Here is a 72,089-nt window from a genome sequence, read left to right on the forward strand (position 1 = left end):
TTGTCTATAGAAGAGCCCTTTATTTCCTTTCCAAATGCTTTGAAAACCTTGAAAGATTTTAGCCTGGCCTCCGGCCTAAAAGAGAACCCGAGGTGGGTTTGAAGAATGTTATCTGCATACAGAGGCTGGATCTGCCTATACAGCCCAGCCTCTGTTGCTATCCCAAACTCCCCTAAGGTCCCCCTGCACTCTGCAATCCCTCATAAATCACAGCCACGCTGCTGACAAACAGCTTGTCAGAGCTGGCTGTGTTTATCTCTATAGTGTCAGTCTGCTGCTCTCCCCGCCTCCTGCAGAACTCAGGTCCCCGCCTGCATCCCTTCCCTCCCTCCTGATTGGAGGGAAGGGATGGGGGCAGGGACCAGAGGTATGCAGGAGGCGGGGGAGCAGCTGAGACTGACACTACAGATGTAAACACAGCCTCACAGCATGGCTGTGATTTATGGGTGATTGCAGAGTGCAGGGGGACCTTAGGGGGGTTTGGGATAGCAACAGAGGCTGAGCTGGATAGGCAGATCCAGCCTCTGTATGCAGATAACATTCTTTAAACACACCTCGGGACTATGCTCATCCTGTTTTCCCCACAAGAGGAGGAGGGGTTGAGATTACATTTTCTATTCATACGGAAATACAAAACTTTAAAATACCTTGGTATTCATCTCACAAGAATCGCTCAAGGAATTGTATAATTATAATTACTCCCCCTTAAACTTACAGCACAAACATTTATTGGATAGGGAAAAGTAATACCACGAAGATGGTGGTAGTTCACTAATTTCTATATTTAAGTCTATTCTCTACGCATCCCTAAAGCACAGATAAGACCATTTCAAATAGAGATCATGAGATTCATTTGGGGGCAAAAAGAGACCAGAAGCTGACAGATTATCTCAGCTGATAAGTGCCTCCTTCAGGGACTATAATGTCATATGGAGAGATATGGAAAATGCAGCTGTATCTCCTTACAGCATACAAGACATGATTTAGTGGCCAGAATTTTTTTTAATATATTACAGATAAAGCCACATATATATCACCCAAAAAAACCTTTAAACTTTGGAACTGCCTACAATTTAAGTACATATTATTATCCAAGCCATCCTAAAATGCTAAATTATTTCAGAATTCACATTTTAATGCTGAAATGGTGAGGAGCAATTTCTCATGGTGGAAAAAAGTAGTACTAGTCAGATACTGAGATCTGCTCAATACCAATCAGTATGTAATGATTCAGAAGCTGAAAAATAACCACAACATCCCATCCCATGAATGCTTTAGGTACAATCAGGTTGGACATTATCTTTCTAGCAGGTTTGGGTCGTTCTCTTCTGTTAAATATACCCGAGTGAAGTCAGCCTTTAGAAAGTATAGTTTACTATATAAAGGAGTATCTCTGCAAACTAGTTACAAATGATACCTTCAAGATTAAACATACATAACATATAGATTTGGAGAGGGAACTAGTTTGTACAGTGGGAAACAATATGGGAGCACACAGTCAGATATTCAACCAGAAACAGAAACATCCATAAAGTTATTACACAGAATTAACCTAACCACCTCAAGACTAACTAAGTTCTCCTAGTCTCACACCTCCAATTGCTTCAGAGGATGCAGAGGGACTTACCTGATGGGACGGTGCTGTGATTTCCAACTTTTGGCTAAAAATATATAACTTGGGCTCTGAAATATTTAGCAAACAAATTGACTCATGTCCCAAAGATGCTTTATTAAATATATACTGTATATCCCCTCAATATCTTAGAAAGAAAACAAACTACTGAATATGTTTCTGTCTGCACTAGGTCTCAAATCACACAAGCTTTGTTCCAAAGGAACATTAAATGGGAATTATTGATTAATAGCATCAGCAAAGTAGCCTTGAATGAATATCTGACTCTCATAGTATGACATTTGGGATCTATGGTTAAACTCAGGAATGGAATCCATGCGATTACATTTTTTTTTCAAAAGTGTGAGAGCTGAAAAAAACCAAGGGGTCTATATAGGACTAGATAGCTGAACCATAGGTTCTCTACTCAAGAACGTATTATACACATATAAGATGAGAAGATTATCACATTGATAGATGGTAGGCAGGGTTTCAGGGTAGGAGACGACAGTTCTAATTTCCCTTAGGTTGGTTAAGGTCCACAATTACAGTTTATGTACGTTTCATTGCTTTACAGATTGTTTGAACACACACACACATGCACACACTCACACAAATCAGCCCTGCAGCGCACATATAGCTTTGCTGTATGTGGCTGCTAAAGGGTTCAAACCAGATTTGTCTTTAATGATTTTTGTATTTGTGTTTAGAAATCTCTGTAGCATTCTGCTACCTCCTCACATTATCACATTAACATTTACGTCCCATCCAGGCAGCCTGCAGAATCTGATAAGAAAAGCTGAGTACAAGCTAAATAGCTTTTTTACCCTGTAGCAGGCAATGATTTGTTTTTATTAACAGGAAATGGTTGTTTTTATTTCAATTAAAAGATATTTGATGATTTCATGCTGTGGGGTAAAATTTAATTTCTTTTTTTTTTCATTTTAATACAAGCATAAAATACAGTTGCTATGGTAATACAGGTTCTTAGGTCTCACTATTCTTCAGCATATTACAATGAATGTACAAAATGATCAATGGCAGATTATAAAAACGCATTTAAGAGCTTATTTATTGCATTCAATGCATGTTCAATTTGTAGGAAATAAAGGGCTTCTAGGCAGACACCAATAGTGAGATTTACAGGGGTGACCTATAAAGCAAAGTACATAATTCTGTCTGAATTTGACATAACCTTCCAGCTTTGTTCTCCTTTAAAGGGTAATTGTACTTTTATTTTTTTTATGGAAAGGATTAAAGGTTGGTAAGTAGGAGTTTGGAACTAATATCCTGGCACCATATCAGTGTGGCACCAGGGAGGCATGACGGTGATGCATCCGGCTTTGCCATAAATTCCACCTAAACAAAAATCAGTATTTTTGCTGAAATTGGCAATTCCACGCAGAATGCATTGTAATCTATGGGGAACTAATAACCCCCTTTAGGCCTGGAACCCACTAGGAGCTCTTTTCTGAGTGTTTTGTTATTTGAAAAGCTCTTGCTCATGTAATGCTATGGGTGTGATCCCACTTGAGCAACATGATTTTATAAAAAAAACCCCATAGTATTGCATTAGCAAGAGCTTTTTCAAATCACTAGCACTTATAAAAGGCTGCTAGTGGGTTTGGGCCCTTAGACAAGCCATATAGACTTTAAAGTGGTCTGAAAGCCAGCATTTCTACGTTGCTCTAAAAGATTCCTCACAGCTTGAAGGCTACTATCCCAGAACATCACTGAAATGGTTAAACAAATCACTTTCTCCTGCTATTCAGCTTTAAATCCGCATCCAAACTGGAGATAACAGAATCTTTTTTACTTGTTAAACACAAATGTATCAACACTGGAATGTAAACAAACACTCTGATAAACTGTCTCTGCTTCAGGCACATACAGTGTTCAGGATAGCTCATTAGAAGATTTTAATATATAATAAAAAGCAGTTATAATAGAAAAAGAATAAAATGCAATGCCAGCTTTCAGGGCAAGAAAAACTACACTTTGGAAACTTGTAATTTGTAAACAATATTACGTGTGCACAAAAGCAAATATGATAACTGCATGGCATGAGTAATAGAAAGTAGGAAAACACATTTTTATAGAATGTTATGACAGAGTTTCAGACCCCTTTAAAGTGAGTCCAATGGCTGGTTTACAGGGGCATTAAATGCACAGTCATGACATTCATCGCTCAAGCGATGGCATTAGTCACTCAATCGATTCAATAAATGGACAGCGATTTTTAAATGACAGCACTGGCTTTCCCCGTTGTTCAAATAATTGTTGCTTTTGATCTTGTCATGTTGTCTTTTCCGTGCCCCCCTGGGGGTTCAAAATAGGATGCAAAATAAATGACTGAACGATGGGAACTGATGTCATTTGCAGAGAAGCGTTTAGGATTTGCTAAATGTGATGCCGCTGAAAGCCCATCTGAACCGGCCCTTAAGATCCTGCATTAGGGCCTGTTTCCACTACACGCAGATTTGATGCAGATTGGATGCAGAATGGATGCAGAAAAACTGACTCCAATAAAATGCCTATGGGCCTGTTTCCACTAAACGCGATTATTGTGATGCAGATTTTCCCATAGGCTTTCATTGGAGTCAGTTTTTCAGCATCCATTCTGCATCCAATCTGCATCAAATCTGCGTGTAGTGGAAACAGGCCCTTATAGACTCCAATGAATGCCTATGGGAAAATCGGCATCAGAAAAATAGCGTTTAGTGGAAACAGGCCCATAGACATTCATTGGAGTCAGTTTTTCTGCATCCATCCTGCTTCCAATCTGCGTGCAGTGGAAACAGGCCCTTAGTCATGGGACTATAATGCAGATCACACATCTCTCATTAGAGAGGGAAAGCGGGAGTACAGGATCTTCTCAAAAAAATAGCATATTGTGATAAAGTTCATTATTTTCTGTAATGTACTGATAAACATTAGACTTTCATATATTTTAGATTCATTACACACAACTGAAGTAGTTGTTCAGTTATGCACTCAATACTTGGTCGGGAATCCTTTTGCAGAAATGACTGCTTCAATGCGGTGTGGCATGGAGGCAATCAGCCTGTGGCACTGCTCAGGTGTTATGGAGGCCCAGGATGCTTCGATAGCGGCCTTCAGCTCATCCAGAGTGTTGGGTCTTGCGTCTCTCAACTCTCTCTTCACAATATCCCACAGATTCTCTATGGGGTTCAGGTCAGGAGTGTTGGCAGGTAAATTGAGTTTTGGCACTGTGAGCAGGTGCCAGGTCATGCTGAAAAATGAAATCTTCATCTCCATAAAGCTTTTCAGCAGATGGAAGCATAAACCCACTTTTGAAGCAGAAGCAGCGGCAAAGGCGCCTGACCTGGGCTACAGAGAAGTAGCACTGGACTGTTGCTCAGTGGCCCAAAGTACTTTTTTTGGATGAAAGTAACTTTTACATGTCATTCAGAAATCAAGGTGCCAGGGTCTGGAGGAAGACTGGGGAGAGGGAAATGCCAAAATGCCTGAAGTCCAGTGTCAAGTACCCACAGTCAGTGATGGTCTGGGGTGCCATGTCAGCTGCTGGTGTTGGTCCACTGTGTTTTATCAAGGGCAGGGTCAATGCAGCTAGCTATCAGGAGATTTTGGAGCACTTCATACTTTCATCTGCTGAAAAGCTTTATGGAGATGAAGATTTCCTTTTTCAGCACGACCTGGCACCTACTCACAGTGTAAATGGTTTACTTACCATGGTATTACTGTACTCAATTGGCCTGCCAACTCTCCTGACCTGAACCCCATAGAGAATCTGTGGGATATTGTGAAGAGATAGTTGAGAGACGCAAGACCCAACACTCTGGATGAGCTTAAGGTCACTATCGAAGCATCCTGGGCCTCCATAACACCTGAGCAGTGCCACAGGCTGATTGCCTCCATGCCACGCCGCATTGAAGCAGTCATTTCTGCAAAAGGATTCCCGACCAAGTATTGAGTGCATAACTGAACATAATTATTTGAAGGTTGACATTTTTGTTTTAAAAACACTTTTCTTTTATTGGTCGGATGAAATATGCTAATTTTTTGAGATAGGAATTTTGGGTTTTCATGAGCTGTATGTCAAAATCTTCAATATTAAAACAATAAAAGGCTTGAACTACTTAAGTTGTGTGTAATGAATCTAAAATATATGAAAGTCTAATGTTTATCAGAACATTACAGAAAATATTGAACTTTATCACAATATGCTAATTTTTTGAGAAGATCCTGTATTATTAAATCATTTGATGGACCTCTAGGGGATGGGTACTGCGATCAAAGTGATTGCAGCAATTGTTCTAGGGCAGCAGCTGTTATTTATTTGCAGCCAAAATGGAGACCTTGGGCTTGCAAAGTCAGTACATGAAATGAATCGAATGTCCCCATTATATCCACTACCAAATAACACCTGGCTTAGGGCTCTTCCACATCAGCCAACGCATGCAGGAGCCGTTCTCCTGCACGCGTTGTCTGCCTGCGGCGTGTCATTGGGTATCTGCGTTGCGACGCAATCAGCGGCGGTAGCTGGTAATTAAACCCGACAGAAAACGCCGGCTCGCGGGTGCGTTGGGCGAAAAACTGCACCCGGGTGTGTGTCGGAACCGCAACGCATCGAAACGCAACGTCAGGTGTGAAAGGTAAAATGAAAGTCTATGGACTTTCATCTTACCTTGGTTAACGCAAGCGTTAGCCGTTTGTGTTAACGCACAAAATCGCCGCAAGTGTGAAAGAGCCCTTAGGAAACTGCTGATGATCTTTCTAAACACAATGGTCTCCCATAAGGGTACCATTATACACCACATCTCTCCAGTGATATATATTAATATTTTCATCAAAACGTTGTGAAGGTTTAACCTGTTATTACTGGGTAGGCGGCCACTGAAAGGGTGAAAATAGATAGTTTTATTAACCATTTCACCCCCGGCGGTACGAATTTCTCCGTCCCTTTTTCCATCCTTTCACCCCCAGGGATGGAGAAATCCGTACCTTCCGCGCTCCCGACGCTGTCCGCACTCCCGCCGCTCGTGCACGCACACCCGCCGCTCGTGCACGCCACCGCCCGCTTGCCCGGAGATCAATGAACGGGAAAATCCATTCCCGTTCGTTGATCTAAGCCCCCGCAATGATCCGCTGCTTCTATTAGAAACAGCGCTATCATTGTGATTCTCCCAGCCTCCTACTGCTTCCTGTAAGCGTCCTTCCGGACGCTTACAGGTTGCATGTAAGCAGACTCACTGTGGCCATCTTGTGGCCAAATAGTAAACTACAATAAAAAAATAAATATAACAGCGCTCGCACTACAATGATCCACAGTTCAACAATGACAATGTGTATTGTAAAGGAGGAGTCACTTCCGGGTTGGCGGCCTGATAGGCTTTAAAACAAGGGCTCACACGTCACTCCGTGTAGCCCCTGATGAGTTGCTAGGCAACGAAACGCGTAGGGCGGAGCCACGGAGTGACGCAATCACGCAGAGCAGAACGAGCGCTGGCCACCGGCTTGGCGGTCTGGCGTCTCAGCGGCATTCGAGCAGCAGACATTCATACACTGAAGGGTAAAGCGGGCTATAGGCGGCCGCCTGTAACTGATTCCTACTCATGCCGAGAGGTGTATTTTTTTCGATGCTGGCTCTTATGAACTTTTGATCAAGTTTTTTAACTTTTTTAAAAAAATAAACTGGATTACACGATAGGAAGCTGGTCTTCCCTTTTTTCCTTTTTTTCACATACTCCACAACCCAAGGACCTTACTCAACACGGACTGGGAAAGTCTGCACCTACTGAGGAGTGGAACCAGTGAGATCGTGAGGCAACGGGGGGCCATATACCCCGAAAGCGCTGCTTGGTCTTCTAATAGACCACAACATCTGGTGAGTGAGTCCATGAAGGGGGGAGAGGTGGATGTATGAGAGTTATACTGAGAGCGCAATCATACTGAATTTCAAATAGTAAACTACACCCTAAAGCATTTTACACAAACAATTACATTGGATTACACAATAAATTAACTCATTACCTCTCACACTCCCCAATTTTATTTTTTTTGTAATTTAAAAAAACAAAACAAAAATACAATTAAAAAAAAAAAACATAAATAGTTACCTCAGGGTTTACTTTTTAAATATTTATGTCAAGAGGGTATAACACTGTTACTTTATAAACTATGGGCTTGTAATTAGGGATGGACGCAAAACTGAAAAAAATGCACCTTTATTTCCAAATAAAATATTGGCGCCAAACATTGTGATAGGGACATCATTTAAACGGTTTTATAACCGGGACAAATGGGCAAATCCATTTCATGGGTTTTAATTACAGTAGCATGCATTATGTAAAAACTATAATGGCCTAAAACTGAAAAATAATATTTTTTTCCCACATTGTTTCCTATTTTCCCATTAAAACACATTTAGAATAAAATAATTCTTGGCATAATGTCCCACCTAAAGAAAGCCTAATTGGTGGCGAAAAAAACAAGATATAGTTCATTTAATTGCAATAAGTAATAATAAAGTTATAGACAAATGAATGGATGGAGCGCTGAAAGGTGAAAATTGCTCTGGTGTTCAAGGGGTAAAACCCCTCAGTGGTGAAGTGGTTAAATAATTTTCACTAAAAAGAACCCCTGTAGTGATTAATATACACTTTAATTTTATTTGGGAGCCAGCGACTGGAGATGTTGCTGACTTGCTGGCGTTATAAGGGTTTAGGTTAGGATCACTGGACCTCCTTGTCTTCTTAAATCCCACCTATTTAAAGTGGATGAAAGATAAACATTTACTCACTGCATAATTGTGTTCCTTTCATTTAGTTTATAGGGCATTCCTCAAGCCAAATACTTATTTTGTTTTGTTTCTCTACACCAGGATAATGGTACTTTACAGGATGGGGGGGGGGGGGGATTGCACACAATCTGGTGCCCAACTTTGCAAGCTCCAGTCTACCACTTCCCTCATACTCACCCCCCTTCCTGTATTAAAAGGCATGCAGTGGCATAATTCAGAAAGAAAGTGGAGGAGGCCTGGCTTGCTTCCCTTCTGCTACATTTCAATATAATATTATTTACAGTATATAGCGCCAACATGTTCTACAATGAGTATATCTTGTCCCTCAGAGGAGCTCGCAATCTAATCCCTACCATAGTCTTATGTCTATGTATGTATCGTGTAGCATATGTATCGTAGTCTAAGGTCAATTTAGGGGGAAGCCAATTAACTTATCTGTATGTTTTTTAGATGTGGGAGGAAACCAGAGTGCCTGGAGGAATCTCCCAGGCACGGGGAGAACATACAAACTCCGTTCAGATACTGCCCTTGCTGAGATTCGAACCAGGGACCCAACCCTGCAAGGCTAGAGTTCTAACCACTATGCTACACCTGCCAGATTACAGTCAGAGTGGCCAATAAAGAATGCCTCAGGTGAGACTCTAGAATTTGTACATGAGCCTCTGGCCATCTCCTATACATTCAGAACATTGGATCTTCAGCGACATCTGACTCCTGAATGACCCCTGAGCGCATTGTTCTCCCACTCTTTTCTTACATAGTAACAGGCACATCCTCCAGGCGCGTGTCTGTAAAACCATAGCCTGGAATTGTCACCCGAGGGATCCCTGCTAGGGGACAGCCACATACAGGCTTAAAGGGAATCTGAAGTGAAAATAAACATATGATATAATGAACTGTATATATAGTACAGCTAAGAAATAGAAAATTAGTAGCACAGAAACCAGTCTCATATTGTCTCCAGTACAGAAAGAGTTAAGAAACTTCCCTATGCAAAAGAGCTTCTCTGAGTAATTGCAAATATGATAGAATGGTGCAATGCTATGAAAAAAGGCTGTATAACTGAAAATATAAATATGAGACTTTTCTTTGCTACTAATGTTGTATAAATTATCCATACTACACATACAATTCATTATAACATTTTTTTGTTTGCTTCAGTGTCACTTTAAGAACAGAATCTTTAAAAAAATAAAAATGCATGAAACAGTTAAAAAAGGAGGATCTGTGACAGATGCACAGAAGATAGACTCATCCTTTCCCAGTGCCCTTTGATCTTAGAGATGACATCACATTGTAATTGTTGGCCTCTATTACTTACCGCTCTGTGACTCTTGGTTATTTTTTACAGATGACATTCCTTTTAATTCCTTTTTAATAATTCCTTTTTTTGTATAGCGCTTTTCTCCTGTTGGAATGTGGGAGGAAACCGGAGTGCCCAGAGGAAACCCACGTAGACACGGAGAGAACATACAAACTCTTTTGCAGATAGTGCCCTGGCTGGGATTCGAAACAGGGACCCAGCGCTGCAAGGCGAGAGAGCTAACCACTACGCCACCGTGCTGCCCACTATGCAATTTCCTTTTTCTCCTGAGTTTTCTCCTAGGTGATATTTTCAAATTTGTTATTAAAATGGCTTTTAAACCACCAATAAGCAAGAACATACTCAAAATAATTGTGATAGTACTTTGTAACCTACTTTTTGTCAGTTTTTCAGTTGTGAAGTACTGAAAAGTTATTTTAAATAGAAGATGGAACATTCTTTCCTAGGAGTAAACTCAGGAGAAAAAGTGAATTGCATATGGGCCCAGGTCTCCTACATCAGAGGCAGAGCCCTTAACCGGGTAGAATAAGTATATAAAGAATAATGTGCAAAGGCAGGTTTTGAGCATTTTTATGCCAAACTGTAATATCACTTTATATTCTAAAATGTATCACAGGTGGTGACATCTTCAGTCCTGTCCGGTGCAGCTCTGTGATATGTTTTTCTCAGAATTCGGAAGCCAGTGAAAATAATTCCTGATTTCCTAGAATGCTCAGCTAGTAGCATTATGCATAGCTAGACAAGACACATAGCATTTGGCAGATTTAAAGCGATTCAAATAGTTTCAGGGCTGAAGCCACTTAGGGCTTGCTCTAGAGGCGTCCAGAATCATCTGGGAGCCTTGCCCAAAGACTCCTTAATGTTTTACATACTGTCTTGAGCTTGGATTTAAACCCTCGTCAAAGGACCAACCCCTACATTAAAGGCAGCAGCCTTAACCAGTACATTATCCAGCTAAATAGCCTAAACTAAGTAACACTGGGAGGGGCTACATTCCAATCTACAGAAATATACAGCATAGATATAGGAAGTGTTTCTGATGCTGAAACCAGGAAAATTACTGTAAAAATGGGTATCCTGAATAGTTTACTGTACTCTACTATATGTCACCACAGTGCCTCTTTAAGAGTTGATTAAGTTTTCACTTTTTAATAGACTTTGTAGGAAAGGCACAAGAACCCCACAAGCATATTATTTCTGGAGTACCTAAGAATTTTTTCAGTACTGGGAAATCATTTTGTTAATGCAAATCAACTTTTTTGGCAAGCAAACATATTAAGTAATATACTGTATTTAAACAGCCACTCAGAGAGTGTTTCCAAAAAAATATTAAGCATGCACTCTAGCAACAGGTAATTACAGCTAAGCTCATTTACTGAAGTCTTCCCTGGAGTACTTCTGTCTGACTGATAAACAACATTCTTAGCTATAACAGCCAGGTCAGCGTTACATATCCACTTTGTTTAGCATATTTTAAAATATAGAATCTCTTGGTTTTATAAGGCAATGCTTTGTAAAATTAAAGGAAACCTGCACAAAAAGGAATATGCTATGCTAACACTTTATCTTTCACTGATTTATTTTTTAAATCTCCTTGCTTTATAAAATTCTATCCATATACTGTATAGTACTCAATTCAGTAAAATAATTTAGGTTGTGAAAATACAGCATTCGGTACCGTAAACTTTTTTTTTTATTTACTTAGGGCCTGTTTTCCACTAGCAGGATGTGATTGCATCGCATCACATCCAGCCATGGGTGTCTTCCGGTTGTCTTCAGGAAGTCCAGGTGTGGCTGTCTCTGACTGCTAAAGGGAATTGGATGCGTGCTGCATAAATCTGCAGCATGCCATCCATAATTTCCCCAGGTTGGATCACATGACATTGCAAAATGAAAATTTGCATTCAATGGAAACTACTCCATTGACATGCATTGGTCTTAGTTTTGATGTGATGCGATGCAAATTTGTGGCTAGTGGAACAGGCCCTAAGACTTCTCACATGTGGTAGTTTGGTAAAATACAAAAAAAAAAAAAAAAACATGCTTCAAATCACTAAAGGTGCATACACACACACTACAATAGGAAACAACGAGATCACCGGACCCACCCGCTGGGCGGTCTTTTAGACAGTAGCGCGTGTGTACGAGCTGTCGGCGGACTGATAAGGCTGTACGCACCGTAAGCCCTGTTCCCAGCTGTGCAGCAGGTCAGGCAGCAAGCAATCAGTCTTCTCTTACAAGTCTGTGCATGAGCCATTCTAATTCTGTCTAGTGCATCCCCAGCATCACTTTAGATGTGCATCTGTGCTACTTAGAGAGAGCTCTTCTGTTTATCAGCATACAGATATGCATATCTGAAGGGATACAAAAAAGCCTGTTTAAATGACTCCTTCTCCTGCTCTGCCATTTTGAAGTCCCACCCTCCAGAGTATCAGATCAAAAGGGGTAAAAAACAGGGCTTTGTGGCTTTCCCCATTGGCTGTTTGTCTCTCCCTATTGGCTGTCTGCTACATCTGTCAACTTTTACAGCAGGGATGTTTTAAGTTACTGACTGGTTAGAGCTTGAGATAAATACTGGACACTTTTACTTGATGTACCGAATGCTTTAATCTTTGTGAATTGCAATTTCCTGACATTTCTTGAATTTTAGTTTAGTGATTTGGAATTTGGCAAAATGATCGGTAAAATCAGCTGTTTTCTGCATTATCAAATGTGGTAATGCTTAGTGAATTAAAGCCATGTATCCTATGGTGCCCATACATGGTACAATTATTTCATTTTTTTATTAGATCATTTTTGTACGATTATTCCGTTACATCGAATATAAAGATTTTTCCAACATGTCTGATCGGATTTTTATTGAAAAAACAGGATAAGCGACTCTTTTTCCTTAATCAAAAAAAAAGGTTCTATCAAACTTTCATTCATTTCATTAATTGTACCGTGTATGAACACCATGAGCCAGAGATTGGCTAAAGCAAAAATCCCCCATATACAAAATCACATGTACACATTCAGTAGTCTTCTGATGCGGCAGAATTTTACAAATTTAACCAGATTATGCTTAAAGCATATCTACAGTACCTTTTTCATTTTTTCTTGTAACCTAGCCTCTCACAAGAGCCTCCCAGATGTCCCTAATGACCTTTTCTAGAAACGATAAAGATTTATTGTGTGGAAAAGGGGATGTCGGCTACTGATTGGGATGAATTTCAATCCTCTAAGTATGAGGAAGATTCAGGTTAAGATTCAGCTACACAGAGGGGAGAAGTGACATGGGGCCACAGGAAATGAGAGCATTGTGTCTATATAAACAAGTGGGAACTTGTGCCCTGAATTCAGTGTTTATTTGTTGCCTAAACACAAATAACTGTATAATAGCAGCAAAACTATATGTGCGCTGCAGAGATGATTTTTTTTTTTCCTGCCAGTGGGGAAGTGGGCTTTCTCCAACCTGGCAGGGTATGCAGAGTGGCACAGAGAGCTGTCATATTTACCTGAATCAGCATCTTTTCTCCTCCATTCACTGCGCTGCAATGTTGACATCCTCTTCTGAGTTCTGATCACATGATATGACATGCGAGTGTATCCCAGGGCATGATGTCAGCATTGTATCGCCACCCGGTGGTGGAAGAGGGTTAAAGGAACAGTCTCTTCCATCAAGCCACCAGGCGGTGCTGCAACACTGAAAGCATTCCCTGGATTACGATCATAGGCCATATCATGTGATCAGAACTCAGAAGACAGGAGTGCAGCGCCACTGGTGGATGAAGAGGAGAAGTTGATTGAGCTGCGTAGAAAAGGTAAATATAAAAAAGCTCCCTGCAACACTCTGCATAGCTGCATTAGACAGCAAAACAATATATGCTGGCAGAAGATGCCCGGGCACATATTATCTAACTCGAGATAATGTGTGCAGGGCTGTTGACAGGTTAATATACATAGAAATTGACCAGCACACCAATGTAAGTTTTGCAATGACTTTGTATTGAAAAGTATGGCAGTAAGTTATACAACAAAGTAATAGGCTTACAGAATGTAGTGAGCTAACACAATGCTATAGACTAACATACACACATAACAACACAACAGACACTCAGGTCTGTACAACAGGAATCTTAAAGGGACACTTAAGTCAAACAAAAAAAATGAGTTTTACTCACCTAGGGCCTCCAATAGCCCCCTGCAGCTGTCCGGTGCCCTCGCCGTCTCCCTCCGATCCTCCTGGCCCCGCCGGCAGCCACTTCCTGTTTCGGTGACAGGAGCTAACAGGCTGGGGACGCGAGTGATTCTTCGCGTTCCCAGACACATTAGCACCCTCTATGCTGCTATATGGTATATGATATATGCTATAGTAGCATATATGGCGCTATTGTGGCCAGGAACACGAAGAATCACTCGTGTCCCCAGCCTGTCAGCTCCTGTCACCGAAACAGGAAGTGGCTGCCGGCGGGGCCAGGAGTATCGGAGGGAGATGGCGAGGGCACCGGACAGCTGCAGGGGGCTATTGGAAGCCCTAGGTGAGTAAAACTGTTTTTTTTTGTTTGACTTAAGTGTCCCTTTAAGTCGTCATCCCTGCAATAAACATTAGGCTGAATAGGAGTAAATGGCAGCAATTACCAAAGGAACCTCAGCACTAAGGAGCAAATGAGAAAAGCAAGTCGAGCAGCATAACAAGCTACGAGCAGCAATCAGGGTGACCACATAGCAAAGTCCATTTACCCTGAAATTAATCCTTTCTCAAAGGATAATGAATAATAATATAATAATAACATGATAGTTTCCTTATAAGTATGAAAAATATTTAACATGACCTGACATTTAAAATATGACTAAAGAGGGCATAAGGTAAAAAAACCCCGATATAGTCAACATTGCAATTTACAAAGCTTCCAGTATGCAGGCAGGCAGTATTTTCAGCAATTTCAAAGTGCATTACGGCCTGCAAAATCTGCCAGGAGATGTCATTGCAGGTGAACATCAAAAAGCAGAACAATGCTTCCAGCTAAGGGGAAAGCTGGTGCATTTATGAATACAAATGCCTGCTGTGTTTCTCTGTTTTCCCCTTCATAAATAATGTCCAACACTTTCCTCAGAAACACTTTTGTCCAAAGATATTTCCATCAAAGACAAACACCACATAGACTATATCTATGGTAGAGCAGCTTCTTGCTGTTTCTACTGCGAACTTAGCCTTGAGACATAGGCCCGGGAGGAGGGGAGTTAGTTATGGTTTAGTCACAGGAATAACCCATGTGGCAGTGCATTGCTATGCAGTGCTGCACAAGCCTTATTCAGTTCAAAGTGCATAGAAAGTCTGTTTCCCAACCTACTGTGTGTGTTTATTATTTGAGCATATTTGCTAGATATACTAGAACACACTAAAATACAAAAATACTGGGCATGTGATATGTGGCCATATTCTAAACCTGTGTATAGCAATCTACAGGACACCCCTTCTTCTCCTTCAGACTTCTCTTGAGCAGTATATTGCCTTCCTTCAGTTACTGTCAGTACAACTGTTTTGTTGTTGCTAGGGAAAGTAAAATTAATGATAATCTTAAAAACAGAAAACACAGGGGCTGTGCCTGCGTTTATGGATACAAAACTCCAAAGTACAGTATAAATTGCACAGTCTCAGGCCTCCTGAACACTGGAAATCCGATTTGCAATTCTGACTTTCCCTGGATGCTATTAAAACAAGAAGGAAAATGCAGAAAAAAACGCTGCATGCAATACTGATTAAAAATTGTATATCGGAATTGCATGAAAATTCTGTCAAAATCGCAAATCGGAATTGCATGTAGTGTGCAAGAGCCCTCAAACTGTTCAGTAAATGGAATTGCAGGTGGAAGAAGTCCAGTGATGGGTTGTAAAGGGTTAATGATCCTCACCACGCTCTCCACTGAAGGCAACACCTAAAAAGCAAAGCTTCACATAGCGTAAAACTGTATAAATTGTTGAAAGCCACTTCCCCCTTGTGCTATCAGACACTCAGCCACCCCCAAAATCAAAGGGGCTCACTGGATTGTTGCCACTTCTCAAACTAGGTGGATCTAGCGTATACGTTACTCCAATGTGGCTACAATTGCTTCAATAGGGTAGACTCCAAATAGTTTTTAATACAGCTCAAAGTAAAGCACAATCTTTAAATGTCAAATGCTTTTCTGCTACTGAGCAGGAAAGCATTTGGCATCATTTCCTGTCTGGCTATGGAACCATGAGTGCAGCTGATGCTAGAAGCTACTTGCAGCATTACTTCTAATCATTATACCGTAGGCACATATGGATGGATCAGTTAACTTGGACACAAGGCTAGTGATGACCATCATCTGCTAATTTCGATTACAGAAAACTTTGCGTAAATGTTTGCAATTATGGTCATACGTAATTGCAATTGGGAAATTCAAATTGATTTTGTGTAATCAATTCATGATTTTGTGCGAAATTAGGTTGTTAATAGAAAAACCCCTATACATTGTATCATCACCAAAACTGCTACATACAATAAAGGGAATAGTGGGAAAAATGCCTTTTAGTTTTTGAGAAAATGGATCTTAAAGACGTTATCAGCCAAAATAATAAAACATGAGCTTTACTCACCTTGCAGCCGAATGTCCCACGCCGACCGCTCCGCTCTGCGCCACCATCCCAGTCTCGGTCAGTCTCCACAGTCTCCACAGTGCGGAGGCTGACCCCAAGAACTACTGCGCCTGCCCAGTAAGCCGTGTACAACGTGGGCTTGATTGATGGCGGCGGTTAGCGGAGGCGCAGTGAGGATGACCTCGGGGTCAGCCTCCGCACCATGCTCGGAGACCAGGACGGCAGCGCAATGCGGAGCGGTCAGCGTGGGACAGTCGGCTGCAAGGGGCTGGAGAAAGCCCCAGGTGAGTAAAGCTAATTTTTATTATTTTGGCTGATATAAATACCAAGAAAATTGACAGTTTAAAAAGTACAAGGTATTTTTGAAAAAAATTGTTTTGACTTTTTCCCAGTATTCCCCTTAACATACGATTCTTCGGGACAATAGCACACAAAGTTATGCACAAATTACGCAAAATTGCAAAAGTACTCTTCCTGAAAATTACAATGCGTGCTCATCATTACACAAGGTGGGACTAATAATATGGGTAATGTAATATGGTGCTGTGGAAATTGTGGTTATGGGGTGCTAAAAGTAATTTGGGTGTCGGAGTTCAGCTCTGGTTAGATATAGCCAAACTCTGTATATTACACTTAGCAGTGATAGTGGCTTGATTTAATTTTGGGAGTTTTAATACAGAAAAGAAATGGTGATTCAGACCCTAAGGTCTCATACAATACAATTTAACAACTAATCAACCGAAGAAAAGAAGCCTATCAGGGCCAAGGTAAGTATATAAGATGTAATTAATACTTCACACACATATAGTGCAAAAACTGAAATATGATCTTTATTCAACAAATTCAATACAACACAGATAAAAACAAGTTAAAAGTTTTTATCTGTGTTGTATTGGATTTGTTGAATAAAGATAATTTTTCTGTTTTTGCACTATATGTGTGTGAAGTATTCATTTCATCTTATATACTTACCTTGGCCTTGATTGGCTTCTTTTCTTTGGTTGATTAGTTAATTTTGGGAGTGGTGGGAATTTGCTATGGTTTGGCTACCATAACCGTATCCGTACTCAGTTAGTGGCAGTAGCTTGCACCAGAGTTATCGGCGGTAGCTTGGGATAGGCAAGTGTTAAGCCTAGGTGGGGGGCTAGTGTTAGGTATAGGTAGGGGAGGGGTAATGTGAGAGTTAAGCTAGGGTACGCTATAGTCGAATATTGTTAACCTTACTGATATTCTACTAACGGGATCAGGAGATAGTAGAATATTGGTACCCTTACCAATGGTCTACTATCTGGTTGATCTCAAACCCATTTTAATGTACTGTCCTTTTAAATGAACTCACAAATGGATTGATGTTGGTTAGGGTATACTAGCAGTCACCTAGTGGAGAAGGTGATGATACTTGTTTCCTGTGTGGACAGCCTGGTCCTTCTCTTAGAGTCAAGTCTTTCTTTATATTTGACTTTGCGCATTAAAGTGAACCTCCAAACTAAAAATCTACTCAGCAGCACTGTGAAGTCTTGGTGTTTCTTTAACAGTTTGACAGCAGCAGAACTTTGTTTTTGTTACCCAAGCCTCATTTGCAGCTGCACAGAAACTAAGCTCCGCCCCATCAAAGAAATCTGCATGGGCATTTTCCCCCGATTCTGTGCAAAACATGATGGGATTCTGATGTTGTTCTCCTTCTGTTGTTTTGGTGACAATTTTTTTTAAGTTTTGAATTTGAGATTTTAAGCCTAGTGCTTGCAGATGGGAGGGGTGATCAGGACATAGCTGGGAAGGGTGATCAGGACAGTTGGAACTGTGTCTCATACTCCCTGTCACCTCCTTTCAACCAAAAAGATGGCTGCCCCCATAAAATCACACACATTTGCCTGTTCTTTTAAAACAGGGTGGGTAAGAGATTATATTACCTATCTATTTTAATTAACAAAACCAATGTAACTTAATGACAGTACGTTTGTTTAGGCTGAAGTTCCCCCTTTACCACTTGAGGACCGCTGTGTTAAACCCCCCTTAGTGACCAGGCCATTTTTTTACTAATTGGGCCACTGCAGCTTTAGGGCCTAGCTGCAGGGCTGCACAACTCAGCACACAAGTGATCCCGCCCCCCTTTTCTCCCCACCAACAGACCTTACTGTTGGTGGAGTCTGATTGCTCCCAAGTTGTTGGTTTTTTTTATAAATATTTATTTTATTAATTTTTGAATAAATGGAAGCATTTTTTAATCTATTTTATATCCCAACCTCCCTCCCCCCGCCAGCCAGTCAGAGTGATCGGCTGTCATAGGCTTCACTTCCCTGCCTACAGAGGGAACAACCGTATCACCTGGCTGTCCACAGTACAGCGCTGCCTTAGATTGCAGTTCTGTACAGTATTATTAGACGGCGGTTTCACCGTCTATCAGTCTCTGAGTGGCAATCGCCAATCGGTGTGGAGAGGTCCTGGGGCTGCCGCTAGTTCACACCTATCGGCGTGGAGTGGTTGGCAAGCAGTTAAGGAAAATGGGAGTTTTTTTGAAGCACATATACCAACATGATATTGTGAGCTGTACTGTACATACAAGAAGTCCTGTGCTGTGGTTTACTGATTGACAGTTAATGATATTTTAGATCCAGTGCAGATGTTTATATCTTATACCATCCACATACAATGGTGTTTTTACATTTTTACTCAACAACAATCTCCAGTTTTGGTCTATACATCACAAGTGATATTGTACATATAATTTCAGATGTATTACCTTGGTTGAATTTTCAGAGTCAGCCACATGCATAGCTTAGCCTTCCTACCAGCAAAGTGAATGTTGGGTGTATCTTTTTTCTGATTAGAACAGCTGATATGCCTCCAAAATGTGCAACTACTGTAAATACTAATGCAGAAACTGGGTAGTCCATAGTTTACAGGGTACTGAAAATTACAGATTTCTTTCTTGGAAATTATTGTCTTCAGGCATACAGAAAAGGCTGTAAAAAACTGTGTGTGTGACAGTGAAAAACTGACCTTTTTTTGTACATTTTACCGCATCTCAAAACTTAAAGTAAATGTATGTTATTTTATAAATAGGATCCATTCAAACTTGTCAGTCTGGATCTGTTGTGCGAAGTGGAGCATACTTCTGTGCTGTCTGCGATGTGTTTTCATCTACCCCAGACTACAAACAGACCACCTTATCTGAGATTACACTGTATGCTCCCATTTGCCATTCGAGATAGTGTTGGGCGAACAGTGTTCGCCACTGTTCGGGTTCTGCAGAACATCACCCTGTTCGGGTGATGTTCGAGTTCGGCCGAACACCTGACGGTGCTCGGCCAAACCGTTCGGCCACATGGCCGAACTAAGAGCACATGGCCGAACGTTCCCCGAACGTTCGGCTAGCGCTGTGATTGGCCGAACGGGTCACGTGGTTCGGGCCCGAACGCGCTCTGATTGGCCGAACGGTCACGTGGTTCGGGTAAATAAATACCCGAACCACGTCATATCTCCGCCATTTGTCTGTGGGTTTAGCTTTGGGTAGGCAGGCAGGGTAGTTCGCTCTCCAGCCACGCTAGCCAGGGTCCCCCCCAGTCATTGTGTGTCGCTGCTGGGAACAGTAGTACACCGCTCGCTCAGCCACACTATATATAGCATTGTTTACTGCCACTGTGTACCTCGCTCAGCCACGCTATATATATAGCATTGTGTTTTCTGACACTCTGTGTACACGGCTTAGCCTGACTAATATAGCATTGTGTGTACTGCCACTGTGCACCTCGCTCAGCCACGCTATATATAGCATTGTGTGTACTGCCACTGTGCACCTCGCTCAGCCACGCTATATATAGCATTGTGTGTACTGCCACTGTGCACCTCGCTCAGCCACGCTATATATATAGCATTGTGTTTTCTGACACTCTGTGTACACGGCTTAGCCTGACTAATATAGCATTGTGTGTACTGCCACTGTGCACCTCGCTCAGCCACGCTATATATAGCATTGTGTGTACTGCCACTGTGCACCTCGCTCAGCCACGCTATATATAGCATTGTGTGTACTGCCACTGTGCACCTCGCTCAGCCACGCTATATATAGCATTGTGTGTACTGCCACTGTGCACCTCGCTCAGCCACGCTATATATATAGCATTGTGTTTTCTGACACTCTGTGTACACGGCTTAGCCTGACTAATATAGCATTGTGTGTACTGCCACTGTGCACCTCGCTCAGCCACGCTATATATAGCATTGTGTGTACTGCCACTGTGCACCTCGCTCAGCCACGCTATATATAGCATTGTGTGTACTGCCACTGTGCACCTCGCTCAGCCACGCTATATATAGCATTGTGTGTACTGCCACTGTGCACCTCGCTCAGCCACGCTATATATATAGCATTGTGTTTTCTGACACTCTGTGTACACGGCTTAGCCTGACTAATATAGCATTGTGTGTACTGCCACTGTGCACCTCGCTCAGCCACGCTATATATAGCATTGTGTGTACTGCCACTGTGCACCTCGCTCAGCCACGCTATATATAGCATTGTGTGCTGGGTTAGCGTTGCCGCGTGGTCCCTGTTTATTGAACCACTTATCTTTATTACATTTATGACTGCATGGCGGTACAAAGCATGCTATCCGCACGCTTCTTGCCCTCATGCAAGGCCTGGGTTGTTGTGTCTCACAAAGCGTGGCCTTCTCCTCCTGCGCCTCCTCCTGTTCCATCACGTCTGCTGCTGCTGGGTTAGCGTTGCCGCGTGGTCCCTGTTTATTGAACCACTTATCTTTATTACATTTATGACTGCATGGCGGTACAAAGCATGCTATCCGCACGCTTCTTGCCCTCATGCAAGGCCTGGGTTGTTGTGTCTCACAAAGCGTGGCCTTCTCCTCCTGCGCCTCCTCCTGTTCCATCACGTCTGCTGCTGCTGGGTTAGCGTTGCCGCGTGGTCCCTGTTTATTGAACCACTTATCTTTAATACATTTATGACTGCATGGCGGTACAATGCATGCTATCCGCACGCTTCTTGCCCTCATGCAAGGCCTGGGTTGTTGTGTCTCACAAAGCGTGGCCTTCTCCTCCTGCGCCTCCTCCTGTTCCATCACGTCTGCTGCTGCTGGGTTAGCGTTGCCGCGTGGTCCCTGTTTATTGAACCACTTATCTTTATTACATTTATGACTGCATGGCGGTACAAAGCATGCTATCCGCACGCTTCTTGCCCTCATGCAAGGCCTGGGTTGTTGTGTCTCACAAAGCGTGGCCTTCTCCTCCTGCGCCTCCTCCTGTTCCATCACGTCTGCTGCTGCTGGGTTAGCGTTGCCGCGTGGTCCCTGTTTATTGAACCACTTATCTTTATTACATTTATGACTGCATGGCGGTAAAAAGCATGCTATCCGCACGCTTTTTGTCCTCATGCAAGGCCTGGGTTGTTGTGTCTCACAAAGCGTGGCCTTCTCCTCCTGCGCCTCCTCCTGTTCCATCACGTCTGCTGCTGCTGCTGCTGCTGGGTTAGCGTTGCCGGTCCTTGTTTATGGAACCTCTTATCTTTATTACATTTATGACTGCATGGCGGTACAAAGCATGCTATCCGCACGCTTCTTGCCCTCATGCAAGGCCGGGGTTGTTGTGTCTCACAAAGCGTGGCCTTCTCCTCCTGCGCCTCCTCCTGTTCCATCACGTGTGCTGCTGCTGGGTTAGCGTTACCGGTCCCTTTTCCTGGAACCTCTTATATGTATTACATTTATGACTGCATGCCGACAAAAAACATGTTACCTGTGCAAAGAAAACAGACATTTCCCGCATTTAAAAGACAGTTTTCCCTTTGAAACTTTAAAATCGATTTTCTCAAAAACTATAAGCTCTTTTTGCTAATTTTTTTTTCCTCTTGTACCCACTCCCAAGGTGCACATACCCTGTAAATTTGGGGTATGTAGCATGTAAGGAGGCTTTACAAACCACAAAAGTTCGGGTCCCCATTGACTTCCATTATGTTCGGAGTTCGGGTCGAACACCCGAACATCGCGGCCATGTTCGGCCTGTTCGGCCCGAACCCGAACATCTAGATGTTCGCCCAACACTAATTCGAGACCAGCACAAGTGGGAAAATAGCTTAATAATAATAATAATAATAACAACAACAATAATAATAACAATGCATTATTTAACCATTTAGCAGCCAATTAATTTAGAGACTTGGAGTTGGAGACTTGGAGACTTGATTTTAGCACATTTTTATTTCTTATCTATAGTTACATAGTTATTTTGGTTGAAAAAAAGACATACGTCCATCGAGTTCAACCAGTACAAAGTACAACTCCAGCCTGCTCCCTCACATATCCCTGTTGATCCAGAGGAAGGCGAAAAAACCCTTACAAGGCATGGTCCAATTAGCCCCAAAAGGGAAAAATTCCTTCCCGACTCCAGATGGCAATCAGATAAAATCTCTGGATCAACATCATTAGGCATTACCTAGTAATTGTAGCCATGGATGTCTTTCAACGCAAGGAAAGCATCTCAGCCCCCTTTAAATGCAGGTATAGAGTTTGCCATAACGACTTCCTGTGGCAATGCATTCCACATCTTAATCACTCTTACTGTAAAGAACCCTTTCCTAAATAAATGGCTAAAACGTTTTTCCTCCATGCGCAGATCATGTCCTCTAGTCCTTTGAGAAGGCCTAGGGACAAAAAGCTCATCTGCCAAGCTATTATATTGCCCTCTAATGTATTTATACATGTTAATTAGATCTCCTCTAAGGTGTCTTTTCTCTAGACTAAATAAACCCAGTTTATCTAACCTTTCTTGGTAAGTGAGACCTTCCATCCCACGTATCAATTTTGTTGCTCGTCTCTGCACCTGCTCTAAAACTGCAATATCTTTTTTGTAATGTGGTGCCCAGAACTGAATTCCATATTCCAGATGTGGCCTTACTGGAGAGTTAAAAAGGGGCAATATTATGCTAGCATCTCGAGTTTTTATTTCCCTTTTAATGCATTACAAAATTTTGTTAGCTTTAGCTGCAGCGGCTTGGCATTGAGTACGATTATTTAAAGAGACTCTGAAGCGAGAATAAATCTCGCTTCAAAGCTCATAAATAGCAGGGGCACATGTGCCCCTGCTAAACCGCCGCGATAGCGCGGCTTAACGGGGGTCCCTTCACCCCCAAAACGACCACTGCGAAACTTGGTCGCAGATTTGGTCGTGATTTATTGCTTCCTGGAGGCAGGGCTAACGGCTGCAGCCCTGCCTCCAGTCGCGTCTGTCAGCGGCGCATCGCCGCCTCTCCCCCGCCCCTCTCAGTGAAGGAAGACTGAGAGGGGCGGGGGAGAGGCGGAGATACGCGCTGACAGACGCGCGTGGGACAGGGCTGCGGCGGCTAGCCCTGCCCCAACCAGGAAGCGCTCCCCGGGTGTATCGAGGGGGATTTGGGGGTGAAGGGACCCCCGTTAAGCCGCGCTATAGCGTCGTTTTAGCAGGGGCACACGTGCCCCTGCTATTTATGAGGTCTGAAGCGAGATTTATTTTCGCTTCAGACTCTCTTTAACTTGTTGTCGATGAGTACTCCTAAGTCCTTCTCCAAGTTTGATGTCCCCAACTGTATCCCATTTATTTAGTATGGTGCTAGACCATTGGTACGACCAAAATGCATGGCTTTACATTTTTCAACATTGAATTTCATCTGCCATTTATGTGCCCATATAGCCATCCTATCCAGATCCTGTTGCAATATGACACTATCTTCCTGAGAGTTGATGATTCTGCACATTTTTGTATCATCTGCAAAAATAGCAACGTTGCTGTAATGATCGCTGCTGCAGCAGGTGTTGCTGGAAGTAGTAGTGCTGCAGCTCAGGCAGTTCTGATCTCTTTCCATGCAAGCTGCATAGCTTTGTCTGCCTCCCCCTGCTGTCAGCTTGTGACTGATTATCATTCACCTGTGTGGGAATCTGCATGTCTGCTCCCATTGGATGACCTCAGTATAAAGATCTGCTTCCTGCAGGACTCCTTGGGTTTTCATAGCTTCAGTTTAAGCCTGTCTTGCTGTCGCTTCAGCCCCCGATCGTGTTTCTTGTTCTAAAAGATACTTTGCTGGTTTTGCATCATACATTGGTTCATTGCCCATACATATGCATACCAGCACGTTTATTATTTTCCTTGTATTCGTGTTACGTTGATACATCAGTGTCGCTGATGTATATGTACACGAACTGTTTATATCCTGTGTGCAGTTAGTCAGCTTTCCAGCACGTTTTGGTAGTTTGCGCGTATCGTGATTACCCGTGCTGAGCTAGTATCCTGCTCCTGGTCCTGTTTGTGGATTGCGTTCATCTCTGCGAGGAGATAACGAATCCTTCTGAATCCTGTCCTGTTACCGTTTGTGGATTGCGTTCATCTCTGCGAAGAGATAGTGAATCCTTCTGAGTCCTGTTCCCTGTATTGCTCCAGTGCTAGTCAGTGTTCCTGCTTATGTCATATATCGGTTCATTGCCGATATATACATATGTTAGTCAGACGTTACAAATAGTTTCATTGATAGCTGTAATTGTAATACGCTAGGAAAACATACTTATTGTATATTTGTCTGTGTTACGTTCATCTATCTTGATCCTGCTATTTCCTGACTATCCTGTCCTGTCTTTGTGAGGCACGCCATCGCTGCAATCGCATTGGCTGCCTCATTCCAGTCTGTCTTGTTTTGGACGCTTGCTGTCGCTGAGTAGCCGCTAGCTAGCAAGCGTTCATTCTGTCTACCTGTCCTGATCTCCTCAGTTCTGGTTTATGCGCTCAGCGCTACTTTGCGCTGAGACGTTATAACGAAAGCATGGTTTGTGGCTGTCAGATCTGCACCGGCTCTGTGCGCCACAATCTCCTATTGGAGTCAGTCCCCCCCTCCACTATACTAGGGATAGCCTGTTTCCGTGTGCTGGTGTGTGTACCTCCTCCACGCCAGCTCATGCGTTGCATGCTGACTGTGGAGAATACACCACCAAGCCTTACATTATGAAAACCCCATTACCAATCCCCATTGTGGGGGGGATTCCCAGAAAGTATGACACTGTTAATTATGGTTCCTGTTCCTTTAAGAAATTTGAAGAACTTAACTCTGAAACAGAAAATGAGTTTTTCTCTGAATGTGCCAGGTTCCTGGCCAATCCCGATCTCCAAGCGACTCCTGTTTCAACCTGGGCACTCCAACTAAGTTATATTTTGTTTAAAGGGGAATTATTCCAGTGGGCATTTGATGTTCTCAATCATTCCGATTTGAAAGAGAGACCGCTGGAATTTCTAGCGTTTGTGATCCATAACTGGTTGCGCATAGATCCATTGCCTTTTCCTCTTAATGAACTCCTGGCAGCAGGCCAATCAGCTTCTCCTTCAATTGCTTGCAAAAATGTTCAGCAAGCAGAAAGTGTTACTGATAACTTTCCTGCAGCCTTGAATAAATCACCAAAAACAGCAGGGTCTAAGGCAAAACGCAAACGTTCTAAGAAACGTGTCCGATCTGCAGAGTCGTTATCCTTAGCGACTGAGACATATAATGAGATTCTGCCATTAACAGATAATGAAATGCAATTGTCTTTCAGGGGAGTTAAATGGACTTATGAAACTACTAATGAACTTTCCTCCCTGGCTAGGGAAAATAAAGATTTTTGTTTAAAAGAATTATCTGAGTATGATTATGAGGAGATATTACAGAGTATTGAACAAATCAACTTATTTGTGAAGCAAGGAAAGTTTGCATACACTACAGTTCAGCACTTGCTACAGGTATTGGAGATTCTTAGGAATAAGGAATCTGCCAATCACCTGCTAATTAACCCAATATATGTCCCTGCTACAATCATATCTGCAAACCATGATCTGCCTGTTAAGTATGCTTGGAATTCTCCATTTGAGAAAGGAGAGATGGAAGCTCTGGTCAATGAATGGTGATTCAGATGCGCAAACATTGTGTCTTGATCTTCCTGTTTCTACACCTCGCTCTAGTTTCGTGAATAGCTCAGAGCATCTGCTATGTGAACCTGAAATCGCAGAATTATTACCTTGTTCAGAAAATATTCCAGTAAATTTGCCCTGTATCGTGAATAGCTCAGAGCATCTGCTATGTGAACCTGAAATCGCAGAATTATTACCTTGTTCAGAAAATGTTCCAGTAAAATTGCCCTGTACCATGAATTGTGCAGTAGATCTCTCCAATGAAACTCAGGTCACAGAATCATTATGCTGTCCAGCAGGTGCTTCCATGGTTTTGCCCTGCAATATGGACTGTTCAGTGATCCTGTCCAGTGAAGCTGTGGTCGCAGAGTCTTATGCTTCACCCAGTACTTTGGATACTTCAAACCCTCTAGCAGAGGAGTCTGAGGCACTGCTTACCTCAGTTGGTGTTGCAGTAATATTCACTTGTCTAGCAGCTGTTTTGGAATTACAGTCTGCTCTAATAAAACTTGATGAATTTCTGCCCAGCGAAGCAGAAGCCATTGAAATATTGTCCTCGTCAGCAAGTGTGTTAGATACCTTGCCCTGTACACAGTCTGATTTAACCAATGTTGTTGAGTCCCTCTCCAGTGTTGTAACAGCCGAGGAACTCCAGCCCTGTCCTCTGAATGTTTCAGAAGTCTTGCCCTGTAACATGGATAATTCTGATTCTCTGGTCAAAATAATAGAAATCTCAGAATTTCAGTCCGGTCTGATGAGTGTTCCTGAAACCCAGCCCTGTATCCTGAAAGATTCTGGTTCTTTAGAAACACCACAGCTTTAAGAAACACCACAGCTGTGAAACAGCCCTTATCCAAGTCTGCAACGATCTGCTCATGGCAAGGGACAGAGGGGAATGCTCCATCCTAATCCTGTTGGATCTCTCAGCTGCTTTTGATACAGTTGACCATAAAATCCTGCTTAACAGACTGCAGGAGTACTGTGGCATCAGTGGATCAGTCCTCCAGTGGTTCAGATCATTCCTGACTGACAGAACACAGAGAGTATCCCTAGGACCTATAATGTCCAAACCTGCACCTCTACAATTCGGAGTGCCACAAGGATCAATCCTATCCCCTCTGCTGTTTGCAATCTACATGTTGCCAATCGGTACACTTATCCAACGACATGGCCTGACGTACCACTGCTACGCCGATGACACACAGCTATACCTGTCCTTCAAACCTGGTGGAACAGACCCTACCCCAAAAATAAACTCTTGCTTAGCTGAGCTTCAGGCATGGATGAATGATAACTGGTTGAAACTGAATGCTGACAAAACTGAGGTCCTGTTTGTCCAAAGCCAGTGCTCGCCATCAAAACAGCTCTATCCTAAAGCAACACCAATCAGGATTGGGAATTCAGACATAAACAGCTCCAACCTTGTGCGCAGCCTTGGCGTACTAATCGATGGGGAATTGAGTTTCAGAAACCAAATTTCATCTGTAGTTAAATCTTCCTTCTTTCATCTGAAGAACATTGCAAAGATTAAACATCTGATTCCCCCAGAGGATCTTCAAACCCTAGTCCACGCCTTCATCACATCACGGCTGGACTACTGCAATGCCCTTTATGCTGGCCTCCCCAAAAAGGACCTGCGTCGCCTGCAATTAGTGCAGAATGCTGCTGCCAGATTGCTAACAAACCAGCCTCGCCCTGTCACATTACACCGATCCTTCGCTCACTGCACTGGCTACCAGTAGAATGGAGAATACTCTTCAAGATTGGACTGCTGACATTCAAATCCCTGCACAATCTGGGCCTTGGATACATGAAGGACTTGCTGAAGCTGCACCACACCTCTCACAACCTCAGATCAGCAAGTTCTATAAACTTGGTCACTCCCAGAGTGCACCTCAAAAAATCTGGAGACAGAGCCTTCTGTCATGCTGCCCCTACTCTTTGGAACTCCCTACCACACCCAGTAAAGACAGCACCATCCCTGGAGCTATTCAAATCCAGACTGAAAAGCCACCTGTTTAGCCTGGCATTTCCAGATTTATAAAATTCTTCCTCTGTACCACGATGGTCGGAGCCATGCTTATGCGCTTTGAGTCCCACGGGAGAAAAGCGCTTTACAAATGTTATTTGTTGTTGTTGTTGTTGTTCTCTGGCCGCTGTGGCAGAGGTTCCAGAGTCCCCTTCCTGTCCAGGGAATTCCTCAGTTTTGCCTAGTCCAGTGGGGGCTGCTGCAATACTGACTTGTTCTGCAGCGCCTCATGAGCTCCAATCCAGTGTATTAGATGAGTCTCTGTCCAGTCCAGAGGTAGTTGTGGAGTCCCTATCTGGTTCAGTGCATACATCAGAAGATTTGTCCTGTCTTGTTAGTGCCCCTGAATCTGATTTGTTACTGACTTTGCTGGAATCAGCAACATCTAAGTCTGATCCTGCATTCTCGTGTAAAAGTCCAGTAGTTGCGAAGTCTAGTCATGATGATTTTTTTTTGGCCAGTCCTGGTTTTGGTCCTGTCTTGGCTGACCCTGAGGCTCACAGTTCCTTGACATGCCCAGAGGTTTCTCTTGTGCCAGTGTGCCCAGATGTTCTTTGTGTGCCAGAATGCCCAAGTGTGTCTAAGGTGTTAGCGTGCTCTGATGCTTCCTTAGTGGGAACATGTTCTGATGTTGCCAGTCTGCCTGCATGCCCAGAGATGGTTCTGGTCCCTGAAAGCCCTGATCTTGATGTTTGTCCTTGTGGCCCTGACTCGGGAATTGCCCTAGGTTCCATGGGGGTTCTTGATAGTTCTCCATGTGAGCCTAAGGGGCGTTCTGACCTATGGGGATCTCTTTGGAGCTTCAAGGTGTTCTGGGAGGTCTCTGAGAAAACTTGTCCTGGTGCCTTGGACTGGTTCAACAGTGGGTTTTGTGTTGGTAAAGACAGTCCCGGTGGGCATTGCAAAGGCTTTGGCGTTTTTGAACGGTTCCTGGAAGGCGGTGGGTACCGCTCAGGGAGTTTCGGAGGGCTTTCTTCTGGAAATCATGGTTCTGATGGGTGTCACACTGGGGCTTGTAGTACTGATGGGCATGGTTCTGTAGGTTCTGGTTCTGATGGGTCCAGTCTTGTGGGGACTGATTCTGGAATCCGGTCTTGCCGGGCTGTCCCGGTCATCATGAATTATCAGTCAGACTGTTTTGTTGGGAATTTCAGTTTTGAAAAGCGTCTGGAATCCGCTTTTAAGGGCGGGGGTACTGTAATGATCGCTGCTGCAGCAGGTGTTGCTGGAAGTAGTAGTGCTGCAGCTCAGGCAGTTCTGATCTCTTTCCATGCAAGCTGCATAGCTTTGTCTGCCTTCCCCTGCTGTCAGCTTGTGACTGATTATCATTCACCTGTGTGGGAATCTTCATGTCTGCTCCCATTGGATGACCTCAGTATAAAGATCTGCTTCCTGCAGGACTCCTCGGGTTTTCATAGCTTCAGTTTAAGCCTGTCTTGCTGTCGCTTCAGCCCCCGATCGTGTTTCTTGTTCTAAAAGATACTTTGCTGGTTTTGCATCATACATTGGTTCATTGCCCATATATATGCATACCAGCACGTTTATTATTTTCCTTGTATTCGTGTTACGTTGATACATCAGTGTCGCTGATGTATACGTACACGAACTGTTTATATCCTGTGTGCAGTTAGTCAGCTTTCCAGCACGTTTTGGTAGTTTGTGCGTATCGTGATTACCCGTGCTAAGCTAGTATCCTGCTCCTGGTCCTGTTTGTGGATTGCGTTCATCTCTGCGAGGAGATAACGAATCCTTCTGAATCCTTTCCTGTTACCGTTTGTGGATTGCGTTCATCTCTGTGAAGAGATAGCGAATCCTTCTGAGTCCTGTTCCCTGTATTGCTCCAGTGCTAGTCAGTGTTCCTGCTTATGTCATATATCGGTTCATTGCCGATATAAACATATGTTAGTCAGACGTTACAAATAGTTTCATTGATAGCTGTAATTGTAATACGCTAGGAAAACATACTTATTGTATATTTGTCTGTGTTACGTTTATCTATCTTGATCCTGCTATTTCCTGACTATCCTGTCCTGTCTTTGTGAGGCACGCCATCGCTGCAATCGCATTGGCTGCCTCATTCCAGTCTGTCTTGTTTTGGACGCTTGCTGTCGCTGAGTAGCCGCTAGCTAGCAAGCGGTTATTCTGTCTACCTGTCCTGATCTCCTCAGTTCTGGTTTATGCGCTCAGCGCTACTTTGCGCTGAGACGTTATAACGAAAGCATTGTTTGTGGCTGTCAGATCTGCACCGGCTCTGTGCGCCACAATCTCCTATTGGAGTCAGTCCTCCCCTCCACTATACTAGGGATAGCCTGTTTCCGTGTGCTGGTGTGTGTACCTCCTCCACGCCAGCTCATGCGTTGCATGCTGACTGTGGAGAATACACCACCAAGCCTTACAGTTGCTCACTACTGCATCTACTAGGTCATTAATAAATAAATTGAAGAGCACTGGACCCAGTACTGACCCCTGTGGGACCCCACTGCTAACAGTCTCCCATTTTGAGTACGATCCATTGACCACAACTCTTTGTTTTCTGTCCATTAGCCAGTTCCCTATCCATGCACACAGACTCTTCCCCAGTCCTTGCATCCTCAACATTTGCACCAGACTTTTGTGGGGAACAGTGTTGAAGGCCTTTTCAAAGTCCAAGTATATCACATCTACAGCATTCCCAATATCCAAATTAGCTTTCACTACCTCAGAAAAGCTTAGCATGTTAGTCAAACAGGACCTGTCTTGATGCTGAGAAATAAGATTATTTTCTACTATGAAGTCATGTATAGTATCTGTTAGTAACCCCTCAAATAGTTTGCATACAACTGATGTTAAGCTTACAGGTCTATAATTTCCCGGATCTGATTTTTTGCCCTTCTTAAATAATGGGAAAACGTGGGCTGTACGCCAATCCACTGGGACTCTGCCAGTTGAAAGAGAGTCACAAAAGATAAGATAAAGGGGTTTATCTATAACTGAACTTAATTCCCTTAGGACCAGAGGATGCATGCCATCCGGGCCAGGTGCCTTGTCTATTTTTAATTTATTTAGTCTTGCCTTCTCTTTTTCCTGCGTTAAGTATTTAATATTACAGTTAGAAGATCGAGACTCTTCTGCCTCTGTAATTTGCAACAGTGCTGTTTCCTTTGTGAAGACAGAAGCAAAGAAAGCATTTAATAACTCTGCCTTACCTTAGTCATCCACTATTGAGTTCCCACCCTCATCCTTTAGGGGTCCTTTAGGAGTCCTATACAGTCAACCTTTCTTTTTTTAGAGTTCATGTACTGGTAAAAGTTTTTTTGGGTTAGATTTGATATCCCTAGAATTTTCAGCTTCGATCTTTGCCAGCCTAATTTCTTTTTTACAATTTTTATTGCACTCCTTATAATTGCTTAGTGCAGCCTCGGTCCCCTCCTGTTTTAAGACCTTATAGGCATTCTTTTTCCTCTTCATTTTATCCCTAACCTTTCTATTCATCCATAGAGGCCTTTTTTTTATTCCTAGACATTTTGTTTCCATATGGGATATACATACTACAATATTGTTTGAGAATAAGTTTTAAAGCTTGCCATTTCCCTTCAGTGTCCTCCCCTTGTAGTACATTATCCCAGTTCACCAAACGTAGTGCCTGCCTGAGTTGATTGAACTTTGCTTTTCTAAAATTCATAGTTTTAGTGGTCCAGCTGCCCAGTGGCCTTTCAGTCACCAGATCAAACGTCATCATGTTGTGATCACTATATAGTACTGCTATAATGTGTATTTATGGCCACTTGTCACTAGGGAGAAGTTTGAGACAATAATAAAGGACTTCTGATTTCAGTTTCTGTATTTTCTGTTAGCAGGGAGAGATTAAAACATTCAAAGAATTAACAGTACAATAAGTTCTGCTGACTGAGGTAAAAAGCAGTCCACTTATTTCAAACAAGATAACTCTACTGAAGCTGCTCATGGGTTTATAATTGCTGGTATAACATACATTTTATAACAGCTATTTATTCACTTAAGGATCGCAGTGTTAAACCCCTCTAGGGACCAGGCCATTTTTTGTAAAAATTAGGCCACTGGAGCTTTAAGGCCTCGCTGCAGGGCTGCACAGCCCAGTACACAAGTGATTCCCCCTCCCCTTTTCTGCCCACCAACAGAGCTCTCTGTTGGTGGGCTATGATCGCTCCCAGGATGTTTATTTTTTTTACAAATATTTATTTCTATTTTTTAATAATAAATAAAGATATTTTTTCCTTATCCCTCCCCTCCCACTCCCCGCTAGCCAATCAGTGCGATCGGCTGTCATAGGCTTCAGCCTATGACAGGGGGTCACTTCCCTGCCGCCCAGGGGCACAGCCGTTTCACACGGCTGTCCCCAGCACAGCGCTACTGTAGATCACAGCGCTGTACACAGTAAACAGATGGCAGTTTCGATGTCTAACAGTCTGCCGCTGGGAGACTGACCATGGAGCGGAGCTCCATCATTCAAGCGCAGATGCGAGCGCACAATCTCCTGCAAATCCCCGCCCCAGGACTTGACGCCAATTGACGTTAGGCGGTCCTGGGGCTGCCGCCACGCTCAAGCCCATTGGCGTGAGGTGGACGTTAAGAAGTTAACAGATATGCAACAATAAAAATAAAAATATTTGTATATTTTAGATGCAACAGGATCCCATAGGTTTTCTGCTTGAATGTTCCAAAGACAGATTCCTTCTAGCAGGCAATGAATTCCTTGTACAATTCCTATCTTGTAAGGTTATTTTCTGTCCATATTTAATCTGCTCTATTGCTTGGAATAATACATTTCCTTCCACCACTTCAATAACTTAGTAATGTGCTTGGAGAAAATGGAATTCTTTGCATTTGGAGAACTTTGATCCATCCATGTAGGCCATTACTCATTTTCTGTACAGGACAAAGCCATATGCCTCTCCTATAGATTGCAGCATCCATTACATATATTAATACATTCCTGTCTTTCAGAAAAGGTCAGCCCATCTTAAATTACATGTATCTGTTATAAAGTGGAAACAAGTATATAAGAGTGCATAGGTTTTTCTCCCATGCAATAATGCATTGCTTTTTTAAACCACATAAATGGTTTATACGCTGACATTTGCAATTTAGCCCAAGGGATAAAGGGTTTATTGTTAGCTAAAGAACAGCTTGCTGACCACCTATGAATATTAGAAAGAAAAGGACATTATCAAAGTATGATGAGAACACGTGTACCAGATATTTCATTTTACATAAAGTATAACTGTGGCCTACAACAAAATTAGAGTGTGTCCGTGTGTGTGTGTGTGCGTGTGTGTGTGCGTGTGTGTATTGTAGAGCTGTGTGTGTGTGTGTGTGTGTGTGTGTGTGTGTGTGTATTGTAGAGCTGTGTGTGTGTGTGTATTGTAGAGCTGTGTGTGTGTGTTGTAGAGCTGTGTGTGGGTGTGTGTCTGTCTATGTGTGTGTATTGTAGAGCTGTGTGTGTGTGTGTGTGTATTGTAGAGCTGTGTGTGTGTGTGTGTGTGTGTGTGTGTGTGTGTGTGTGTGTGTGTGTGTGTGTGTGTGTGTGTGTGTGTGTGTGTGTGGCTGTGTGTGTGTGTGGCTGTGTGTGTGGCTGTGTGTGTGTGTGTGTGTGTGTGTGTGTGTGTGTGTGTGTGTGTGTGTTGTTATAAATCACCTTTTTGCTTCGACACCAGCAACTTCTTATAGTTGCACCTCACAGACTGTGAGATAACTTGACTCTCAAAATAGCAAGCATTATTGGAGATAGACCGTTCTCAGGCTTCTTCAATGTACAAGTTATTTATTCAGGAAACAGAAATACAGATACAGTTCATCATATCCTAGCAAAGCAACTTCTTCTGTTTAAGTTCTTGGCGTTACAGCTCTTGACCAACCTTCCTCCTGAATGTTAGTCAGTTACCTTCTTTCTAGGCTACGTTACATCTTCTAGACTACCTATGTACAGCATACATCATATCAGATTACATATAGAATGGAAATACTTAGAGGTTCCAGTCAGCATATAGATAGCAGGAAAGTAGGAAGCAGAGTGAGCTCCGTTCGCCCACCCGGCCCTTTAATATTGACCAGGAAAGAGTTAAATGTGACCTCATCTTAGCCATCCCCCCAGACCGGACTATTGGTTTAGACGCCTCGTGGTGTCATGATACCTACCTACTCGATTAATATTTAATGTCACTTCTCACTTACATACAGGAATTTGGTATTTTGTAAATATGGCCTATGTTTACTGTTCTTGTGGTGTACATGTTGAGGTCAGTGAGACCTGTGGCCTTGTCCATAGAACAGCTTCTTGGTATATCCTAGTTCTGCTGACAGAACTGTACATTTTCTCTCTAAGAGAAAATCCCCTTAAAGGGCAGGTCTGCACCCCAAGCCTTTTTGACTAACTCAGTACAAATAACTGAGGCCTACTTAAATTATAACAATCTCCCCTAAAAAGGCTTGATCCGCAGATCCCTGTTTCTGAACCCAACAGTACCTGGTTTCTTTTCTTTATGTTTCACTTTTCGATGTTTGTGCTCACACAACTTCTCTGCTCTAATCGGTTATCCCTGGGAGAGAGGGCAAGACCTCTTGGTCTTCCTGTAACCAGGCTCTCTGGGGATGCCCTACTTCTAAGTCCTTCTATACCACATGCTCAGCACAGTGCTGGTCGTAATGGAAAAATCTAAGCTTACGGATCATTACTCGTAATTTTACGCTATTACGCATTACGGTTACGGCGTAGGAAATTATCTACGGTTCATCACTGTAATTACGCGTTAACTTATGCAGTTACGCGTAAGGATATCGTAATGTAGGCGCTTACACTATGATGTTATGCGTAGTGCCGTAATACCCATTAATGCGACAGCTATTGCGTACACATCATTCGTATGCGTCAAAACGTACGCTTATATACTGAAGGGCGGGAGAAGATAATATTGGTTGCTTAGGATGTTGACTGATTGGCTACTCTTAGAAAAGGGGAGTTTTTATGTTAGTAATTACACGTAAAATTACGCGTAAGTCTTCGTAAAATTACGCATACCTAGCAATTACGGTAGACAGTGTAATTACGATACCACTTAACTCCTTACGCGTAAATAATTACGCGTAAGACCGTAAGTTACGCGTAGCGCTTATGCGTAAATTTACATTGAATTACGATGCGTAATTACGCTCATGCGTAATTTCGGCCCAACACTGGCTCAGCATTTGCGTCACTTGCGTATCACTCACAAACTTGCATGACCACAGAAAAGTGAAACTCGTTTATTTGTTACACAACGGAGCAGTTCCAGGTGCCTTCTAAAAGAGCGCCTTTATACAATCAGCTCCATCACAGGTACTGCTACACCTATACCCGTAACCCTGTATATCCCTTAATTTGGAAATATTGGTTCATGAGATTGTTTATGAGGCACCAATCTCTTGACCAGGCTAATTTGTTTTGCGTAATTTGACACACAACCTCACCTGGATAATGATGCCTAAAATGGTCATCCCCATCCAGACGACCAGTGGGTGTAGGAAGAAATTTTGAACTGCAGAGGCCCAGTCCGAGTGTCCCTGGAACATCGCCGGAAACCTTTTCCACCAGGTCAGACTGGAACTCACCTGCTTATTTTTGTGTTCTACCTCGTTAAGATCATGTAACGATTGTGGAATTCTCTCTGTGATCAGCCCACAAGACGTGCGCTGACACTACGGAAATCCTCCACAAGCGTGTAATTTGCGGGAACCCAGCAAAAGGTGCAATGCACCTGTAGAGGGAAATTCCTGTCAACAGAAGGAGCTGTGGAGTGCAGAGGAACAGCTCCTCTACCCTGCCACACATGCCAGACAGAAATTGCACGAAGGGAAGAAACGCAGGGCAAGATAGCCCCGAAAGAGAGAGATCAAAGCGACAGAGGGTATGTGTGTCCACCAAACTAGTCGCCACCCTGCGACGATGAACACACAACCATGAAGACAAAGTGAGAAGGCAATCGCCAGGGATGGCGATTGCTAACAGCAACACAAGACCGAATAAGCACAGATGAGGAATGTATGTCCACCAATCTAGCCGCCAAGCTGCGACGGTGGACACACAACAGAAGAAATCAAGTGAGAACGCAATCGCAAGAGAAGCGACTGCGGAAGAGAAAGAGCACAGGGACAGATTGTATGTGTGTGCACTGTGCACCAAACTAGTTTTTTTTTTAGTCTCTTTCCGATCTCCGAAATCTCGTTTTTTAGTCTCTTTCCAATTTCAGGAATCTCGCTGTTATCCAAACTCAGATTGGCATCTGGAACCTTTCGCTTATCCGACTGACATCTCCATCTTTGCTGCCAGCACTGCAGCTCTCTCGATTCCATATTGCCAAACTCCTGAAATCGAAATACAAACAAATCAATTCTTATTAATGATTTGGGATTCGCCCTGCGGCTTGTACTCTGTACACTTTAAATTGATCAATATATATACCGTAATTGATCTCGTTGCTTTATGGTTCTCATGAACTCTGTTTACTCTTTTTGGTAGATTGGAGTTAAACTTCTCTCCCCTACCTAAGTACTATCCTAAGTACTTACCTGTTTAAAAATATGCTCCCGCGGACTTCACCTTTGGAAGCTCTCACCTCATTGCAAGCTCTTCCCCATCCCCCCTCCTGTACATACGCGGCAGTCGTATGCACATATTACGGATGCCACACACCTGTTGCTGCTTTGCAGGTGAGCCTGCAATGCTCTTGCTCATTTTCGCATTTACTTATCTAGAACTTCATTGTGATACCAGCTCTGCTAGAAGTCCTGTGTGCTGTACCCTCTGATCAATGTTTGCCGTGCCACTACCCCCAGACTACAAAAAAAATGGCTGCCTCCCTGTAGGAAGGAGCACTTTGCACTTAAACTACACAGGATGCAGGGCTAAGCATTCCAGCGTCAAATGCCTGTATGCAGATCCCTGAATGCCCACTTGGTAGGTAGTCATATGGCAAACACTGTACTGATGCACTGTCACTCTGTAAATGGCAATTCTTTCATCTTTATAATTGCCCCATGAACTGCTATCAGTTCTTGTTCTTTGTGCTACACTTGGTAGGAGCTGGAAAAACAAAATTTGACCAATCAGTGGACGAAAAAAAGCACAAACAGCCCCAGCCCAGCATTGACCTCTTAATCAAGCTCTGGCCCTGTCCACGACAAAAAACGGAAAAACGTTACCGCTCTGCAGCCGCGGCGATGGATACCTGGATTAGTCAACTCCCTTTTTTCCAACTCCGGCACCCCTTGATGCACTGTCCCCCCTTTTACTCTATTGGGAACTCATGCTGCACCACCCGTTAAGGTGCCTCACCTAAAGGAATAATCCCATAAGCAACCCCATTCAGATACATTCCTGATCTGCGCTGCGCTTGCAAATCACTCCCTGGGAAATATCTGACTTCTACGTGTCCATGCCTCCAGCTGGGAAACACTTCCTATCTGTGACCATGCAACTTGTTTGGCTCACGTATGCGGACACTCCCTCTGCCCAGACTTTTTCTGAGGAAATCATCTGGAAGCCAAGAAACTCAGTAGAATCTCTCTTCTGTCCACACTCTGGACCCCCCTCCCACCAGCTGCTTCCGTGCACGGTGCCTTGTGCACAGCTGTGATGTGGGACGTGGGATCCCCCCCAGCACATCCTCCCCCCTGCCATCGGGGCGTGCCTATCAGTGGGCGCTTCCAGCCCCCTCCCCTCCTAATACATCTTGAAGGTGGGAGTGGCTTTCTCAGAATTACGACTCCATGTTGAGTCATGGCATGCCAGCAAAGATGGCTGCTATTCTATCTCCCATAGCAACCTCTTAATCCTATGCACCTTTAGGAAAAAAAAACAGTTAGAACATACAATGTATATGCACACTAAACATTTCAGCATTTCAACATTTCAAGAGAAATACCAGAAATACCTTAGTAGTTCGTGGAGTCTCTTATCTACCCCCACCTCAGGGAAACCTAAACAAATGGTCCCCGATACACAACTCTCTGAACTCCAGGCTCTACCCTGCAGAACATCTCACAAACACCCCTGCTGACAGAAAAAAACATGCTGACCGAGAAGAGAAAAAAAAAAACCCAGTCAGAGCCCAATACAGTAGCATACAGTAGCACCTCTCCCACTATCTGCTTCATACCTTCAAAGCGACCCAGTGACGTGGGCTGTGCATTCCTGTCTACCCAGCTCACTGGAAAAAAAACATACCTCAAACAGCTAACAAGTGCTCTATACCCTACACACTGCTAAAAACACACCTCTTAGACCCACTGCCTGCAACCTGGACTGTTTCTCTCTCTCTACAAACCATGCGCTTATCTCCGACATAACTCAGAACTTCTAGAGCATGAAACCATAAACTTATACAGACATTAAAAACATTTTAGCAGCACTAACTGGAACCAGCTTGCTTGCTATTCCCTAAGCCCTCTCTGCCAGCTTCTATCTCTCTCTCTCTACCTCCACTCCCTCCTGTCTACCTGCTGACTTATCTCTTCTGCGGGGGACCCTACCCCCACATCTGGCATCATTCCCAGACCTTCTCTATGAAGTGAGAGAGAGAGAAAGAAAAAAACAAAAAAAAGCCAGCAGATAACACAGTTAACATCTATCCAGTGAAAAGAGACCTGCCAGGTAGCAGACAAACATATATATATCTATATACCCACTATGTAAGCCGTAACATGCAACACAGGAACATCAAAGACTCCCCCCCTTCCCACCCCTCCTGGGAGGGGGAGGAAGTACGCAGCCTAACAGCTGCACCTAACACAGAATGCATTATCAACATGTACAACTCCAAATACAATAAAGACAATGCAATATAACAACGTAAACCATACTTGCCTCATCCCGGAGTTTGTACGCCTGCCAATTCATCAGCCTTTGCAACTTTCCCACGAAACGTCTGATTGGACCCCCGGAGCTTCTGAGTCGGCCCCCACTCCCCCTCAGTGGATCGATCTCCTGCGGCAGTTGCGGCCGGCCTCGGAGCATTCCTCCTGATCCTGTTTAGGCTTTTAACTGCATGTGCACCTGCAGCTTAAGTTTAACGTCCAAGAGTTTCACCGCTGATTTCTTCGAATTGCAGCCCGTGTGCTGGCTCACGCACACCACTTATCAGCTTGATAAGCTTTCCAGTCCGCGTCTACTCCACTTGTTTCGCTGTGGAATGTCTTGAAAACTTTGGCCCCTGGCCCCTGTCTGCCTGTTTTGCTAGACAGCGAAGGGTTTATTGGCACCCCTGTTATAAATCACCTTTTTGCTTCGACACCAGCAACTTCTTATAGTTGCGCCTCACAGACTGTGAGATAACTTGACTCTCAACACAGCAAGCATTGTTGGAGATAGACCGTTCTCAGGCTTCTTCAATGTACAAGTTATTTATTCAGGAAACAGAAATACAGATACAGTTCATCATATCCTAGCAAAGCAACTTCTTCTGTTTAAGGTCTTGGCGTTACAGCTCTTGACTAACCTTCCTCCTGAATGTTAGTGAGTTACCTTCTTTCTAGACTACGTTACATCTTCTAGACTACCTATGTACAGCATACATCATATCAGATTACATATAGAATGGAAATACTTAGAGGTTCCAGTCAGCATATAGATAGCAGGAAAGTAGGAAGCAGAGTGAGCTCCGTTCGCCCACCCGGCCCTTTAATACTGACCAGGAAAGAGGTAAATGTGACCTCATCTTAGCCATCCCCCCAGACTGGACTATTGGCTTAGACCCCTCATTGTGTCATGATACCCACCTACTCGGTTAATATTTAATGTCACTTCTCACTTACATACAGGAATTTGGTATTTTGTAAATATGGCCTATGTTTACTGTTTTTGTGGTGTACATGTTGAGGTCAGTGAGACCTGTGGCCTTGTCCATAGAACAGCTTCTTGGCATGTCCTAGTTCTGCTGACAGAACTGTAGATTTTCTCTCTAAGAGAAAATCCCCTTAAAGGGCAGGTTTGCACCCCAAGCCTTTTTGACTAACTCAGTCCAAATAACTGAGGCCTACTTAAATTATAACATGTGTGTGTGTGTGTTTGTTTTTGCCTGGCAAAAGCACCCATTTCCTACACATCTATGCAGTGCCCAAAGAACTTCTACCCCATGCATGCGCACTACCATTCGATTTCTTGACCTCTTTAAGTGCGAGTATCCTTAGGATTAATTCACATGTACATTGAGCACCCATGTTTTCCTGTCATTCCCATCATCAATTTGGAAGTGCTGGCAAAAATTTTGGACATGACAGTTAATGGCGACATTCATACCGGTGTTCATTTAATTCGTGTTGCATTTGACAGATGCTATTTGCAGCATCTTGTGGTCATCTCAGAGGCATTCGCACAAAACAAACCCTGAAAAAAAGTGCAAAAACACAGCACTGTAGTAGCTGCTTACATGCCTTCTCACATATTTACCATATTTTGTGCATCATAAGCCGCACTTAACTGAAAAATGCAAGTAGGCTTAAAACAGGGGGAAAAATATATATTAGACCTGGTGTGTCCATGGTACAGGGGTGTCTTGTGGAGCTTCTCCATCAAACAGTCCCTCCCTCCTAAGCTACTGTAACCTCCCAGCCCCAACACAGTACACCAGCCTATGCCCCCCCCCCCGTTACAGTAATCCCCTCCATTTAAAGTAATCCCCCGTTACAATAATCCCCTCTGCAACTTCAGAGTGCAGAGTGAATGCCCTCAACTCTCCAGCCAGAACACTTTGATTTCTCCATCTTGTATATAGATATACAATATGTAACAACCACCAGAACCATAGTCTTAGGGATATGCCTCTGCCAGGCCTCGACCGGATTGCAGTGACAGTCCTGGTACAACCAAAATTGAAAGAAGGAGGTGGCACACATTCCACAATACAAGTGTTTGCAGCCAGTGGTGTGCTGCCTCTTTCTTTCAATTTTGATTTCTCCAACTTGTACCTTCTTCTGGCTTGTATCATTGCCGGTGCCCTCTCTCACCATGACCTGCCGGCATAGTGAAATCAGGGTCACAAAGACAGGGTGCCAGTGATGATAAAAGCCGAAAGAAAACACAAGACGGAAGACTCCAAATGCACCAGCTGGAGAGGTGAGGGCTTCGATATGCACTCTGCAGTTGCCGCGGGGTTTACGTTTACTAGGGGGCTGCAGGAATTTCCTTAGTGGGAAGTTCAGGAGATACAACGTGGGGGGAAGGGGCACCTGGCACAAAGCAGGTCATCTGGGAGCATGCACAGAGGTGCGTACATTATAGGTATAGCTGTATAGTCTGCACCCCCACCCCATGAGGGTAAATTAAGGTTCCGGAAATCGCCAGACCCGAATTAATTCTCCCTCTGAATTGTGATGGCTCAGAGGTGGATGCAACATCACCCGGCGATTCAGCAGCAGCAGGTTGAGTCGTCATTTGGCTTGCCCTGCGCCCATCTGTCCGGGTTGCGTACTAATACATACACCACCTGGTGCCATGCCAAAGATGTATTATTCAGTCCATAAGACGCAGTGACTCTCCCCCCTACACACACACACACAGACTTTTGCAGGAGAAAATATGTCTTATGGAGCAAAAATACAGTAAATATCGCTAGCTTTATAGTTCAAGTTCAATCTGGGCAATACAATTTAGGTAAAACATATTTTTTACTTACTTCTGAAGGTGTCCTTGTTCCTTGGAGTTACGCTTTGATGGTGCTGAGCTGTGTATTGGAGCACATTACACTTTAATTTTCCTACCGTCTTTGCTCTGTCTTGCAAGCTGTTGATCAATATTACATAGTTCTCTGAATGACAAATTTTTTTTTCTACTCATGCAGAGCAACAAATGATGATCACAGCCCCTGCGGTGAGCAGTAGTATATATTCTATTTGCTGACATTCTTTAACTGCTAATTATTACTTACAAACCTAAATGATGGTGTAAAAATCAATACATCCAGAGTAGCTTACTGCCTAAAGCACACATTAGACCAAGTAAGGCTGATATATGGCAGATCTGCAGCTGCGTGGAAGCATCATTTGCTTTATATATGGATACAGAACCTAGTTCTCAATACCTCAACAGACCTATGTTTATATCAGCGGCTTTCAGAATTCCTGCCAATCAATGACATGGCTCTCACTGTGCACACTGCTTTTTGGAAATTGTCTGCGGAGTTGCTCACATACAGGTTTTTTAACGAACAATGAAAGTACAATGTCATAACCAAAACCTCATTTCTTCTATTCCACATTATCTGCATACATATTGTACAGTATAGCGTTGCTATTTGATTCATCTTTCTTTGCTAATACCCTTGTAAACCAACCCATATATATGATTCTAAAACATATTTTTAGAACTGAAATATAATACTAGCTAGTCTAAATAATGCTACAAAAGTCTTAACATTGATTAAATCATATTATGGGCTTTTCTTTTAGAATTTTAAATCATGCTGGAAGCGTTTGGTTGTTGGACTGTAAATTGGTTGTGTATAGTGTGTTTCTGGCGTATTTCTTTCATTTATGCAAGGTGTTTTCAGCAAATCTAATGAAGTTACTGTATGTAAATATTTTTAACACATCTTTCTAATGTATGTATTTTGTTGTCAACACTGTTATTGATTTTATTTTAGTAATATGAACTATTACATGTATAGATATTACATATTTTTGTTATCACATATTGCAGTAATGTATAAATGGTTTTTAATCGCTTAAAGCACATAGAAAACAACCCCTAAACATTGTTTATACTTTATGTCTGAATCCAGAGTTGTCCGACAGTAAATTTATCTACATGTGCCAGTACATATGTACATGTGCCAGTACATAGCTACATGTGCCAGTACATGCTAGCTGAGGACTGGGCATTGCTCAGGTATGTATTTGGTTGTTGTTGGCTCTGCCCACTTTTTGTAACCTAGACACACAGTCCCTCAATGACCAAGTTTGTGAACTTTGGGGTACTTGGCATCAAAAATGTGAGACTGGAAGTATTTCAAAATTTTCCATTAAAATCAATCAAAGCTGATTGTGGCCCCATCCCTTTTCTGAATTTGAACCCCAGTCACCCAGTGACCGATTGTACCAGGTTTGAGGCTTGTGGCATTAACTGTGGAAGAATGGCAGCAATTAAAATATTCCCCTTGAAAATCAATGGGTGAATATTAATTGGCTGTTGTAGGCTCCGCTAACTTTCCTGAATATTAATCCCAGTCACCCAATGACCAACTTTGCCAACTTTGAGAACCCTGCTATAACAGGGTTTACATTTTACTATTGAAAAATGTGGTTGTTGTTTACTCTGCCCAGTTTTTCTAAACTTGACACAGTCACTCAAGGACGTAGTTTGTGAGTTTTGGGGTCCTTGGCATCAATAATGTGAGAATGGAAGCAGTTTATCAATCAAATAAAACTGTCTGTTTGTGGCTTTGTCCTCTTTTCTGAATTTTAACTCCAGTCACCCAATGACTGACTGTAACAAAAGAATGGCAGGTGAATATTAATTGGCTGTTGTAGGCTCCACTCACATTCCTGAATATCAATTCCAGTCACCAAGTTACCAACTGTGTCAAGTTTAAGAACACTGTGATGAACAAGTGAGAATGGTTGCAGTTTACATTTTCCTATTTAAAATGAACTAGCCGACCCGCGGCGTAGCATACGCCGCATACGAGGGTAGAGGGCAGGAAGGGGGTATTGGGCATAGCGGTGGGGAGGGGGGTTGGACCCCCCCTTAACTGGGTCCCCCATGTGTGCTCTACCTCCAGCTTAAGCTCAGCAGGAACCCCCCCTCACCTGGGTCCCCCATGTGCACTCCCCCTCCTGCTTAAGCACAGCAGCAGCCGCCACTATTAGTAAGAGGCAGCGGGCGGGGATGACTCACCTCTTCCGTGTTCCATCCTGCGTTCCACTGTCGTCACTTCCTGCAATGCCGCACACTGTATTGATGTAATTTGCCTTTTTAAAACAGAAGGAAATCTGCAATAATTCTGCTATAAGTGAACATTTGTCTTTATCCACAATGCACTGCTGCTAAATATGAAAATTACCCCTTTCCCCCCTTGGTAAGCCAAGCAAGCATCCAGAGCTGCTGGTGTATAGCAAGCCATATAGCTTTAAATTTTACACAGCCATATCAAACCCACATGTAGACAGCCTGTTTCGGACTTTTAGTCCTCATCAGTACATGGCAGGGATTGATATGGCTGTATGAGATAGGGCTTGGACCAATACAACAGAGTAACCAAGCAGCTCAGGGTGACCCAAACCACTCGGAATGTATAGGGGGTTAAAAGGGACCAAAAAGACCTCCTACTAAAAATAGCAAAGCTTGGTGTAATTTGCCTTCCTAAAACAGAAAGAAACATGCAATTTCTCAGCTATAAGTGAACATGTGTGATTACCCACAATTAGTGTTGGGCGAACAGTGTTCGCCACTGTTCGGGTTCTGCAGAACATCACCCTGTTCGGGTGATGTTCGAGTTCGGCCGAACACCTGACGGTGCTCGGCCAAACCGTTCGGCCACATGGCCGAACTAAGAGCGCATGGCCGAACGTTCCCCGAACGTTCGGCTAGCGCTGTGATTGGCCGAACGGGTCACGTGGTTCGGACCCGAACGCGCTCTGATTGGCCGAACGGTCACGTGGTTCGGGTAAATAAATACCCGAACCACGTCATATCTCCGCCATTTGTCTGTGGGTTTAGCTTTGGGTAGGCAGGCAGGGTAGTTCGCGCTCCAGCCACGCTAGCCAGGGTCCCCCCCAGTCATTGTGTGTCACTGCTGGGAACAGTAGTACACCGCTCGTTCAGCCACACTATATAGCATTCTGTGTACTGTTCTGTGTCTGCTGGGAATAGTGGTACACCGCTCGTTCAGCCACACTATATAGCATTCTGTGTACTGTTCTGTGTCTGCTGGGAACAGTAGTACACCGCTCGTTCAGCCACACTATATAGCATTCTGTGTACTGTTCTGTGTCTGCTGGGAACAGTAGTACACCGCTCGTTCAGCCACACTATATAGCATTCTGTGTACTGTTCTGTGTCTGCTGGGAACAGTAGTACACCGCTCGTTCAGCCACACTATATAGCATTCTGTGTACTGTTCTGTGTCTGCTGGGGATAGTGGTACACCGCTCGTTCAGCCACACTATATAGCATTCTGTGTACTGTTCTGTGTCTGCTGGGAACAGTAGTACACCGCTCTTTCAGCCACACTATATAGCATTCTGTGTACTGTTCTGTGTCTGCTGGGAACAGTAGTACACCGCTCGTTCAGCCACACTATATAGCATTCTGTGTACTGTTCTGTGTCTGCTGGGAACAGTAGTACACCGCTCGTTCAGCCACACTATATAGCATTCTGTGTACTGTTCTGTGTCTGCTGGGAACAGTAGTACACCGCTCGTTCAGCCACACTATATAGCATTCTGTGTACTGTTCTGTGTCTGCTGGGAATAGTGGTACACCGCTCGTTCAGCCACACTATATAGCATTCTGTGTACTGTTCTGTGTCTGCTGGGAATAGTGGTACAACGCTCGTTCAGCCACACTATATAGCATTCTGTGTACTGTTCTGTGTCTGCTGGGAATAGTGGTACACCGCTCGCTCAGCCACACTATATAGCATTCTGTGTACTGTTCTGTGTCTGCTGGGAACAGTAGTACACCGCTCGTTCAGCCACACTATATAGCATTCTGTGTACTGTTCTGTGTCTGCTGGGAACAGTAGTACACCGCTCGTTCAGCCACACTATATAGCATTCTGTGTACTGTTCTGTGTCTGCTGGGAATAGTGGTACACCGCTCGTTCAGCCACACTATATAGCATTCTGTGTACTGTTCTGTGTCTGCTGGGAATAGTGGTACACCGCTCACCCGCCACTGTATAGCATTGTGCTCTGTGTCGCTGCTGGGAATAGTGGTACACCGCTCACCCGTCACTGTATAGCATTGTGCTCTGTGTCGCTGCTGGGAATAGTGGTACTGTATAGCATTTCTGTACTGCCACTGTACTGCTGCCAGTCAGCGTGTACTGTAAGGATAAGTGAAATGAGGAAGAAATCCGGTGAAAGAGGGAGGGGCAAGGGAAGAGGTGTTTCCCCTGACGGTTCACGTACAGGCCACAGGGGAGCACCCAAGAAAACCCACTCAATACCGCCCATGTTGTCCAGGACAACAACCCTCACAAATCCAAAAGAACAGGACCAGATAATTACTTGGATGACCTCTCAAGCGTCCAGCAGTGGGTTAAGCAGCACCAGCACATCACGCACGAGGTCCGAGTCCTCAGCCAGTTACAAGGAGCCAGTGGGCACAAAGCTGACACAACCGGCAGCGACACCACGCACACAACTGCCAGATAACCAGTCCGATGAATTACCTCAGGACACAATGGGGTATTCGCAGGAGCTATTCCCAGCCCAACAAACTTCCACCTTTCAAAGGTCAATGGAGGAACAGCCAGAAATGTTGTGCCTGGATTCACAACCGTTAACTGTGGGAAATGCACCGCGCACTGAAATACAAGGCGAGTCCGAAGAGGACTCGGAAACCCAAATCCCAGAGCAATTTGGGCAGGAGGGGTTGCAATTGCAGGAGGTCGGCCGACAAGATCTGGAAGACGACGTTGGAGTGTGCTGCGCAGAGGTTGTTGTGGGGAGCTCTACTCCACGGCGGCGGCCCACAATGACATATGACGAGTTTGAGGAGATGGAAGAGGAGGGTATGGACAATGTGGACAGAGACCCAGATTTTGTTTGTGAACGAGAACATCGCCGTCGTAGCAGCAGCACAGATGAGTCTGTTGAAGAACCCACTGCTGCACGAGCTCGCCTTGTGCCACAAGGTAGGCGGCGCGCAATTTCAGGCACCACAAGCGTGGAAGTTCAAGTGAGAGGCAAAAGAGGAGCAAACAGAAATCGCCAGCAAGGAGGCAGGTGCTCCAAAGTCTGGGCTTTCTTTGAAGACTGCACTGAGGATGTTACCATGGCGATTTGCAAGGTGTGCAAGACCCGCCTGAGCAGGGGGAAAAGTATTAACAACCTCTCCACCACCAGCATGAGCCGTCACATGCTATCCAAACATCCCACTCTTTGGGCAAACGCGTCAGGACAGGGTACCAGAAACAACACTGCCTCCCTTGGGTTCACCAGACCCGCCTCAGCAGCAGCAGTAGCCCAGCCATTGCGTGGTTCACAACATTCACAAACATCAGACGACGCTGACACTGTCACTTTCCGGAGTAGTGCTCTTGAGGTCTCCCAGTGTTCTTCAAACACAACAACCAACAGCCCTTCCGTGTGCAGCGCTACGGTTCAGTTGTCTGTGTCGGAGATGTTTGAGCGCAAGAGGAAATTGCCAGCAAATGACCCCCGGGCCGTGGCAGTAACAGCCAGCATAGCCAAGCTTCTGGCCTGCGAAATGCTGCCATATCGATTGGTGGAGACAAACAGCTTCAAGGGCATGATGTCAGTGGCCATCCCACGTTACGTGGTTCCCAGCCGCTACCACTTTGCACGCTCTGCAGTGCCTGAGTTGCATGAGCACGTGGTCAGCAAAATAACCCGAAGCTTGAAGAATGCCGTTGCCTGCAAGGTTCACCTCACCACTGACACCTGGACGAGTGCGTTCGGCCAGGGTCGATACATCTCCCTTACCGCGCACTGGGTGAACCTTGTGGAGCCTGGCAGCGATTCCTCACCTGCTACGGCACGGGTGTTGCCCACGCCACAAACAGCTGCACCGCCGTCCCTCCCACTGGATAACAGCAGCACCTACCTCTCTGACTCCTTCTCCTCCAACGCATCTCAAAGCTGTACCTCATCCGGAAACGCTAACCCAGCAGCAGTAGGATCGTGGAAGCAGTGCAGCACAGCTGTTGGCATGCGTCAGCAAGCGTTGCTGAAGCTAATCTGCCTTGGGGATAAGCAGCACACAGGGGAGGAAATTTGGAAGGGAATAAAGGAACAGACGGATTTGTGGCTGGCACCGCTGGACCTGAAACCGGGCATGGTTGTGTGTGATAATGGGAGTAATCTCATTCGCGCTTTAAGGTTGGCTAAGCTGACACACATCCCTTGCCTGGCGCACGTGATGAACCTAGTAGTTCAGCGGTTCCTGAGGACATACCCAGGCGTGGCCGATCTTCTGTTGAAGGTGCGTCGAGTGGCCAAACATTGTAGAACTTCCAGTACTGCTTCGGGGGCACTCGCCAAGATGCAGGAGCGCTTCAATCTCCCCCACCATCGCTTGCTGTGTGATGTCCCTACGCGCTGGAATTCTACGCTGCACATGCTAGCCCGCTTTTGCGAGCAGAAGAGTGCAGTGGTCCAGTACATGACGGCGCAGTACCGAGGCGCATCCGGCCAGCTGCCAAGCTTCTGTGGATCCGATTGGGCCAACATGTTGGACCTCTGCCAAGTCCTCCAAAATTTTGAGCAATCCACGTTGCTTGTGAGCAGTGACAACTCTTCAGTCAGCATTACCATACCACTGCTGTGTTTACTGAAGAGGTCGATGTTAAAAATCAAGGAAACAGCTGTCATGATGCAACTGGGGGAATCTGAAGGAGAAAACGATCAGCGTGATGGTACCAACATCAGGCCATCCGCCTCAGGGAACGCTGGCCCCAGCAGCTATGACGAAGAAGAGGAGGAGGAACAGCTGGAGTTGGAGCAGGAATTTCATGCCACCACTGACGAGGGCCAGAGCGGTGCACGTTGGACTTCCACAATTCAACGCGAATGGTCAGCAGAAGCAGACCAGGAGGAAGGTGACGACTATGATGCATCACAACAACTATCACAACGCTCACAAGAGGATGATGAGGATTCTGGTAGGACTCTGGCACACATGGCTCAATTCATGCTAGACTGCATTGAACGTGACCCACGCATTGTGCGCATTCTGGACAACACCAATTACTGGGTTTATACCCTTCTGGATCCACGGTACAAACACAATGTTCCAAAACTGCTTGAAGAAAGAGTCAGACAGGTCAAAATGGAAGAATACCAGCAGGCCCTTGTGGAGACTTTAGAGAGGAGATTGACATCCTCCCCCTCCTCTAGCCAGTTGTACGCAGACAGACTGACTTCCGCAAACCCAGGACGACCAGGAGGGCAGCAAACAACGCAAGCCGCAGCTAGTACCCAAAAGGGAATGGTATCGGCAGTGTCCTTGGAGTGGGAAAATTTTCTGACACCCATGCAGCAGCAGCCCACAGAACAGCAAGCGTGCAGATCCACCTCCAACACCGATCGCCTGGAGAAGATGGTCAAGGACTACATGTCAGATGACGTAGCTGTGTCTAACAATCCATCTGCACCCTTCAACTATTGGGTATCGAAGCTAGACACCTGGCACGAACTGGCAATGTACGCAATAGAGGTGCTGGCTTGCCCGGCAGCCAGCGTTATGTCGGAACGCTGTTTCAGTGCTGCCGGAGGCATCGTCACAGATCGGCGTATCCGCCTCTCCACAGAAAATGCAGACCGTCTGACTCAAATTAAAATGAATCAATCCTGGATTGGAAACGACTACGCAACACTCCAGGACCCCAACCAAGTAACATGACCAATGAACATCTGGGATGGTTTAGCGTTTCCGGTCCCTGTTTATTGAACCTCTCATCTGTATTACACTTATGACTGCATGGCGGCAAAAAGCATTGCTATATCCGCACGCTTTTTGTCCTCATGCAAGGCCTGTGTTGTTGTGTCTCAAAAAGCTTGGCCTTCTCCTCCTGCGCCTGCTCCTAGTCCTGTTCCATCACGTCTGCTGCTGCTGGGTTAGCATTTCCAGTCCCTGTTTATTGAACCTCTCATCTGTATTACATTTATGACTGCATGGCGGCAAAAAGCATTGCTATATCCGCACGCTTTTTGTCCTCATGCAAGGCCTGGGTTGCGTCTCAAAAAGCGTGGCCTTCTCCTCCTGCGCCTGCTCCTGTTCCATCACGTCTGCTGCTGCTGCTGGGTTAGCGTTGCCGCTCCCTGTTTATGGAACCTCTTATCTTTATTACATTTATGACTGCATGGCGGTACAAAGCATGCTATCCGCACGCTTCTTGCCCTCATGCAAGGCCTGGGTTGTTGTGTCTCACAAAGCGTGGCCTTCTCCTCCTGCACCTGCTCCTGTTCCATCACGTCTGCTGCTGCTGCTGCTGCTGCTGGGTTAGCGTTGCCGGTCCCTGTTTATGGAACCTCTTATCTTTATTACATTTATGACTGCATGGCGGTACAAAGCATGCTATCCGCACGCTTCTTGCCCTCATGCAAGGCCGGGGTTGTTGTGTCTCACAAAGCGTGGCCTTCTCCTCCTGCGCCTCCTCCTGTTCCATCACGTGTGCTGCTGCTGGGTTAGCGTTACCGGTCCCTTTTCCTGGAACCTCTTATATGTATTACATTTATGACTGCATGCCGACAAAAAACATGTTACCTGTGCAAAGAAAACAGACATTTCCCGCATTTAAAAGACAGTTTTCCCTTTGAAACTTTAAAATCGATTTTCTCAAAAACTATAAGCTCTTTTTGCAAATTTTTTTTTTCCTCTTGTACCCACTCCCAAGGTGCACATACCCTGTAAATTTGGGGTATGTAGCATGTAAGGAGGCTTTACAAACCACAAAAGTTCGGGTCCCCATTGACTTCCATTATGTTCGGAGTTCGGGTCGAACACCCGAACATCGCGGCCATGTTCGGCCTGTTCGGCCCGAACCCGAACATCTAGATGTTCGCCCAACACTACCCACAATGCACCGCTACTAAATATGCAAATTATTCCTTTTCACCCTTAGTAAGCCAAGCAAGCCTATAGCTTTAAGTTTTACACAGTCATATCAAACCCTCATGTGACAGCCTATTTCAGACCTTTGGTTCTCATCACTGCATAGGCTATCATTCATAAAGCATTTCCGCATGCGGAAATGCTTAAAACAGCTGACTTTCCCGCACACGTAGCAAAATTTGCATTCATAAAGGCTCCTTCCGCATCAAAAGCTGACATTACCGAGCAGAGCGATAAATCACCACCTTGTGCGGTGATTGTTGTAAAAAATGTAGCAAAATGTTAATTCATAAAGATCACCGCAAGCGGTGTGAGGTCGGGAAGTACCGCTCCCTCTGATGTGGCGATACCAATGTAAGTGAATGGAGACACAGAGACCTCCCAGGCAGCTGCAGTAGAGCGGAACACGGAGAAATGTATCAACTCGGCAGCTTCCGTGTCTCCACAAGCCTACCGCCAGCCTAGTTCGGGGAATCTCCGCACTGCTACCGCACCTGGATACTTTTTTATGAATCAGCAGCCAGAAGTCAAAAACACCATTAGTGGTGTTTTCCTAAACTGATTCTCCTTACCAACAGCACTTTCATGAATGATAGCCATAGCAGAGATTGATATGGCTGTAGGAGATAGGGCTTGGACCAGTACAACAGAGTAGCCAAGCAGCTCAGGGTGACCCAAACCACTAAGAATGTATAGGGGGATAAAAGAGACCAAAAATCCCTCCTACTAAAAAAAGCAAAGCTTGGTGTAATTTTCCTTCTTAAAACAGAAGCAAATCTGCAATAATTCCGCTATAAGTGAACATTTGTGGTTACCCACAATGCACTGCTACTGAATATGCAAATTTTCCCTCTTTGCCCTTGGTTTGATATGACACTACTTCTTCTTCTTGCTTGGACCAGCCCCTTCTTCTTGCTTGGACCGGCCCTGGGGGCAGGGCGCTACTTCTTCTTCTTGCTTAAAGGTTGAGGCACTTATTCTATTATATATATAGATGTCTGAAATTTGATTGGCTGTTCCATGCTCCACTCACTTTCCCTACATTTTTAGCCTCTGTCACCGAGTGACCAACTGTGAAAAGGTTGGGGACTCTGGCTCCATTACTGTGAGAATAGCAGGCCTTCTAAATTTTCCACTTGAAGTCAATCGGTTTGTGGTTTCGTCCAGGTGGTAATCGATCTGTGTAACAAGTTTCATTGAAATTGGTCAAGGCATTTTCAAATGATGGCAACACACACACACACGCACGCGCACGCACGCACACGCACGCACGCACGCACGCACACACGCACACACACACACACACACTCCAAGTGGGATAAATGTCATGTCCTGTTCCTTTTATTCTTGTTTTTTTTTTTTGTCTATTTCTTGGTTTTAGTTTATGAGAAGAATAGAGTCTTGGTTTGTTGCTGTAGTAAATAAGTCTTTAATATAACAATCATTCTATTTGTGCACCTTTAATGCAAATAGGATGTTTAAGCAACTCTGGCTATTTTGCTGAAGTGCATGTCCATGCACACACTCATGCACGCACATAAGCATTTCTTTCCTTCAGCCCATGCCATGAAGTGGTTAAAATTACTCCTCTTTTCCTTATTTTTTTTTTTTTTTTTTTTTTGCTTAAAAACTGCTTTAGGACCTTGGTGATTGGAATGTATGCACTGTTTGAGAACTATTCCTTGCCAGGGCATACATTTCAAATCATACCTGCCACGTGTGTCGATTGCTCTCACTGTTCCCCCAGCTGTCCGTGTCACTGTAACCGCTCGCTCTGCTGTCATGCTTACCGGAGAGTTTCTGTATATCAGACAGTAGCCAATTTTATTGGCTCCTGACTAGTGATGGCCGAACACCTGGATGTTCGGGTTCGGGAAAGTTCGCCGAACATGGCCGAGATGTTCGGCATGTTCGGGCCGAACCCCGAACTTCCCGAACATCCCTATTTTGGGGGCCCTATGGGGTCGCAGGCATAAGGGGGGAGCATGCCCCGATCGCGGGGGGGGTCGGAAATTCCCCCCACCCCCTCCGCTAGCGCTCCCCCCTCTGCCCGCTTCCCCATTCAAAAGTTTCAAGAAGTACCTGTATAGCGGATGGCCTGGCAGTGGGCGGCACTGTGGAGTGAGGAGGAGGAGGAGTCCGGAGAGTGACGAGTTGAGGGAGGCCGGGCAGCGGGCGTGAGGTCAGAGAAAGGGCGGAACCGCCCTTTCTCTGACCTCACGCCCGCTGCCCGGCCTCCCTCAACTCGTCACTCTCCGGACTCCTCCTCCTCCTCACTCCACAGTGCCGCCCACTGCCAGGCCATCCGCTATACAGGTACTTCTTGAAACTTTTGAATGGGGAAGCGGGCAGAGGGGGGAGCGCTAGCGGAGGGGGTGGGGGGAATTTCCGACCCCCCCCGCGATCGGGGCATGCTCCCCCCTTATGCCTGCGACCCCATAGGGGGGCCGTATTGCGGCCTGTTCGGCCGAACAGGGCCCTGTTCGCCCGAACAGGGGCCCTGTTCAGCCCTGTTTGGGGGCATACAGAAGTTCGGGGCGAACCCGAACTTAAAAGGCCGAACACCATGAGGTGTTCGGCCGAACTCGAACATCACCCGAACAGGGTGATGTTCTGCAGAACCCGAACAGTGGCGAACACTGTTCGCCCAACACTACTCCTGACCCGTGATAGCTGTGAGCCAATCACACCAGTCACTACAACTAAAAGGCAATAGCCAGCTCTGGTCTTAAAGCATCCAGAGCTGTCCGGTCTGGAAAAGTTTAAATAGCACAGTGCTCTTCCATATGTGGATTCCTTCCCATGGGTTTTTAATCCATTGACTTGCTTCAAAAGCTTCAAAAGCTTTCAAGTTGCTCTACTTTTGAAAGTGAGCTGTGTGCCCTAGTCATTGCAGATTCCAGCTGCTTAATATTTGGATTTTATTTGTTGTTGTACTTTTATATTAATATGTTAAGTGGCAATACTGCAGGCAAGACAACACCTGGATTCGTACTGTGAGCCATGCTGTTGTAATACATGTAGAATGCAGTTTGCTAAAAGCAAGGACTTCTCTGGAAAAATGTCATCTGGATGGCAGCATGTGTTGCTATCAAATCAAATCAAAGATAGCTTTATTGGCATGACCAAGCTTCAATACAGGCATTGCCAAAGCAGGGGGATTTGGGGGACATGGGATGGTGTGGGATAGGGGTGCAGTGGGTTATCAGTTCATGGACATTTTTTGGGGGGGAAGGGGTTTAAAGCTATTAAGACTGTATATTTTGTTCAGCAATAATGATGTCAAAAATGTCTTTGCATATATGCAGGCTACCTATGCAGTGTGCCCTAATGTTCCAGCATATCACCACTGATGGCTTCTGAATTATGTGCGGAAAAGCACATACGGTTCTTCCTCTTTTTAAGACACCACAGTGAGAATATGCAAGCTCGCCAGTAGTTACAGGAAATCGTCATTTCCAAAATGGAACTCAGAAATCAGAAAACAGAACTCAGAAATCAGAAAACAGAACTCAGGAATCAGATTTTTGCGGAAATGTTACATTACCAGCCACCACTTGGGAATTTTAGCCCAATCACAGAACTCAGAAGCATTGAATCAGAGAATGCTGAGTCAACTCGGAAGTATTTCACCAAGCGGGAAATGCAAAAAATGACCGAAAAGAAAACACTACTTGGAATGTGGAAAACAGAAATTAGAAATCTGCTAAATTGGTAATCGGCAATGGAATTTGGAAGGTGGCACTTCTGACCATCCCTGTTTAAAAGGAGCCTCTTTTTTTCTTTTTTTTTAAAAACAATGCTATTTCTCTGTTTTTTAACATGTGCAATGTTGATTTATTTTTCAAAACACAATGTTTTTTCTGTTTTAACATGTGCAAACTTGTATTTGAACTATTTTTATTATTATTATTATTACATACAAGGTTTTATCATTTGTAAAATTATCTGTTTTTTATTTACATTTGACCCAACATCCCAACATTTTTTTTTTCCGGAATCCCATCTGCAATCAGTGCTCCTCCTTTTCATAAAGGTCTGTACTTATGTTTCTTTCCTTCTTTCTTGCTACAAATTGTTTTCTTCCATTTCAGCTTCCGTCAGCCCTTTAGCACACACTGAGCACAAAATACGGACCTAGTGATGTGAGAAATACATTTTTGGCTAATATTCTAAGAAGTCCTGTGACACACCCACAAAATGTGTTGTCTTAAGGTGGCCACACACCATACAATTTTTAAATATCTGTTCAATTCAAGAATTGCAATCAATTTTTCTAACTGATTGTAACATTTAAAAAATCTGACCAATGTACCACACACCTATCTTTAGCTTTTTCTCAGTTAGGATAAAAATTATTGGAAACTCTAAGAACTTTGCTTGGGTATATATATATTAATATATTGACAATTTACCACACACCATTCAATTTTCATAAAAATTGATCAGAAAAATCCACCATTCCCAATCAACTTTAATCGAATAAAAACGGAAAATCCTATCGGATTTCTTGCTCAAGTGCAAAAAAAAGCTTTAGATTTTTCTGGAAATCCGATCGTTTTTATCCAATTTCCATAAAATTGGATCATTGTATTGCATCCTGTGTGGCCACCTTAATGCCAATATTTGCAACATAACGTTTGTATTTCCTATCAGTCATATTGGTTGCTATTTTCTACAGGTGAGGTAAGTTAAGCACTATCTCCCCTTTTTACATTGTTTTATCACCTTTTATGGTGCCTCCGTCCTCCAGTTATCACAGTTATACATCTCTGCTGGGAGGTTGTATTTTAATATAACTTTCTCCTAGGGACATGTTTTTTAACTACAAGGGGTGTGACCATCAAAGATCCTCACAAGCCTGAGCAGAGGCAACTCTTCCACCGTAGGCCTGATTGGTGGTTCCAATTAGTTGCAACCTAACTATTCTGAGTAACTTTCCTATATAAAGCTTAAACACTGCTGTGCTAACTCGCCAATGCTTCACTGTAACCAGGCTCGGATTTACATGACAGGAGCCTATAGGCACAGATTTCTTGGCGCCCTAGACTTCATCCTCCATAAACCTACAAACCCCCACGGAACTGCACCGCAAGTGTGCTGGCTTTCCCAGCGGTCACTTCTCCCTTACTTACCTTGCCTATCATCGGTAGCTACAAGTAGGTAGGTGTCCCTGTAGCCAGAGGTACCCTCATAATTGAGTAGCTAGAGGTGCCCCTGAATGATGGGAGATCTAGTTAGTGGAATGCCGAGAGCTGGGTCAGTAACCTTTGATTTACACTCTGCTCAGGACTCTGCATATGGAAGGTCATGCTCAGGGAGGGGAGTGAGCCGCCTTTCCATTATCAGGTCACCTGTAGGCACGTGCCTACAGTGCCTTATGGTAAATCCAGCCCTGACTGTAACAACAGTTTCTATGGATTTGCAATAATTAACATATTGTTACCATATCCTTATGTTTCTGACATTATTCTCAGATCCAGCAAGATTAGCTGCATACTATTTTCTGGTGTTATTCAGATACTACTGCAGCCAAATAGATAATCAGACCTGCCTGGCAACTGATATTGTTTACAAGGAAATAAATATGGCATCCTCCATTCACTTCCCGCTTCAGATGTCCTTTAAAGTGCATCTGAATTCAGAACGTCCTCTCTGCTCTAAAAGATATGCAACAGCTTAATAACCTTTAAACAAAAAAACATTTCTTTGCTACAGCTGATACAAATCCTATAATAAATCTGCACTGTTTCTACTTCCTGATTCATGGAAGCAGACATATTGTTAACATTCAGTGCTTTCAAATGAGCTTATGTGCCATCTCTGGCATGGCAGTCAGGTGACATGGGGAGAGATAAAATTACAACTCGTGATTAGACACAAATGGGAGGGAAATGAACCACTTCACCTCAAAGGGTTATACCCCTTAAAAAAACAGAGCAATTTTCACCTGTCAGCGCTCCTTCCATTCATTCGCCTACAACTTTATTACTACTTATCATTACGAAACCATCTATATCTTGCCACCAATTAGGCTTTCTTTGGGAATACTTTTTGCTAAGAATTATTTTATTTCAAAAATGTTTTATCAGGAAAAAGAAGAAACAAAATGGAAAAAAACATTTCTCAGTTTGTGGCCATTATAGTTTTAAAATAATACATGCTACCGGATTAAAACTGACATTTGCTCATTTGTTCTGGTTATTGCAACATTTAAAAATTTTCCCTAGTATAATGTATGGCGCCAATTTTTCATTTGGTAATAAAGGTGCATTTTTTCAGTTTTGTGTCCATCCCTGATTACAAGCCCATAATTTATAAAGTTATAGTAATACTAGGGGACCTAAGCCCGGCTAGGTCTGTCACTGTGCATCCACCCGCCACGCACGCACATTTCTGCCGCACGCGCGCCTGTTGTGCTCACCCGCTGTGCACATGCAAGACGCAGCCGCCCACCCGCACACGTGCGCCCGCCGGCCCGTCCACCCCTTCGCCCATCATCGCTTGCCGCGCGGCACTCTCCCTCAATGTCTCTGCGTCCCTGCACATGCGCAAAGTGCAAGTGGAAAACACACGGGGACATGGGACGCAGAGACATTAGGGTTTTATTATAGAGGATACTCTATTGACGTACATATTAACAAAGTTCAGTCCCTAAGGTAACTATTTATTAGTGTGGGAGGTCAGGGGTTAATTTAAATAGGAAAAACAAGGTAACTAGGGATTATTTACTGAAAAAAAGGGAGGGATGTAATTTTACAATTTGGCCACAAGATGTCCTCAGTGGTGTATTCAGTCTCCGTACTATTGATACAGAAACGGAAGGACTGGGTGGCTGGGATTTGTGAATGTCATTCACACGGGGAATTAGATCAATGAATGGGAGCCGTTTTCCCATTCATTGATCCAGCGGCTAACGTTCGGTAATAAGCAGCGGTACCGAGCGCACAGGGGGGTTGTAGCTACGTCCCTGCACAGAATTGTGGTGTTTTGCAGGGACGTAGTCACTCGTCCCGCCAGAGGGGAAGTGGTTAAACAGGCTAAACTCTCTAATTACATACAGGGTACATTTTTCTATGTTTTGATTCCGTCCTGTGCAAGAGTTCAGGTCCACTTTAAGTCCTTTGCACCAGCAATCAGACAAACTACAAATGGTGCATTACCCAGCCGTCACAGCACCACTGTGTATTCCACTATAACAGCAAAGCACCTGTGTTTAGTGAGGATAGTCACTGCATGCATTTCTCCATATAAAGGCTCACCAGATAAACAACAACTCAAAACAATATCTTGCAAGGACCTGCATTCTTTCCTATAACACAAACTGTCTCAATATGTCGGCACTCCGAGATTGATATGAAGAAGATGTGAACTTGTGCAGCAGGTATTTTTAATTGTAATTTACTGAAATGTGCTGCATTTTTTTATTTGTTTTTATAAATATAAACATAGGAGAGAATGTTCTATTAATTTCAGGAAAAAACGTGCCTTGATGTTAGTCTTTAAGCGGTGCAAATGTGAACATATAAATCTTATACCTGAGAGCGTGGCAGGTTTGAATGATTAGAAAATAATAGTTTATACTTGTTTCTGAAAATGTTCCAAAGGACAGTAAATGTTTTTACAATACAGCAAATTGAAAAATACAGATCATAATATTGCATTTTTACAATAACTCTTATTTCAGGATCTGCTTTATTGTTTGGATTATTTACTTACAAAATCATTTGTTTTTGATTAGTTTCTGTCAAAACTGGTTGCATATTCATAGAACTATCAACACAGCTATTGTTTGATTGTAAACGTAAGGGTGCTTGTCATACAGCAATAGTTGTTTATACCAGCAGTTAGAGATACAAGACACTGGTTCCAAAGCCTAGTAAATCTAATGCGTAAGAATGTGAAGACTAAGGCATTTTGTAAATCTACCTAGGATAGGATCTGTTAAAATGGACCAAGATCCATCCATAAAACAAAATACTGTATATACACGAGAATAAGCTGACCCGGGTGTAGGATGAACCCCAAACTTTTACCTAAAACAAAAAACAGAAAAAAATGATTGACTTGAGTATTAGCCAAGGGTAAGACATGCAACAGCGTTAGTCTGTAGCAATTATTTTTGGAAGTTCATCTCCACTATTGATTACAATAAGTAATAAAGCAGGGGGCCAATATTTTTCACTAATGCAATTTCAGAATACATACATGGAGCAGTTGCAGAGCAGCAATGAACATCTGTTACACCAAATCTGATGCTTTGGCAGGTGTAAGTAATAGCTGTGTTGGCAGCATGTTGATTGATGCGCCGGAGTATCCTGAAGTAGTCAGAATCTGTTGGTTGTGGGCGTGGCATATTTTCAAGGTCGTGTGTAGAGTTGGGCGAACAGTTCGGCTGTGTTAGCCGAACTGCAGCCGAACTGTTCGGCTGCCCAAGCTGTCATTTATCTGTGGCTCTTACTACTTCCGGGTCGCAATGACCCGGAGTAGTACGTCTGCGCTGGCCCGGCGGAGCGCGTACTAGATTGCGCTCCCGTTGCCGGGCACTCTCTGCGCATGTGTGTGACGTCATGAGTGACGTCACACACATGCGCAGAGAGTGCCCGGCAACGGGAGCGCGATCTAGGACGCGCTCCGCCGGGCCAGCGCAGACGTACTACTCCGGGTCATTGCGACCCGGAAGTAGTAAGAGCCACAGATAAATGACAGCTTGGGCAGCCGAACAGTTCGGCTAACACAGCCGAACTGTTCGCCCAACTCTAGTCGTGTGCCACTCCCAAGCCAGAGCAGACTGTGTATATGGCAGACCTATGTGTCCATACTGGGTAAGCATTGATGGCTATGTGACCCTCCCACCTGTGCTATGTGCAGAGTGCTGTAGTGATGGCATATTTGTTGACTCTGTTACCCCCCCCCCCCGCGTGCACCACCACACTGAAGTGTTTGGAAGACCATTGCACCCCCTCCCCACAGAGCTAGGCACTAATGGCCATGTAAGCCCGGCCCCCATCAGAGCAGAGTGCTGAGCATTAAATATTGGACTGTGTAGCAGACCTTTGCTGTGGCCTCTGGGAGGACCAATGACTGGGATTATGGTCCAGCTGATTTGAGGACAAGATCGTCCAATCAGAAGGCTGCAAAACACATTAATACTTAGTGGGAAAGCTGCAGTGTATCCTCTCGGAGTGATGAGTAACAGCAGCAATGTAGAAAACGAACCCCCGAAGTCTTTACAATAAGATATAACAACCTGTGTGTGAATTTATTGTATCTGAACTTTTACACATTGCGTGAATGTGTATGTGGTCTCAGGAAATCCCTATACACATTAGTCAAAGCAGGAGTACTTATTGTACCTGATTTTCAAAAAAGAGCAAGAGTACTTACCTGATTTTCAAAAATTCAGGTCAGTTTCTCACTCAAACCAGCAGATGGGGCTCTAAAGGGAAAATAAACATTACATTTTATATATCCTATTTGACCAATAAAAAGGTAAAACCAATATTTAATGTTTAAGCCAAATCAATACATTAAAAAAAACCTGAATGTTCTCTTTATGAGTTCTTATTTAGTAGATTTGCACATTTGTTGCTCTTTCTTGCTTGTCTCCCCTCTCAGTGCAAAGCCTCATACACATGCAAAAAAAACCTGTTTGAGATGATCATTCTGTGAGGTCGTAGCTGAAAATCTAATGTGTGTGTATAGGTTCCCATGATGTCGCTTAGCAATCTGGCATGCAGAACCACTTAACAAAAAGTCATCATGTTGCAAGAAATTATCATATTGTTTTCATATATACCCTTTCCCACCATAGGCTGCTTGCTCATGCACCACCTGTCCTTGCTTCTCCTCTCTCGACTGACTTTTACATGCTGGTTGGCTATATCCTATCTGTTTGTCTCTACAGTGCTCATTCCTTGCAGTGTTTCCCTAACAATTGAGCAATGATCATTTACCACTTCAGCCTACAGTGTTTCACCTTATGCATCCAAGCAACTTTCATCTCCTATGCATTATCCAATAACTTTATAATTACTTATCACAATTAATTGATCTATATCTTGTTTTTTCCACCACCAATTAGACATTCTTTGGGTGGTACATTTTGCTAAATCCATTTAAACAGAAAGATTAAGAAATAAATGGAAAAATATCATTATTTCTCAGTTCTTGGTCATTATTGTTTGAAATGAATACATGCTACCGCAATTAAAACCTGTATATTTTATTTACCCACACCGTTCAAATTATGTCCCTATCACAATGTATGGCACCAATATTTTAGTTGGAAATAAAGGTGCATTTTTTCAATTTGTGTCCATCACTATTTACAAGCTTATCATTTTAAAATTATAGTAATATACTCTCTTGACATGCATTTTCAAAAAGTTCAGACCCTTAAGTAACTATTCATGTTTTTGGTTTTTTTTTCATTGTAATTTTTTTTTATTAACCTCCTTGGCGGTATGAAAAATACCGCCAGGAGGGAGCGCAGCAGGTTTTTTAAAAAAAAAATTTTTTTTAATCATGTAGCGAGCCGAGGGCTCGCTACATGATAGCCGCTGCTGAGCGGCACCCCCCCGCCCGCTTCGATCGCCTTCGGCGATCTCCGATCAGGAGATCCCGTTCATAGAACGGGATTTCCTGGAGGGCTTCCCCCGTCGCCATGGCGACGGGGCGGGATGACGTCACCGACGTCACTGACGTCGGGACGTCATTGGGAGTCCCGGGCCACCCCTCGGCGCTGCCTGGCACTGATTGGCCAGGCAGCGCTGGGGTCTGGAGGGGGGGGGGGGCCGCGCCGCAGCAGATAGCGGCGATCGCAAAGGGGCCGGCGGCGATCAGAGTGCTGGCGCAGCTAGCAAAGTGCTAGCTGCGTCCAGCAAAAAAAAAATTATTAAAATCGGCCCAGCAGGGCCTGAGCGGCACCCTCCGGCGGCTTACCCCGTGTCACACACGGGGTTACCGCCAAGGAGGTTAAAAATGTTATTTGGGTAATTTTTGGCGTGGGAGGTAAACAGTTAATTTTAAATGTAATATTGTGGGTTTGTTTAATTAAAAATGTATGTGGGTGTAGTTTTACTATTTGGCCACAAGATGGCCACAGTCAAAAAGTCCTGCAAGGAAACGATCTCGCTTCCAGGATCTACAAGGAGGACAGGAAACTTTTTTTTCTGCAGAAAGACCGCGGCTTCTGATAAGAGACCGTCATTTTTTCTGCTGCGGACTTAGATCGATGAATGGTAACTATGTTCCCATTCATTGATCTGGGGGCTATCGGAAGGTGTGGGAGTGTGTGCAGGAGCGCATCCAGTGCAGTGGCAGCAATACAGTCTATCTGGACGGATGTATCCATCCAGATAGACTTAAGTGATTAAAGGAAATCTTAAGACAACCTGAAAAAATGATTTTAACTAACCTGCACTGTTTCTACTTCCTGATTCATGGAAGCAGATATATTGTTAACATCCAGTGTTTTCAAATGGCTTATCTGCCGCCTCTGCCATGGCAGCCAGTCATGTGACACAGGGGAGAGATCAAATTACAACTCGTGATTAGACAGAAATGAGGAGGAATTAAACAGGCTAATATCTCTAAATACAAACAGGATGCATTTCTCTCTTTTTTTTTCTTTCCTGTGCAAAAGTTCAGGTCCACTTTAAGTCTCCCTTTAAGAGCAACACTAATCAAGTGTCTACATGCAGCTCAAGTCTTCAGTATAAAAATATACACTTGAGAGAACCTATCCTGCAGCTGATTTATCTCAGCAGTCCTTCAGCGCTCATGATGATAATGCATAACAGAGAGACTAAAGAGATAATTTATATATCTGTAAATGTTAAAGTGACCCCAAGCCGAAGCTCAGGATCAAAATCAGATACATGCCTTAAAGGGACACTGTAGGGGGGTCAGGGGGAAAATTAGTTGAAGATACCCGGGGCTTCTAATGGTCCCCCACAGACATCCTGTGCCTGCGCAGCCACTCCCCAATGCTCCGGCCCCGCCTCTGGTTCACTTCTGGAATTTCAGACTTTAAAGTCTGAAAACCACTGCGCCTGCATTGCTGTGTCCTCACTCCCGCTGATGGCACCAGGAGCATACTGAGCAGGCCCAGTATAAGAAACTGTCTATTGGCTATAGTGAGAGGCTGCCATGACGTCCGTGCCGTCATTGTGTGGCCACGATGACAGGCTCTGATTGGTAGCTACTGCTCCATGCGTAGACTTTGATTGGCGGATGACGGGGACTGCTGATTGGCTGGTGACAGCGATGCAGTCTACAGCCCTTTCTGCCGCAGAGATTGAGTCGGGATCTCCCTGGGGCATGGCGGAACTTGCGGTGAGGAGGTGGCAACCAGTTACACATGTTAGGTGAGCTCTTTAGTGTATTTATTTCTACTTTTTTGGGGATAGTGGGAGTGGTTTTCTCTGAGGGGTGGGACTAGGTGCGTTTGATACAGTTCCCCATCAGGTCCTCCTAGCTATAGATGTGCTACCATTGGACAATTCAAACGCTGACCACTGATAGGCTGTTGTATTGTATATAATGAGTGGTGATAGGTTGACACTTGTATTGCAGTTTTTGACAACTTGATACAGAGCACTTTGGCTCAAAACAGCGGTCTGTCATTGTAAGCGCTGCTTTTAATTGATATAATCAAAAAAGAGACGACTATTTACATAGATGGTGCCTGCTTCAAGTGGATTTCCTTAAGCAACAGCTCCAGTGATGTGGAATGCTGTAAGCCTGGGCACACGCCTTTCTCCTTTGATGGGTGCTGATCCAAACCTTTCTTGTATCTATTTATACTAGATCAATAAATACAAGCATGCAAAAGTAGTAGTGATATACCCTAATGACATACATATTAAAAAAAAGAGTCCCTAATGTAACAATTTATGATTTTTTTATGCTGTCACTTTTTTTAACAATAACAATAATCATAGTTATATAGAAAGGAGGGGTAAATAAGGGTTACAATTGGGTATTCTTTTATTTATTAACATTTTTAGTAGTATTTTTTTATGTGGCCCCATACTATCCTGTGTACTGAACAGCACACAGGAAGTAGTAAAGAGCTGAGTACCGATCAGGGGGAATGCAGTAGCCACAGGAAGGCCACGGGGGGCATGTATCAATGTAAATAGTATGATACATGTATCTACGCCTCGTCCACATGGGCATAGATACACAATGTAGCAATTGGGAACTGGTTAAAATGCAATCTAAGATAAACTTTATGCTTTGGATTTAAACTGTATACCCATTGGTAAGAAATTATATTTTCTTCTTAAATTTTCTTTAATTAATGGTTTACAAAATGGGTACCGCAAAAGGGTAAAAAAATTAATTGAATTATTCCTCATTATCATAATGGCAAATGTTTTCCCTCTTTTAAGAGTGCCAATCATTAACCTGTGCTAGTGCAATATTAGGACATTTTTATGGTACGTTAGCACATTACAGGTTTCACGTACCCACTGTTGCAATTAAAAGGGGATAATTATTCAATCAACATAATTGTAATGTGGAAAGAACATCTCCGCCTCTAGGCATTAATTCACCTTACACACAATTCCTTGCAAATGAAAACCCATCTCTGTATAGTGGTTACCCAAGACGCCACACATCAATTAACCTTTATCTAATTTGTGCAAAAAATAAAAGGCAACAATTTGGTCATTCAGATTGCAATGACTTTGTTTCTTTGACTCTTAAATCTAGGGAGATTACTTGGTTCAAAATGTTATATTAGATTGACCTTGTATCTATAGAACTTATTGCCATATGGTTGTAATTAGTCATCTTGCTCATGTTGTTTTTTATAGAAGAAACAAAGTATTGACTTTGTAGTGATATGCATATATATTATATATATTTGTTTGTTGTTGTTGTTTTTACTCCATAGAAAAATGCATTTTGCTACAGGCAAAAATTCTTGCAGGTAAATCAGGAGTATATTCTGCACCATGCTTTACGAATGTAAATTTGACATGTATGTTTTTTTTTTATTTTAGTCTGTGCATCCTACAAAAGTGATTGAGACTTTGAAAACTAAACTTTGTTTAAAGCAATAGTAAGATGAGAATAAACAATCATATCTATCCTCCTGCTTGATTGGAGAGAAACTCTGACTTGAATACCTGAATGTTAAAGGGACTCCGAGCAGTGCCTGTGGGTATGCCTTTAACCTCCTTGCCTGTCTAAAAAATCCGGCAAGGAGGCAGCGCCGCACATTTTTTTAAATTTTTTTTTTTAAATCATGTAGCGAGCCAAGGGCTCGCTACATGATAGCCGCTAAGCGGCGGCATCCCCCCACCCACGATCAGAGTATGCAGGGAATCCCGTTGAGAACGGGATTTCCTGCAGGGCTTCCCCGGTCGCCATGGCGACGGGGCGGGATGACGTCACCGACGTCATGGACGTCGGGACGTCATAGGGGATCCCGATCCGCCCCTCAACGCTGCCTGGCACTGATTGGCCAGGCAGCGCAGGGCTCTGGGGCGGGGGGGAGCGACTCGGCGCGGCGGATCGGCGGTGAGCGGCGGCGATCGGAAGTTACAAGCAGCTAGCAAAGTGCTAGCTGCTTGTAACAAAAAAAAATTATGCAAATCGGCCCAGCGGGGCCTGAGATATCCTCCTGCGCAGGTTACCCCGAGCTGAGCTCGGGATAACCGGCAAGGAGGTTAAGCATACCCACAACTAATTAATGATATTCTCACACCTATTATATCCCCCTGGGTTCCTTGTATTTCATTGCATTGTGCTGAATGGAGCTGCCGACTTTGGGAAAAAGTCGCCCTGTGTAATACAAGTAACTATGGAAAGATGCATACCATTTTGAAGCTCTCTCTCTCCTCTTTCCAACGATATATAAACTGCCACCCTACGCCTTTTCATTATTTTCGCGATCAAAATCGTGGCCATGGCAATTTCGATCGTGAAAATAGCGAAAACTAAAAGTCGTAGGGCAGCAGTTAAAGGGACTCCGAGCAGTGCAGAAACTATGGAAAGATGCATATCATTTTAAAGCTCTCTTTCTCCTCTTTCCAATGATATATATATCGCCACCCTAAGCTTTTTAGTTTTCGCTATTTTCGGGAAAAAAGAGAAAACTAAAAGGCATAGGGCGAAGATTTAGGTGTCATCAGAAAGAGGAGAAAGGAGGCCCTGTGTAATACAATGTAACTATGGAAAAATGGATATCATTTTAAAGCTCTCTTTCTCCACTTTCTGACAACACCTAAATCGTCACCCTATACCTTTTAATTTTCTCTATTTTCGTGATCGAAATCGCGGCTGCAGCAATTTCAATTGCGAAAATAGCGAAAACTAAAAGTCGTAGGGTGGCAGTTTATATATCATTGGAAAGAGGAGAAACAGAGCTTTAAAATGGTATGCATCTTTCCATAGTTACTGCACTGCTTGGAGTCCCTTTAACTCTTTCAGACAGATAAAAGAAAAAAAGGAACACAGCCTAGTTATTTGTATGCTTGACATTGATGAGTCAGCGTGCTGACAAAATGTGTAGGGTGGAGCTACGGCACATGTGACTAGCAGGAATTGAATGGCTCTGAGGCAGCATCTGTTGCAGCGGTTACCCAGGGACCATGACCGCTTGTGCAATTAATGCTTGTTTCCATTAATTTTCCTTAATCTTTTTTATTAAAGGACATCTAAGGTGAAAATAAACTGATTAGAAAAACAATTCTATCTATCCTCAGTCCTAAAACTGACTTTTTTTAAAGACATTCCGCAGTTTTATTTTATATTTAAATGTCATTTTTAAGCTTATACTGTTTCATTGTCCATGCTCAATTACACCTTCATTGAAGTATGTCAGAGCTAAAATCTATGAATTATTGACCCTTTTTATCTCTTTTTCTGCTCTCAGAAGCCATTTAGTGATTGGAAAGTGTTTTATGGCTGTAACTACTTATCAGTCACTTGCATATCTGATGTTTAACTTTTTCAGGTAGAGAAAGAAAAAAAGGAACACAGCCTAGTTATATGTGTGTTTGGCACTGCACATACACATATCTATTTCATCATGTGACGTAACATTGCTGGTTTTCCACAATCCAGGAGATTTTAGTTGCAGTTCCACTTGTCCCACGATCTGTGTGGTATTGGAAGGCTGACGACAGTTTCCCCCAGTGCTGTCATTGCCAGCCACCTCCGGATACTTTGGAGGATGCCGGGGGTGAGTGGGGGGCACAAAGGGGGAGTGTCCTTGCATTGGAGGTGGAGTGTAGATTTAGGTGGCGGAGAGTGTTTCGTGAGCCACGGGAGAGGTGCTGTTAATCTCTCATCTGCAGATATACATTATTGTGTCTTTTTCTTCCCCTTTACATGCAAACATGATGGTATGACCTGTCAGAGTGGGAAAACGTGAGACTACAGAGCCGGTGGTTGTGTCATCCTGGAATGTCGACTGGACTATCTTAGGCCAAATTGAGTGAGACTGTGTTACTTCTATATCTCATAGACTGAGAGCATGGTCCGTTTTGTATGGATCACTTCTTGCTTTGGTCACACAGATTGTGTTGAGATCACGCACCATTGCATAAACTATTATAATTAGTTTAAAACACTTTAAAAGCACAACCAAAAAACATAGTTTATACTTAATGTCCAAATCCAGAGCTGTCTGAAAGCAAAGCATTTATCCATCCCACCCTGTTTCACACAAGACTAAACTTACAAACAAATTCAACTTACAAATGATCCCCTAGAAGGGATCCTGTTTGTAAGTAGGGGACTGCCTCTATTTCAACTTAACGTTACATAATCTGAATTTTTAAGTAAAAATATTCTTTACAAAGTACAGCTTCACTTTTTTACCCAGCTGATTTCTGCTGTGTACCGCATGCCTTCATGGGAGCTGCCATTTTGATGGTGATGTCAGCACTATACATAAAATTAGCAGAACTCACATTTTAGCCAGCTTTGCAAAGTTTCCTAAGCTTGGTATCTGAAACAGTTATCAGTCACAGCAGAAGTAAAACTGTATCTGTCTTTTTTTGTTTGTGGAAATGCTGAGATCAATTTGTTCCTTTTTGTACAACAATACTACTACTGCAGATCTCTGTGTGAACTACTAGAGTAGTAGTATCTAACTTGGCTTATCATTAAAGAGGAAGCTGGCAGTATTGGAGAACAACTTTATTCACTCCATATTAAATTATTACAAATGATTTTATCAGGAAAAGAAAGCCCAGTTAGTTTAAACGAGCAGTAATTAGTTTCAAACCATTTCAGGAAGGCGTCTTTAAAAGAGGTGGTTGAACAGCATGATTGCTGCATAGTTCAGCCATCAATCTACTAGAAAAGGAGTGCCATCTGGTTGCTATCAGCATGTTTTTTACATTTATTTTATTGAAAATATATATTTTGTAAATGGCATGCCCTCTCCCCTTCCCAATTAACCAATGAATCATTTTAATGCAATGTGAGTTTGGAGTCCACTGATGTGAGGATCCACCTCCTAAGCAATACCAACCTAATGCAGCTCTTGAGTGCTTTGAGTCCAACAGGAGAAAATCGATATACAAATGTTTGGATTGGATTGGATTGGTTTGGATAGAGTCCATAATATTGCAGGCACTCTGTTAAAATGGGAAATAATTATCCCTGTCTTTGCATAACCCATTTTCCAATTCAACAGACAAAAAGTTCATACATGCCATGTGTTCAAAGAGGGAGGGTAGGCCTTGGAGGGGGACTTATGATGAAATCTGAGAGCCCCTTTTAATAATGAAGTGACACCTGAAATGTTGACCCATGACAAATTTATGATAAAGCCTAGTCATGAATATCAAACAAGAAAGTGTCAAAGCTAGTCTGCTGCTCAACATCAAGAAAACTAAAGGCATGTCATCTGCTCCATCCATATTCCTCTGATCGAAGATCTTTGCAGATGGTGACAGCAGCCAAGTGATTTAGAGACGCTTGTTACTTGGGTGGAAAACTATGGCACATTTGGAGAAGATAATAAAGGATAGAAAATGTCACTTAACCAACAAAGATCAGCATAGTTAAAATTATGGTCTTCCCAGTAGTAACATATGGCTGTGAAAGTTGGACTATGAATACATTAATGTGTAGAAAAATGTATGCTTTTGAATTGTGGATGTGGAGAAAACTACTAAAAGTCCCTTGGACTGCTAGAAGATCTAACCAGTCAATACTTAAAGAAATAAGGACAGAATTTTCACTAGAAGGGTTGACGCTACTATTAAAACTTAAAGAGAATCTGTATTGTTAAAATCGCACAAAAGTAAACATACCAGTGCGTTAGGGGACATCTCCTATTACCCTCTGCCACAATTTTGCCGCTCCTCGCCGCATTAAAAGTGGTTAAAAACAGTTTTAAAAAGTTTGTTTATAAACAAACAAAATGGCCACCAAAAATAGGAAGTAGGTTGATGTACAGTATGTCCACACATAGAAAATACATTCACACACAAGCAGGCTGTATACACCCTTCCTTTTGAATCTCAAGAGATCATTTGTGTGTTTCTTTCCCCCTGCAGCTATCTTCCACTGAAGTGTCAGGCTGTTTCTTCCTGCAGAGTGCAGACAGCTCTGCCTGTATGTAATTCCTCAGTATGTGAAGCCCAGCGAGTTAAGAGGAGGATTTATCCAGCTTGTAAAAGATAAGAGAGAAGAGAGAAGCTGCCCTAACCTAAATAATACACAGGCAGTGTGCAGAGAGGGGCCTGGAGATGCATCACAGAACCACAACACTGAAGAACTTGGCAGCCTTCCAGACACAGGCCGACAAGTCTGACAAGAGAGAGATAAGTTGATTTATTACAGAGATGGTGATAGTAGAACGTGCTGCAGTAAGCCAGAACACATTAGAATAGCTTTTGGAACTTGTAGGGTGATAAAAAACAGGATGCAATTTTTGTTACGGAGTCTCTTTAAATACTTTGGTCACATAATGAGAAGACTGAATTATTTGAAGAAATCCATGATGCTTGGAAAAAAATGAGGGCATAAGAAGAAAAGGACAGCAGAGGCTAAAATGGATAGACAGCATATGTGAAGCTATGAACAGCCTATGCAACAGCTAAATGAAGCAGTGATTGACAGACACCTCTGGCATGCAAAAGTGCATATGGTCAGGAAGAGTCTTCTACTATCATTTGTATCAAGCTTTTTTCTTCATTACAACTCTGTCCTTCTTCAGTTGTATATGTATTTCCTTACATGTTTATTAATGTCTTCTGATACTTCTGATGTCATCATGTGGCAGTAGGACCTGGGAGGGGGGGGTGACTTTTGGTGGAAACTGGAATTCCAGGAAATACAACTAATAAAGGCTTCACCCCGCAAGCTTCGTTATGCATCACCGGAAAAAAAAATATTGCAAATAAAGGGAACTATAATTCATTTATTGCAGAAATGTAGCTTATTTGCAGAAGCAATATTTCAACATGTTGTTATAAATTAGAGGACAATGATTTACAGGGAACAACATTTTCTTTTCTTTGCTTGTTTCGGGTGAACTGTGCATTCTGCAAATAATATTTTTTTTGTACTGCATATTGTATGTTTGTTTTGTTTTTGTTGTACTTGTTAATCTGGGTGGCCATAATTGAAACACATTTTTTTATTGTTATTATTATTATTATTACTATTAATTAAAAAAATGAAAAAAATGTTTTTAACTTTTATTAAAGATTGTATATATAGTGTAATGCTATCATGCCAATATCCTTAGAAATACAGTCTCACATTTTAAAACAGCCACATGTCATATTCTTGCAATGAATGTTTCATAGCAGAAAAACAAATGCCATATTCTTGGGATACATTTTCTGGCATATCCTCAGCGTACATTTTGCATGGCAGCAGAATGGTCCAACGTCATCTCTGCAAGAAAGTCCACTGCACAAGCTGGAAAAAACACAATACAAATTTCCACAGATTCAGATGTTTTAAACATTTAAAAGCGTCTGTCAAATGTACTTTTATGTAATGTTTTGCTGTTTCTTTGATAGTAGAAGATGTGTATGTTTTTCATCATAAAAGCTCTTCATCAAACAGGAAATGATAGTGATTAGTTCAGAGGATAAACTTTTGGATGATAACTTCCTGTATCTACACAAGGCAACAGGACTGAACTAACTAAGCACGGGTGATCACGATACGTGCAACCTACCAAAACGTGCTAGAAACTGACTGACTGAACTCAGGATATAAACAGTTCGAGTACGTATATATCAGCGACACTGATGTATCAACGTAACACAAATACAAGGAAAATAACAAACGCGCTAGTATGCGTATATATCAGTGATGAACCAATATATGATGCAAGATCAGCAAAGTAACAAATACTGATAAACAGGATCAGGACTAGAAGGACTCACTGACCCCTTCACAGGAGTCAGTGCAGTCCACACGAGATCTAGGAACGAGGGGGGGCCAGCCCTAGACAGAGTAACAGACTGATCTGAACCTATGATAGCCCGTGGAGCCCTGCAGGAAGCAGAACTTTATACTGAGGTAATTCCAATGGGAGCAGACATGCAGATTCCCACACAGGTGTATGGTAATTATACAATCCTGAGCTGGCCAGAACTGCAGAGCAACTGCAGATGGAATCAGCAACTAGTTTGAGTGCAAGCAAAACTATGCAAGCAAATGCATGTAATGAAATCAGAACTGCTTGGGCTGCAATACAACTGCAGCCAGCAGGACACGCTGCAGAAGCGATCGTGACACACACAGTGATATTTGAGAAGTGAAATGAAGTTTATTTGGATTTACAGAAAGTGTGCAATAATTGTTTAAACAAAATTAGGCAGGTGCATAATTTTGGGCATCACAAAAAAGAAATAAAATCAATATTAAGTAGATCCTCCTTTTGCACTGATTATTTTACATTGGACTCCAGAATCTGCTGATACTGAGTGGAATCCATGCGTCCCTAAACTTTGACAAGATTCCTAGTCCCTGTACTGGCCCTACAGCCCCACAGCATGATGGAACCACCACCATATTTTACTGTAGTTAGCAGGTGTT

This window comes from Hyperolius riggenbachi, chromosome 11 (genome assembly GCF_040937935.1).
Source record: "Hyperolius riggenbachi isolate aHypRig1 chromosome 11, aHypRig1.pri, whole genome shotgun sequence".
Taxonomy (NCBI): Eukaryota; Metazoa; Chordata; class Amphibia; order Anura; family Hyperoliidae; genus Hyperolius; species Hyperolius riggenbachi.